Here is a 72,089-nt window from a genome sequence, read left to right as displayed (position 1 = left end):
TCCCTCTTTTCTAATTATATAAATTCTTCAGCCTTCAGAAGTTTAAATTCCACCTAGTGCAGACTTTTCCTCAGATAATCTTCCCTTCCTTCTTCTCCTTTTCCTTCTTATGACCCATAACCTTGTGCCATCTCTCCTACTGTTGGCCTGAACTATTTTCCACCTAAAAATAACTCCTATTATATACCTTCTGAATTTTTATATCTTATCATTGCAACTAATTTGAACACCCCTTGAGGACAAAGACAATATAATTACATCTATGCTATATATAATATATTAATTAACAATTATAATAACAATATATATTACATAATACATTGTATGTATATATGTATATATTGTATGTATGTAGATAGATAGATAGATAGATAGATAGATAGATAGATAGATAGATATACATATATGAACTTTTGTCGCCCTCAGCAGCTGACACAGGGCTTGGCTCTGTTCATCGGTCACTTAGGATCCCAGGCTGATGGAATGACCATCTTCTTGAAACTTCTGGTTCCCCTGTCAGAAGGCAAAGAAAGTCCTTGGGGCGCTTGCCTGGGAAATTAAATGACCTGCCAAGGATGTGACATTCTGCTCTTTACATTTGTTCCCAACTAAAACTATTCATATGATCTCATTCACCCACAAAGGAACTAAGAAAGCAATTCTCTACATGCCAAGAAGGTGTAGACCCAAAATTGTTTTGGCAAAGAGCATGAATGAATACTATGGGGCACAATAAAAGTTAGATATTGGTTGGAGTACAAAACAGGCACAAGCTAGCCAGTGATATCATTTTTTAATTATGTAAGTTTCAAGTATGTAACGATTTAATCTGACATCTGTATACACTACAAAATGATCACCACCACAAGTCAAGTGTCGCGGGGGACCCCTCACCTTGGGGTCACAAAGAGTCAGACACGACTGAGTGACCAAACTGAACTGAGGTTGTTTCCATATCTTGACTGTTGTAATTAATGCTGCAATGAATATAGGGGCACGTGTATCTTTTTTGAATGTGTTCCTGTATTCTTTAGGTGTGTGCTCAGTAGCATCCGACTCTTTGAGGTCCCATGGACTATAGCCCGCCAGGCTTCTCTGTCTGTGGAATTTTTCAGGCAAGAATACTGGAGTGGGCTGCCTTGCCTTCCTCCAGGGGATCTTCCCAACCCAGGGATCGAAACCACTTCTCTTGCATCTCCTGCACTGGCAGGCGGATTCTTTACCGCTGCACCACCTGCTTAGGTGTAAGCTGCGGGGAGGCACGGGTCTTGATCTTCTTTGTCTCCCCGATGGTGCTATGCGTCAATGATTCCATAAAATACACGGTACTCCCTGCCATAGCTTTGCCTCTCAGGAGTCCCTTTCCAGGTTGGGCCCAGGCTCTGGAACCGTTCCTGGCCTCCCTCTCTCCAAGACCCTCGGGCCTTTAGTGCCCTTGGAGCTCACCCCTCAGCGTGCCTGCCATGCCATGGGGTGCGGGTGGGTCTGTGCCACAGGGTGTGCTCTGCAGCCTTCGATGGCGCTGCTGTGAGGTGGGCAGTGCAGGCAGGCGGGACGGCACAGGGATTTTTTGGGCAAGTACCCGGTAGTGGAACAGCTAGGTCATATGGTAGCTCTATCTTAATTTTTTGAGGAATCTCCATATTGTTTCCCATAGTGGCTGCACCAAAATGCAGACTCGTTAACAGTGTATGAGCGTTCTCTTCCCTCTGTATCCTCTCCAGCATTTGTTGTTTCTTATCTTTTCATTAATAGCCATTCTAACAGATGTGAGGTGATATCTCATTGTGGTTTTGATTTACATTTCTTTAATAATTAGTCATATTGAATATCTTTTCATCTGTTAGCCACAAGCATGTCTTCTTTGGAAAAATATCTCTTCAGATTCTCTGCCTATTTTTTAATCAGGCTATTTTGGTTTTTTATTGTTGAGTTATTTGAGTACTTTCTATATTTTGGATACTAGCACCTTATCAGATATAAGATTTGCAAATATCTTTTTCCATTCAGGAGGCTGCCTTTTCACTTTGATGATGGTTTCCTTGACTATGCAGAAGATTTTTAGTCTGATGTAGTCTCATTTGTTTATTTTTTATTTTCTTTCCATTGCCTTTGGAGTCAGAGCCACACACACAAAAAAAATGCTGATCAGTGAGATTAACACCTCCGTGTTCTTCTAGATTTTTATGGTTTCAAATCTTCAATCTATTCTGAGTTAATTTTGTGTGTGCTATAAGACAGCAGTCTAATTTCACTCTCTTGCATGTGGCTGCCTGATTCTCCTGGCACCATTTACTGAGGAGACTTTCTCCATTGTATGCTCTTTGCTCCTTTGTCATAAATTAATTTTCTATATATGTGTGGGCTTATTTCTGGGCTGTCAGTTCTGTTCCATTGACCTATATGCTTCTTTATGTTCTGGTACCATACAGCTTTCATTACTATAGTTTGTCGTACAGTTTAAAACCAGGTAATATGATATCTCTATCATCATTCTGTGAAATACGCCATTGGTAATTTCATACAGATTGCATTCAATCTATAGATTGCTTTGGGCAGTGTGGACATTTTAGCGATATTGACTCCCCCAATTCATGAACACAGAATAACTGTCCATATGTTTGTGTCATTTATTTTCTTTCACCTGTATCTTAGAGTTTTCAGTGTACAGGTCTTTCACTTCCTTGGTTAAGTTTATTCCTAGATATTCTGCGCTTCTTGATGCAATTGTAAATGGGTTATTTTCCTAACTTCTCTTTCATTATTAATGTATAAAAATTCCACAAATTTCTGCACATTGCCTTTTCTAATCCTGTGAATTTATTGAATTGATATTAGCTGTAACAATTTTTTTTTGTTGAGTCTTCCAGCGCAGTTCAGTCACTCTGTCATGTTTGACTCTGCAACGCCATGGACTGCAGCACATCAGGCTTCCCTGTCCATCACCAACTCCTGGAACTTGCTCAAATTCATGTCCATTGAGTCAATGATTTCATCCAATCATCGCATCCTCTGTCCTCCCCTTTTCTTCCTGCCTTCAATCTTCCCCAGCATCAGGGTCTTTTCCAATGAATCAGTTCTTCACATCATGTGGCCAAAGTATTGGAGCTTCAACTTGAGTATCAGTCCTTCCAGTGAATATTAAGGACTGGTTTCCATTATGATTGACAGGTTTGATCTCCTTGCAGTCCAAGGGACTCTCAAAAGTCTTCTCCAACACCACAGTTCAAAGCATCAATTTTTCTGTGCTCAGCTTTCTTTATGGTCCAACTCTTATATCCATACATGACTATAGGAAAGACCATAGCTTTGACTAGATGGAACTTTGCTGGCAAAATAATGTCTCTGCTTTTGAATATGCTATCTAGATTGGTTATAACTTTTCTTCCAAGGAGCAAGCATCTTTTAATTTCATGGCTGCAGTCACCATCTGCAGTGATTTTAGAGCCCAAGAAAATAAGTCTGTCACTGTTCCCATTATTTTCCCATCAATTTGCCATGAAGTGATGGGACCAGATGCCATGATCTTAGTTTTCTGAATGTTGAGCTTTAAGCCAACTTTTTTACTCTCCTCTTTCACTTTTATCAAGAGGCTCTTTAGTTCCCCTTCACTTTCTGCCATAATGATGATGTCATCTGCATATCTGAGGTTATTGATATTTCTCCTCGCAATCTTGATTCCAGCTTGTGCTTCATCCAGCCCAGCATTTCTCATGATGTACTCTGCACATAAGTTAAATAAGCACAGTGACAATATACAGCCTTGACATACTCCTTTCCCGATCTGGAACCAGTCTGTTGTTCCATGTCCAGTTCTAACTGTTGCTTCCTGACCTGCATACAGGTTTCTCAAAAGGCAGGTCAAGTGCTCTGGTACTCCCATCTCTTTCAGAATTCCTCACAGTTTATTGTGATCCACACAGTATTTGGATACATATTATTTTTTTCTTCCTTAATTGCTCTGGGTCTTTCAAAACTATGCTGGACAAAAGCCATGACAGTGGACCTCCTTTTCCTTTTCCTAGTCTTAGAGGAAAAGCTTTCAGCTCTTCACCATTGAGTATGATGTTAGCTATGGGTTTGTCATATATGGATTGAGGTATGTTCCTTCTATGCCAACTTTGTTGAGAGTTTTTTTTTATCATAAATGGATATTGACTTTTGCCAACTGCTTTCTCTGCATCCATTTTCTTAATGAGATGTTTCAGTTGAGCCATCCTTTCATCCCTGGGATAAATCCCAGTTGAGCATATTGTATGATCCTTTAAGGGTATTGTTGGATTTGGTTGGTTAATGTTTTGTTGAGGATTTTTGCATCTATGTTTATCAAGGACACATCTATAATTTGTGTGTGTGTGTATCTTTGTCTGGTTTGGGTATTAAGGTCATGCTGGCTTCATAAAATGTGTTTGGGGGGTCTCCCTTTTCTTCAGCTTTTTGGAAGAGTTCGGAAGAATAGGTATTATATCTTCTTTGAATGTTTTGTAGAATTCATCAGTGAAGCCATCTGGTCTTGAGTTTTTGTTTGCTGGGAGATTTTTGATTACTAGTTCATTCTTCCCACTAGTAATCAGTCTATCTAGCTTTTCTATTTCTTCTTGATTCAGCCTTGGAAAATTGTATGCTATAGAAATGCATCCTTTGCTTTTAGGTTGTGTAACTTATAATAGTTTACAGAAGTCTCTTGATCCTTTGTTGTAAGCTCTCATCTTTCATTTCTGATTTTATTTATTTGAGCCCCCTCTCTTTCTTCTTGGTTACTTTAGCTAAAGGTTTGTCACTTTGGGTTATCTTTAAGAACTAGATCTTAATGTTAATGACCTTTTTTTTTTTTTAGTCTCTATTTCATTTATTTCTGCTCTACTCTTTGTTGTTTTTCTCTTTCTACTAATATTAGGCTCTGTTTGTTCTTCTTTTTCTAGTTCTTTTAGGTGTAAATTTATGTTCTTTATTGAAAAGTTTTGTATATCTTGAGGCAGGCCTGAATTGCTATGAAACTTTCTTTCTTAGAACTACTTTTCCTGCATCCCATAGGTTTTGGTATCTTGCATTTCTGTTTTTATTTGTCTCTTGGTGTTTTTTATTTCTCCTTTGATTTTTCAATAACCATTTTGTTATTCAGTAGCATGTCGTTTAATCTCCCTGTTTTTTGTGTGATTTTTTTTCCCATTCATGTGTGTGTGTGTGCACATGCACATGTGTGTGAGATTGATTTCTAGTTTTATACTTGTGTGGTTGAAAAAGATGCTTGATATGATTTAAATCTTAAATTTTTTGAAACATGTTTTGTGACCTAACATGTGATCTATCCTGGGGAATGTTTCGCGGGCACTTGAAAAAAATGTTTATTCTACTGCTTTTGCATTGCAGGCAGATTCTTTACCACTGAGCCACCAGAGAAGCCTTAAACAGATCTTGGGTTTGTTTATATCCATTCAGCCACTCTATGTCTTGATTGGAGAATTTAATTCAATTATGATAGGTATGCATTTATCACCATTTTGTTAATTGTTTTGTAGTTCTATGTTACTTTCTTCTCTTTCTACCTTTATATTTTGGTAGTTTTCTTTACTATTATTTTTAGATTCATTTATCATATTCCTTTGCATATTTACTATGAGTTTTTCCCTTGTGATCACTATGAGTTCACATATACCATCCTATGTAAATAGTAACCTTAGTTTAATTTGGTAGCAACTTAAATCTGAACACATTCCAAAGACTTATCTTTTAACTACTCCCCACCTTTTAAACTTTCAATGACACATTTTTCCTCTTTTTATTTTATGCATCCCTTAACTAGTATTTTAATTTTAGTTACTTTTACTGCCTTTGTCTTTTAACATTTATGCTTGCTTTATAAGTGATTGATCCACTGCCTTTATTATATGTTACTTTCCCCAGTGAAATTTTTAATTTTATATATTTTTTAAGTGAAATTAAAATTGTTACTCAATCAGACATGTCTGACTCTTTGCAGTCCCATGGATAGTAGCTTGTCAGGCTCCTCTGTCCATGGAATTCTCCAGGCAAGAATACTGGAGTGGGTTATCCATTCCCTTCTCCCAGGATCTTCCCCACCCAGGGATCAAACCCAGGTATCCTGCATTGCAGGCAGATTCTTTACCATCTGAGCTGCCAGGGTGTTATGTTAAGCCCATATGTTTTCTTACTGCATGCTGAGTCTCTTTAGTCATGTCCAACTCTTTGTGACCTCACGGACTGTAGCCCGCCAGGCTCCCCTGTCCACGGGATTTTCTAGGCAAGAATACTGGAGTGGGTTACCATTCCCTTCTCCAGGGGATCTTCCTGACCCAGCGGTCGAATCATTGTCTCTTAAGTCTTCTGCACTGATAGGCAAGTTCTTTACCACTAGCACCACCTGGGATACCCATATGTTTCCTTATTATTTAGTTCCATTTCTGTTTAGCTTAAAAACGGTCCTTTCACATTTCTTATAGAGTCAGTTTAGTGAGTGATGAACTTTTTCAGCCTTTGCTAGTCTGGAAAATTCTTGATCTTTCCTTTAACTCTGAGTGATAACCTAACGGGGCAGAGTATTCTTGTAAGTATTTTCCTTTCAGCACTTTGAATATGCCATGCCAATCCCTCTTGCCTGTAAATTTCTGCTGAAAAATTTGCTGATAGTCCTATGAGAAGTTATTTTTCTCTTGATACTTTTAGAAGTCTCTCTTCTTCCTTAAATTTCAACATTTTAATTATAATGTCTTTGAGTATGTCTACTTGGGTTTGTATTATTTGAAACTCTCCAAGCTCCCCAGACTTGGATCTCTGTTCAGTTCAGTTCAGTTCAGTCACTCAGTTGTGTCTGACCCTTTGCAACCCCATGAATTGCAGCACGCCAGGCCTCCCTGTCCATCACCAACTCCTGGAGTTCACCCAAACTCATGTGCATCGAGTCAGTGATGCCATCCAGCCATCTCATCCTCTGTCATCCCCTTCTCCTCCTGCTTCCAATCCCTCCCAGCATCGGGGTCTTTTCCAATGAGTCAACTCTTCGCATGAGGTGGCCAAAGTATTGGAATTCCAGCCTCAGCATCAGTCCTTCCAATGAACAACCAGAACTGGTCTCCTTTAGGATCTCTTTTACCCCCCTCCAAACTGAAATCATTTTCAATCACTATTTCTTCAAATAATTTTTCTGACCTTTTCTCTTTTCCTTCTGGGACCCCCTTTAATGTGAATGTTATTCTGTTTGATATTGTCCTAGAGATCCCTTATGGTATCTTTACTTTTGAAAATTCTAGCTTCGTTGTGCTGTTCTGTTTTCCAATTCACTAATTCATTCTTCTACCTCATCCAGTCTGCTGTTGAACCCCACTAGTATATTTATCAGTTCAGTTTTAACTTTCGTTTGGTACTTTTTTTATTTTCTATCACTTTGTCAAAGTTCTTGCTGTGTCCATCCATTCTTCTCCCATGCTTAGTGAGCGTCTTTATGACCATTGCTTTGAATTCTTTGTTAAAGAGATTGCTTATTTCTGTTTCACTTGGTTATTTTTCTGAGGTTTTTATCTTATTCTTTCAATTGGTTTATATTCCCTTGTCTCCTCATTTTGCCTAGTTCTCTGCATTTGCTTCAGTTTATTAGGTAAATCAGCTATCTTCTCAGCTTTCAAGGAGTAGACTTATTTAGGAGATGTCTTATGGGGCTCAGGGGTGAAATCTGACCTGGCCATCAAAGCCGTATGTGTTCCCTGTCTGGGCTGGATGCACTTTCCTGTTGTGGCAGGGCTATAGTCGCATCTTCAGTGTAGAAGGACTGGTTACAGAGCCTGGCCATAGCTGCCACAGGATGCTTGCAAGCAGGACAAACCCCCAGCCCAGCTTTGAGGCCTGCCTGCAATTGCTGTGCACTCAGGTGTACGATGCTATCACTCAGCTGACTGTGCAACCCAGCCAAGGTGCAAGGATGCCCGCTCATCTCCCTTAGGCGTGCCCACTGTAACTAATAGGCTGCTGCTGCTGCTGCTACTGCTAAGTCGCTTCAGTTGTGTCCAACCCTGTGCAGTCCCACAGACAGCAGCCCCCCAGGCTCCCCGGTCCCTGGGATTCTCCAGGCAAGAACACTGGAGTGGGTTGCCATTTCCTTCTCCAATGCATGAAAGTGAAAAGTGAAAGTGAAGTCGCTCAGTCATGTCAGACTCTGACCCCATAGACAGCAGCCCACTAGGCTTTCCCATCCCTGGGATTCTCCAAGCAAGAACACTGGAGTGGGTTGCCACTTCCTTCTCCAATGCATGAAAGTGAAGTCACTCAGTCATGTCCGACTCTTTGCGACCCCATGGGCTGCAGGCTACCAGGCTCCTCCATCCATGGGATTTTCCAGGCAAGAGTACTGGAGTGGGGTGCCATTGCCTTCTCTGAACTAATAGGCTAGAGGGTGAATTTTAGAATGGCATCTGTGAGCACTAATATTAGCAAAGAGGTCTCAGATTGCAAAAATGGTAACTACCATTGTCTCAGTACCCAGGGGAAGTACCGGTTGGCTACTTCCTTGATAACAGATATTTTCAGGTTAGTAAGTGGGTCCCCCTTCATCTACAGTCCATAGGCTTTTTATTATGGTGTTTTTTGTACTGGTTTTCTGGTCAAGTAAGTATATGTGTGAACTTTTTCAGAGAAGATTTTCCTTTCCTCAAGTTCTACAGTTCCTAAGCATATTCCTCATTACTTTTCTTTTCAAATGTGTTTAGGGAGCTTGTCTCTCCTGTATGGATGGTATAAATGAACCTTGAATCTCTTGCTCCTCAGGAAGAAAGATCCCTCTGTGACCCTCCCTCCTAGGGATCACCATAGCTGGGGTTTGTTGGTGAGACTATATCTCTACCTCTTCTACTCTGCATGCTATCTTTTTTCTTTCTGTTGTGGAGACTTTGTTCATCCAGTTTTTAGGTTCATTTCTAAATGAATTATTCCAGGTGTAGTTGTAGATATGTTGTGTCTCTGGGAGATGGTGAGTTCAGGATCTTCTTATGCTTCTATCTTAAACCCTCTCCCTCAAGATATCTTTAAAAAAAAAAAAAACAAACAAATGTGTGTAGCTAGCCAAGAAATTTGGTAGTGAAATATAAATTGAGAGAGAAAAGGTGGGGGGGAGTATGTGTGAACTTTCAGACTAATGCCTGATTTTTCTCTGAAATGATACCTAAATCGTGTCTCTTCAGAAAGTTGGACACAGTTTGTGATTACATATAACTTATTGGCAACAACTGTTATTACTTAGACATTTAAAAGCCAATGTCCAACACTTCCCATGAGCTTTGTCCCTTTCTCTCCTCCCTACTCACAATCCCAGCATCACTGGTTTTGACAATTTAATATTACAATCTTTCTGGCTCCACTCTCTTTGACTAAGACTTCCTTGGCTGTAGAAGGTGGCTCACAAACCACTGCATTTTCATGACTGAATGAAGAGTTTATTTCTACAACATACAAAGGGAGACTTGTCCCCAAAAGCACTCTTAAGATCAAAGACCTTAGCTGAGTTACTAAAGTGTTAATTGACCAAGGGTGATTGTCAAAAATTAGTTTCTATGTGAACCAATTAAAACAAGATAATTGGAAGTTGTCAGCACTTCTAAATATTTATACCAGTTGATGCAAATATTTATTTACATATCATCTGTTTGCAATTTTTATCACTTCTAGTCTCTGCAAAGCTGCTCATAAACCACTAGATCATTTCTCTTGATGCTTAAATTAAAATCTAAACTTATTCTAGTCAGCTGACAGGAAGCTACAATATTTTTGTTCAAATTCATTTTTAAATGTGTATTTTTGACAATGTGTTTATATTCCTCATTTATAATGGAAAGTGATACTGTAGCCATCATTTCAAAGGGAGATTTTTTTTTTTTTTTATAGCCAGTTCATTCTGTTTTCCCATGTGGAATTCATTAAACCAATTTTGTTGATTTTCATTATATCCCGAGAGTGTTAAAAACTTCTTTGTACTTCTGCAATTGTTTAGCAGTATCAGCCCAGGATTGCTTTATATCTTTTCTATTACTGCACATCAACTTTATGAGAGATCTGAAATATTAAGAATGCCTATTGGAGAAATAATCTTTCTCTCCCCATTGTAAATCTTCCCTCAGTTCCAAGTCTCTCACCGACCTCAAAGCACATCTCTACCAACATCTTCCTTACAATTTTGATATTTATCTACTTTATCTCACCTGTGTTCTAGAAATAAGTGCCTTCAGACTTTCCAATGCTAGCTCTTGCATTAAAATACTTAAAATTGATAAAGTTTATTATTCCTATTGTATATGACATGTAATTTAACAATGAAAGAGAAAATCCCCATCTTTTGAGAATAACCCCAGTATACACTTGTGCTGCATATCTATATATAGTTTGATCTGTGCAGAGTATTTTATTTGTTTTTATGTTTTTATATAACTGTGATATTGTTGTTGTTGTTCAGTTGCTCAGTAGTGTTTGACTCTTTGAGACCCATGGATTGCAGCATAGCAGGCTTCACCTCCTTTGCTATCTCCCAGAGTTTGCTCAAACTCATGACTTGAGTCAGTGATACCATCCAATCATCTCATCTTCTGCTGCCCCCTACTCCTGCCCTCAAACTTGCCCAGCATCAGGGCCTTTCCCAAAGAGTGAGCTGTTCACATCAGGAGGTCAAAATATTGGAGCTTCAGCTTCAGCATCAGCTCTTTCAATGAATATTCAGGGCTTATTTCCTTTAGGACTGAATGGTTTGATATCCTTGCCAATCAAAGAGAGGTCATCAAGAGTCCTCTCCAACATCACAGTTCAAAAGCATCAATTCTTCAGCACTCAGCCTTCTTTATGGTCCAACTCTCACATCCATACAAAACTACTGGAAAAACCATAGCTTCGACTATAGGGAATATTGTCAGAAAAGTGATATCTCTGCTCTTTAATATGCTGTATAGGTTTGTCATAGCTTTTCCTCCAGGGAGTAAGTGTCTTTTAATTTCATGGCTGAAGTTACCATCCCCAGTGATGCTGGAGCCAAGAAAAATGAAGTCTGTCGCCATTTCCATTGTTTCCCATGCATTTGCAATGATGTGATGGGACTGGATGCCATGATCTTTGTTTTTAGAATGTTGAGTTTTAAGCCAGCTTTTTCACTCTCTTCTTTCACCTTCATCAAGAGGCTCTTTAGTTCCCCTTCACTTTATGCCATAAGGGTTTTGTCATCTGCATACCAGAAGTTGTTGATATTTCTCCAGGCAATCTTGATTCCAGCTTGAGCTTCATCCAACCTGGATTTCACATGATGCATTCTGCATATAAGTTAAATAAGAAGGGTGACAATATACAGCCTTGACAAATCCATTGTTCTATTTATGGTTCTAACTGTTGCTTCTTGACCGGCATACATGTTTGTCAGGAGGCAGGTAAGATGGTCTAGTATTCCCATTTCTTTAGGAATTTTTCACAGTTTGTTGTGAACCACACAGTCAAAGGCTTTAGTGTAGCCAATGAGGCAGAAGCAGATACTTTTCTGGAATTTCCTTGCTTTTATTTTGTGATCCAACAGATGTTGGCAATTTGATCTCTGGTTCCTCTGCCTTTTCTAAATCCAGTTTTTACCTCTGGAAGTTCTTGGTTCACATACTGTTAAAGGATTTAGAGCATTACCTTGACAGCATGTGAGATAAACCCTATTGTAAAGTACTTTGAATATTCTTTGGCATTACCTTTCTTTGGGATTGGAATAAAAACTGATCTTTTCCAGTCCTGTGGCCATTGCTGAGCTTTCCATGTTTGCTGGCATACTGAGTTCAGTACTTTCACAACACCATCCTTTAGGATTTGAAATACTTCAGCTGGAATTCCATCAACTAGCTTTGTTTGTCACAATGCTCCTAAGGCCCACTTGCTTCTCACTCCAGGATGTTTGGTTCTAGGTGAGTAATCACACCATCATGGTTATCCAGGTCATTAAGATGTGAAGTTCTTCTATGCATTCTGCCATCTCTTCTTAATATATCTTCTGCTTCTGTTAAGTCCATACCATTTCTGTCCTTTATTGTGCCTGTCTTTGCATGAAATGTTCCCTTGGTATCTCTAATTTTCTTGAAGAGCTCTCTAGTGCTTCCTATTATATTGTTTTCCTCTATTTCTTTGCACTGTTCACTTAGGAAGCTTTCTTATCTCTCCTTGCTGTTCTTTGGAACTCTGCATTCAGATGGGTATATCTTTCCTCTTCTCCTTTACCTTTCACTTTTATTTTCTCAGCTATTTGTAAGGTCTCTTCAGACAAACATTTTGCTTTCTTGAATTTCTTTTTCTTGGGAATGGTTTTAATCACCACTTCCTATACAGTGTTATGAACCTCCATCCACAGTTCTTCAGGCACTCTGTCTATCAGATCTAATCCCTTGAATCTGTCACATTCACTGTATAATCATAAGGGATTTTATTTAGGTCATACCTGAATGGTCTAGTGGTTTTCCCTACTTTCTTCAATTTAAATCTCAATTTTACAATAAGGAGTTCATGATCTGAGCCACAGTCAACTTCCAGTCTTGTTTTTGCTAACTGCATAAACCTTCTCCATCTTTAGCTGCAAAGAGTATAATCAGTCTGATTTTGGTATCGATCATCTGGTGATGTCCATGTGTAGAGTCATCTTTTGTGTCTTGGACGAGGGTGTTTGCTATGATCAGTGCATTCTTTTGCAAAACTCTGTAAGCCTTTGCCCTGCTTCATTTTGCCCTCTACAGCCAAACTTGCCTGTTACTCAAGGTATCTCTTGAGTTCCTGCTCTTGCATCCCAGTCCCCTATGATGAAAAGGACATCATTTTTGGTATTAGTTCTAGAAGGTGTTGTAGGTCTTCATGGAACCATTCAACTTCAGCTTATTCAGCATTACTGGTTGGGCATAGACTTGGATTACTCTGATGTTGAATGGTTTGTCTTAGAAATGAACAGAGGTCATTATGTCATTTTTGAGGTTTCACCCAAGTACTGCATTTCAGACTCTTTTGTTGACTATGAGGGCTATTCCATTTCTTCTCAGGGATTCTTGAGTAGATATATTCCACAGTAGATATATTGGCCATCTGAATTAAATTTGCGCGTTCTCGTCCATTTTAGTTCACTGATTCCTAAAATGTCAATGTTCACACTTGCCATCTCCTGTTTGATCACTTCCAATTTACCTTGATTCATGGACTTAACATTCCAGGTTCATATGCAGTATTGTTCTTTATAGCATTGGACTTTACTTTCACCATCAGGCACATCGACAACTGGGCATTATTTCTGCTTTGGCTCAGCCTCTTCATTCCTTATGAAGCTACTTTTCTCTTCTCCAGTAGCATATTGGACACCAAGTCAACTGGGAAGTTCAACTTTCAGTGTCATATCTTTTTCTTTTTGTACTGTTTATGTGACTTTTAATATTCAATTTTAATTTCACTTCCCACTCTATCATAACCATTTCCTCAATTATATCTTTTCATAATTATACCTCTAATAAAGTTTTGCAGTTTTTTTTAATGGTTACATGATAGTCCTTTAGTAAACATGTGTGCCGCAGTTTAGTTGGATCTTCTCTCACTGGATTTGAGAAGCATAGGATGGAGTTTGGTGCCTGAATCTGAGTGCTCAGTTCTTCTCCTTGTGGATAGAAAATATGCAGAGAGAATGAAGAGACAGATGGAACACAAGTTCTGATGCATACTGCAGTTATCAGCTATGGATCACAACAGAATGCTAAATGTTATCAAGGGAGAATTGTTAACTTTAAAGTTTTAGAAAGGAAAAGAGAATGTTCTTGGTTTCAGTTTCAAAACAATTTAGGATCCATAATCCATTTAGGATCTATAACCTGGAGCATAAGCAACTGAACCCAGAAATTTTGTGCCAATACACATGGAAAAGTCCATTGTGAACCTGTTCTCATATCCGTTGAGGCAAGGAGAGAGAAGGTAATCTGTTCATGCATCCCGTTTCCTCCCTCACAGACTGGCATGAGACAAATGCAAAATAAAGAAATTGCAATGGCGGCCCTCATCTCCAGATCTTCTTGTGGCTCATTTTCTATGCTGTGCATTTTATTTCTTTTCATTTCCATTCCAGGTTTGAGCCCCACATTTTGCCCCTCTCCCAGTGCTGAATCCTGGGTGGGACCTTTCCAATGACTCAGCATCCTCTGCTTAAAGCCGGGTGCTCAAAAAGGAAAGGCAACTGTCTCATGTGCCTTGATCTCCTTTTTGTATTTATCCATCTGTTTCAGGATCCCAAGAAGGCAGCGTGGACTGTCTTCACTTCCTACACTGGAATTCTGTACACTAGTGGTTTTATAAATGTGGGATCAGTGTGTTATCTGACAGTATACTAGAAACACAGATGTTCAAGCACCACTCATATCTATTATATCAGAACCTCAGGAGTGAGATGCAGAAATCTGGGTTATGACTACCTCTCCTGGCAACTCTAATGGATACTGAGCTTGAGAACCACCGCTGTAGACTTATCCTTGAATGATACACCTTCTTTGCTTCATGTTTATCTCAGGGGGGCACTTGTCTTCAACAGATTCTCACATGAACTCTTGTTGAGGCAGCCGCAGTTTGCATGCTCAGATGGGAAGCTTATCTTTTTTACTGTGAGCTCTTCCCCCAAAACTTGCCTTTCCTCAATTTTTAAATCTCTAGGCCTTGAGTGAATTATGCTGCTTCACTGATATTGAGGACATTCATCTATGCCACCTTCATCCCTATTCAGTAACAAAAGCCTCTAGTGTTTCATTTTTCTTTCTCATTCTGCACTCTTTTCAAACAAGGTCAGCTGTTTCTGAAAGTGTAATACTTGGCTCCCCACCTTTTTCGTATTTTGTGGTGCTAATACGCTTGGCTGGATCACAGTATGTTCTCTCCTTCCTCATTCATTTGTTTTCTTCATGATATCCTTCCAGACTTTGTCTTTTAAGATCCTCCTTAGTAAGAGAGATGAAGTCAGCCATTTCAGAAGCTGCCAAAATATCCACATTTAAAACAAATCTACTCCATGTGTAGGTCTCCAAGTTGGATGAGTCTGCCCATCAGCCCAGCAACTGATTCCATCTCCACTCAGTGTTGTAGCCCAGGCTGGTTTTCTTTAAGCAAGTTTCTCAATCTCAGCATTACTGATACTTCAGTTGGGTAATTCTTTGTTCAGAGGGCTTTCTTCTATGTAACAGCATGTTAAACAGCCAGTAGCCCCTGCCCCCTGTACAATGTTACAAACTTCCATCCATAGTTCTTCAGGCACTCCATCTATCAGTTCTAATCCCTTAAATCTATTTGTCACTTCTACTGTAAGGGATTTGATTTAGGTCATACCTGAATGGCCAAGTGGTTTTACCTACTTTCTTCAATTGAAATCTCACTTTTACAATAAGGAGTTCATGATCTGAGCCACAGTCAGCTCCTGGTCATATTTTTGCTGACTGTATAGAGCTTCTCCATGTTTGGCTGCAGAGAGTATAATCAGCTTCATCACAGTATTGACCATCTGGTGATGTCCATGTGGGGAGTCGTCTCTTGTGCTGTTGGATGAGGGTGTTTGCTATGACCAGTGCATTCTCTTGCAAAACTTTGTTAGCCTTTGCCCTGCTTCATTTTGTCCTCCATGGCCAAACTTGCCTGTTACTTGAGGTATCTCTTGAATTCCAACTTTTGCATTACAGTCCCCTATGATGAAAAGGACCTCATTTTTGGTAATAGTTCTAGAAGGTATGCTAGGTCTTCATGGAACCATTCAACTTCAGCTTCTTCAGCATTACTGGTTGGGGCATAGATTTGGATTACTCTGATGTTGAATGGTTTGTCCTGGAAATGAACAGAGATCATTATGTCATTTTTGAGGTTTCACCCAAGTACTGCATTTCAGACTCTTTTGTTGACTATGAGGGCTATTCCATTTCCTCTCACGGATTCTTGTCCACAGTAGATATAATGGTCATCTGAATTAAATTTGCACGTTCTCGTCCATTTTAGTTCACTGATTCCTAAAATGTCAGTGTTCACACTTGCCATCTCCTGTTTGATCACTTCCAATTTACCTTGATTCATGGACCTAACATTCCAGGTTCCTGTGCAATATTGTTCTTTAGAGCACCAGACTTTACTTTCACCATCAGATACATCCACAACTGGGCACTGTTTCTGCTTTGGTTCAGCCTCCACATTCCTTCTGGAGCTACTTCTCCTCTCTTCTCCAGTAGCATATTGGACACCTACTGACCTGGGGAGTTCATCTTTCAGTGTCTGTCAGTAATGCCGAATGCGGCTCTCGGGAGCCTCATTCGGCATTACTGACAACTGTCATATCTTTTTGCCTTTTCATACTGTTCATGGGGTTTTCAAGGCAAGAATGTTAAAGTGGTTTGCCATTCCCTTCTCCAACATTCCACATTTTGTCAGAACTCTCCAACATGACCCATCTGTCTTGGGTGTGCCATACACTGCATGGCTCATAGTTTCATTCAGTTAGACAAGACTGTGATCCATGGGATCAGATTGGTTAGTTCTCTTTGATTGTAGTTCTCATTTCCTAAAGCAAATGCCTTATGATTATATAGTAGAAGTGATAAATAGACTCAAGGGATTAGATCTGGTAGACAGAGTACCTGAAGAACTATGGATGGAGGTTCATAACATTGTACAGGAGGTGGTGATCAAAACAATCCCCAAGAAAAATAAATGCAAAAAAGCAAAATGGTTGTCTGAGATTATCACTTCCACTGTACAATCATAATGTATTTGGTTTAGGTCTTACCTGAATGGCCTAGTGGTTTTCCCTAGTTTCTTCAATTTAAGTCTGAATTTTACAATAAGGAGTTCAGCAAATATCTGAAAAAAGAAAGAAGTGAAAGGCAAAGGATAAAAGGAAAAATATATCCATCTGAATGCAGAGTTCCAAAGAATAGTAAAGAGAGATAAGAAAGACTTTCTAAGTTAACAATGCAAAGAAATAGAGGAAAACAAAAAAATTGAAAATATTAGAGATCTCTTCAAGAAAATTAGATGTACCAAGAGAACATTTCATGCAAAGATGGGCATAGTAAAGGACAGAAGAGGTATGGACCTAACAGAAGCAGAAGAAATTAAAGAGAGGTGGCAAGAATACACAGAACTGTACAAAAAAAAAATTCTTAACAACCTGGATAACCATGGTGGTGTGATTACTCACCTGGATTGAGAAGAGCCAGACATCCTGGATTGCAAAGTCAAGTGGGCCTTAGGAAGCATCACTATGAACAAAGCTAGTGGGGCTGATGGAATTCCAGCTGAACTATTTCAAATCCTAAAAGATGATGCTGTTAAAGTGCTGCACTCAATATGCCAGCAAATTTGGAAAGCTCAGCAGTGGCCACAGGACTGGAGAAGGTCAGTTTTCATTCCAATCCCTAAGAAAGGAAATGCTAAAGAATCTTCAAACTACCTCACAACTGCACTCATTTAACCCGCTATCATGGGAATGCTCAAAATCTTTCAAGCTAGGCTTCAACAGTATGTGAACCAACAACTTCCAGAGGTACAAGCTGGGTTTAGAATAGACAGATGAACCAGACATCAAATGGCCAACATCCATTGGATCATGGAAAAAGCATGAAAATTCCAGAAAACTCTGCTTCATTGATAACACTAAAGCCTTTGGCTGTGTGGATCACAACAAACCGTAGAACATTCTAGGGATAGGAAAACCAGACCACCTTACTAGCCTCCTGAGAAACCTGTATGTAGATCAAGAAGCAACAGTTTCCATACATGGAACAACAGGCTGTTTCCAAATTAGGAAAAGAGTATGTATATTGTCATCATGCTTATTTAACTTATATGTAGAGTACATCATGTGAAATGCTAGGCTATATGAAGCACAAGCTGGAATCAAGATTGCTGGGAGAAATATCAATAACCTCAGATATGCAGATAACACCACCCTATGGCAGAAAGTGAAGGGGAACTAAAAAGCCTCTTGATGAGGGTGAAAGAGGAGAGTGAAAAAGTTGGGTTAAAACTCAACATTCAAAAAACTAGGATTACACATCTGGTCTTACCACTTTATGGCAAGTAGAGGGGGCAACAGTGGAAACAGTAACAGACTACTTTCTTGGGCTCCAAAATCACTACAATGATGGCAGCCATGAAATTTAAAAAAAGCAGTGACCTTACTTTTCCAATAAAGTTCCACATAGTCAAAGCTATTGTTTTTCCAGTAGTCATGTATGGATGTCAACCCTAAAGAAGGCTGAGTACCAAGGAACTGATGCTTTTGACTGTAGTAAGTAAACTGGAGAAGTCCCTTGGACTGCAAGAAAATCAAACCAGTCAATCGTAAAGGAAATCAATCTGGAATATTCATTGGAAGGACTGATGCTGAAGCTCCAATAGGTCACCTGATGTGAAGAGCCAGCTCACTGGAACAGACTCTGATGCTGGGAAAGACTGAAGGCAGGAGAGGGAATGACAGAGGCTAAGGTGGTTGGATGGTATCACCAGTTCAGTGGACTTCATTTTGAACAAATTTTAGGAGATGGTGAAGGACAAGGAAATCTGGTGGGCTGCAGTCTATGGGGTCATAAGAGTTGGATATGACTGAGCAATTTAACAACAGCAACAAACCTCACCCTCAAATTATGATAATCAAAGAAGAATGTTCCTAGATAATGTCAGATGTTGCCCAAGGATGTGAGGTGCAATTCACTCAAAGTTGGCCAATGTACCCCTGTGTTTATAACAGCACCATTCACAGTAGTCAAGATACAGAAATAGCTTAAATGTCCATTGACAGATGAATGGATAAAGGAGAGCTACATATATACAATGGACTACTACTCAGAACTTAAAAAGCATGGAATAATGCCAGTGGAAGCCATATGGATGGACTTGAACATTATCAAGGTAAGTCAAGAAGAGGAAGACAAATATGATACTTATATGTGGAATCCAAATTCTATATGTATATATGTATAACTGAATCACCTTACTGTGTGCCTTGTTGTGAAACACTGTAAGTCAACTATACTTCAATAAAATATATGTATTAAGAAAAATAAATAAATAAATAAAATATGATCCAAACATTTCTATGAAACAAAAGCAGACTCACATATATAGAGAACAGAACAGACTGTGGTTGCCAAGAAAGGAGGGGCATGGGGGAGGGATGGATTGGGAGCATGGGATTAGCAGAAGCAAACTACTGTATATGGGATGGATAAACACCAAGGTGTCGTGATAAACCATAATGAAAAAGAATGCCCCCAAAGAATATATATATATAAAATTTAAACAGACGTGTGTGTGCATGTATGACTAAGTCACTTCACCATTTGGCAGAAATTAAACACAACATTGTAAATAACTGTGTGTACATGCTAAGTCCCTTTAGTCATGTCCAACTCTTTGCGACCCCATGGACTGCAGCCCTCCAGGCTCCTCTCTCCATGGAATTCTCCAGACAAGAATACTGGAGTGGGTTGCCATTTCCTCCTCCAGGAGATCTTCCCGACCCAGGGATCAAACCTGTGTCTCTTCCATCTCCTGCATTGGCAGGCGAGTTCTTTACCGCTAGCAGCACCTGGGAAGCCCGTAAATAACTGCACTTCCATAAAATTTACCAAAAAAAAAGGATTTAAAGGTGGTTAGCTTATTCTCCCTGAGCCATCTGTGAGAGGACCAGAGGACAGAGGAACGTGGAAGGCCAGATAGAGTTCATAGAATCACAAAAGGGGCAGACATGGCTTAGCAATTAAACAGCAACAATACTTGTCTTCTAACATGAACTTTAAAGCATTTAAACATTTTAGGTTTGTACCTGTCCAATTTAGCCTCTAAAATCTCAGAATTTCTCCTAAACTAATAACTTCCTTTTTTTCCACTCAGTCACAGCATCTTTCTTCATTTTTCTTTCAATTCTAACAACTTGTATTCTAATGACAAGATCAAAGCCTGTTGTTGTTGTTTTTTTTAAACAACTTCATTCTTCCTTCACTCTATAAGCAAATCTACCCTAGAAACAGATAGTTCAACAAAATGGTCTTTCAAGTATACCTCCTAGCTGACTACCTAAAGATAAACCAAGGATTCAGCTCCTCTTTACTCGTTACCTAGATCATTCTTGTTCAATTGCTCAGTTGTGTTCAACTCTTTGTGACCCTATGGACTGCAGCAGACCAGACTTCCCTGTTCTTCACCATCTCCCAGAGTTTGTTCAAACTCATCTCCATTGAGTCAGTGATGCCACCCAACCATCTCATCTTCTGTCACCCTGCCCTCAATCTTTCCCAGCATCAGGGTCTTTTCCAATGAGTCAGCTCTTCACATCAGGTGGCCAAAATGTTAAGAGTTTCAGCTTCATCGTCAGTTCTTCCAATGAATATTCAGGGTTGATTTTCCTTAGGATTGATTGGTTTGATCTTGCTGGTGAAGGGACTCTCAAGAGTTTTCTCCAGCACTACTATTTGAAAGCATCTGTTCTTCAGTTCTCAGCCTTATTTATGATCCAACTCTCACATCCTTATGTGACTACTGGTAAAACCATAGCTTTGGGTTATACGGACCTTTGTTGGCAAAGTTATGTCTCTGCTTTTTAATATGCTGTCTAGGTTTGCATAGCTTTCCTTCCAAGGAGCAACCATCTTTTAATTTCATGACTGCAGTCACCATCCTCAGTGATTTTGGAGCCCAAGAAAATAAGTCTGTCACTGTCTCCATTTTTTCCTTATATATTTGCCATGAAGTGATGGGACAGAGTTTCTTAAATCCACATCATAATCAGCTATGGATTTAAGATATCATATCTCATTTAAGAATAAGCCTTATAGGAAAAAAAGCCATTTCGAAAATATTTGCCCCAAAGCCCCAGGATTCTGTGGGCAAGCTCCTTGAATTAGGAAGCTGGTCCTTCCACAGTCCCACCTCGAGCCTGTGCCGTGCCAAACTAGATCAACAGGAACCCCAGCTGGATCAGCTAAGGAAGTGTTCCCAGTGCCTACCACTACCCTGCCAGCCAAAACCTCTCTCTTGTTCTCTCTACTCTGATGGAAAGTATCCTGGGATTTGCTATTGTTGTTGTTGTTCTACTTAAAGTCCAAATAATTCAGTATTGGCCTCAGCTGCACATTGACTGCAAGCCATTGTCACCAAACAAGTCAAACAAAGGCTAGCACAGCCCAGTCACACCAAATTGTTCATAATATAAATAGCTACACTTGGATCTGTGGTCTCGTGTTCAGGTTCTTTCAGTTCAGTTCAGTTCAGTCTCTCAGTCGTGTCTGACTCTTTGAGACCCCATGAACCGCAGGACACCAGGCCTCCCTGTCCATCACCAAATCCCGGAGTCCACCCAAACGCATGTCCGTTGAGTCGATGATGCCATCCAACCATCTCATCCTCCATCGTCCCCTTCTCCCCCTGCCTTCAATCTTTCCCAGCATCAGAGTCTTTTCCAATGAGTCAGCTCTTTGCATCAGGTGGTCAAAGTATTGGAGTTTCAGCTTCAACATCAGTCCTTCCAATGAACACCCAGGACTGATCTCCTTTAGGATGGACTGGTTGGATCTCCTTGCAGTCCAGGGGACTCTCAAGAGTCTTCTCTGCTTTCCAAATATCTGTAGTTTTCTTAAGATGTCTAGTTCATTGACTTGTTGAGGACTAGGATTCTAATCCTTCACCGTGTCTTCTCCAGTAAGTGGATATCAAAGTCCCAGCCTCTTTGATAGCTGGATAGTGTCCAATAAACCCAAAATCCACAACAACCAGGAAACTTCACAGCAGAACCCAAACCAAGGCTTCCCCTTACCCTCCTCTGAACTGAAGAACCTAGAGCCCATCGCCACACAACTGTCACTTGCCTGTCCACTCCCAGCAGGACCCCTGACTTGCAGCGTTAACACAGGAGCCTGCTCGGTACACGAGAGCAGTGGTCTGCAGCCAGGAAGATGTCCCTCTCTGGAAAATGGCCTGGTGGACACAGGTCTTCCCATAGTCTGGGAAGTCAACCTCTTCCTGGCTGGAAAAGACAGTTTGAGAGTAAGGAGAGAAGCCAGACATGCTCATGCTGATAGCTGTCCCTCATGGCTGTGTCCTCATGGAGAACACAGGAGGCAGAGGAGGTTTGGCTCCTTCTCCACGCTGACTCTTCAGGCTGTCTGCACTTTCTTTCCCCTGGTTGAAAAAGCTTTACTCCGTGTCAGGTGCTATTTTAAGTGCTTTCCCTACAAGAACACATTTAATCTTTCCAACCAACCTCAGAGAAGGCCAATATCATCTCCAGTTTACAGAGGAGGAAACTGAGGCTGAAGTAAATAATTTGAATCCAGGTGATTCATTTCACCGTGTTCTTACTCAGTGGCTTTCTTTTAGGTTCTCAAAAAAGACATGCTCTTTGCTGCTTCCGGATTTTGCACAAGCTATGCCTTCTGCTGTGATGACCTTCCGTCTCTCCTTCAGTGAGATGTTCCAACCCAGCTTTCAGATTTCAGGTTAACTAGAGCTCTCTGGTTATGCATCCATAATCTGATATCCTAGATGAGATCAATATCTTTATTTTTGCCGATAAGACTCATCACAGCTCCTACAGTTTCTATTTTCTATGCATAGAGAAAAGACTGGGGGTGGTAGTTTCTAAAATTCTAACAGTTAGATCACTGAGTGATAGAATGGCAGTTATTTTTGTTTGGTTGGTTGATTTGCTTTGTTGTTCTTATTTGCTTGCTTTTGCTTTCTACATTTTCCAAATGGTCCCAGGCTCAGAATATACATCTTGTAAGTGGAGTAGTTCCTGGTAATAGTGTAAGTTGAGGTATACCAGTGAGTGTTCGGAGTCAGTAGTAATGGAGATCAGAGACTTTTTGGAAATCATTGAGCTGCAAGGTCAGAGAGCCAGATGGATCACTGTGGCAAACATTACAAATACCAAGAAAGCTGGGAGAGAAGGAGAAAGCATGCAGAGTATCTAATGATGTATGGTAGGATATGGAAAAAGGGTGCAAGCAACTGTGTAAGAAAGGGCAAGGTAACAAATGGTCTAGAAGAGCCACTAAGGTTCAAGCGCACTTTGGAGTCAGAAACAATAGTGGTCCATGCTGGAGCAGACTGTAGAGGTGGGAAAGCGCTGTTTCCATTCTGGAGAGGAGACGGACTGAGAAGATAGAGACAGAGGTGAGGTCTCTCACCTTAGCACATGGGTCCAGAAAGCACAATGAAAAAGACAAAGCAAGAAGGTTGGAAGGCCACATACCCTAGAAGGGAGGATCTTCTTTTTGACTTTTTGACTAAGACAGAAAAGAAGGGGCCAAGTACAGATCAACTTGGGTCTACCCTTGGCCCAGGTGGCATGACTAGCAGCATGAAGGACTTAGAAGCCTGGGAAGCAGGGTGGACACTTGCAATGCTGGCTCTATGAGCACACACCTGATGCAGTCACACAGGGCCTCGGGCCTTAGCTTCATGCTCTGCTGTCACTGCGTTGAAGTTCTTAGTCATTTTGCAAGAAGAGACTCCACCTTTTCATTTTTGCACTGAGTCCTGCAAATGACATACCTCGTCCTGGACACACGTAAGGGTGATAGAGGCAGTGTGGATGCGGGAGGCTGCTGGACAGGTGGAATCTTTTTGCTGGGGAAGTCTGGAGGTTGATTCATTTAATGACTATCTATTGAAGACTCACTATGTGCTCAATATTCTGCTAGACACTACAGAAGATAAAAAGATGGACAAGAAATTGTGTGGGTTCATGCTCTGATTTATAAGGAATTTGAGCCATTGTTCTCCTGTTGGAAAAGTTTTGGAACAGTATCAGTTGAGGTCACCTTTTGTGAAACAGAACTTCAGTGTGATTTTCAGGTTTTATGTTTATAGACTTCATATGTTCTTGTGACTTCAAAGGAAATGTTTCATTAAAAATTGATAGCTAAAAATGTAAACAATGGCCATTGATCAGCTTTCATATTATCTACTGCAGATTTGAAAGATACTTCATTCCTTGCCTAAAACCATCTCTTTGACATTTGAATAATTCATCTTTAGAAATTCATCATTTAATGATAAGATTTGAACTATAGTGGCCTGGGAGACATGAAAGGGTTTTATGTGCCTGTATTGTCAGCTGACAGAAGATAGAAATTTGAAAAGAGAGGTTTGAAAGTAGAAAATATTTTGGGCCAAATAATAGTTTAATGATGTCATGGAGAAAAGATTCGAGGATAAGCCAAGCTTTAAGCATCCTTGAGTGAACCTTTAGTTAAAGAGCTTTTACTCTGCTTTTTTCTCCTTGCAAGGTTATTACCTCAGAGCTTCTAGTGCAAAAATCAGAGACCTTTCTAGATATCAGTGCCAGGTAATCTGAGAGAAATGATTTCCTGGCGTGCTCTGCTAGAAAAAGTACTGAACCAGGAGCCAAAGAAGACCCTGTTCCTAAAACAAAGCCCTGTGGCGTTCTGGACCTCAGCTTACCCATCTGTTAGGAGACATCAGTGAGAGGGCCCCACATTGCTGATGATGTCTGTCTCTATGCCAAGCTCTGCCCTGTCCATCCCAAAGAGCATCTCTGGCCTCCTACAGCTTCAGAAACTCAGCATCCCACAGGGAATTTAAGCTTACTGGTAATTCCAAGCAAAGGAATTAACCTCCAAGAATGAAAGTTTTTATTATGGGATGTGAAAGAAGAAGGAGGAAATGATAAAAAGAAAGAAGATGGCAATGGTGAGGACAATGACTGAGCTTAAAAGCCTAAAGCCCCACACTGAACATCTCTGCAAAGTCCTGGGAGATGACATCCTTACAGCTGTGTTTGGCCTGAGGTTCCACCTCAGGACTTTAAAATAAAGGAGGGGTCCTACAGCACAGAGCAGGAAACAGCTTAACTTAGGACTGAATGTTAAGCATCCCTGTAATTAAAGACCCTGCATCCTCCCAACCATCAAGGATTTCTCACCGCTCTCCTTTCTGCAAGATATTAGCCTCCTGCTGCCCAGCAAGTTCCTTTCAGTTTACTGCAGAAATTTAATTCCTTTCACTTTCTTCTGTCGCAGAATTTAACTTCCACACCATCTACTCAAGGTCTAGGCCAGGAACTCATTTATGTTCTCTAATAAACAAAAGACCTTCTCTAAGTTTCACCCTCCCCTGGCACAAAAGAATTAGCAGAGTTCTTCCAAATTTCACCACATGGTATCAGACGAATAGTTGGAACACTGGTTCTCAGCCTGAGTAGGAGGCAGCAGAGAAAACAGCTATGACCCTCCCAGGGGTATCAGGCGAAGTCTGGAGACATTTCGGTGATCACGACTGGGGAAGGAAGGGGTAATAGTGGCATCTAGTGGGTAGAGGCCAGGATGCTGCTAGACTACAATGTGGAGGGAATATCTGACCCCAAATGCCAACAGTGCCAAGGCTGAGAAACCCTGAAATAGAGAGTTGTGTTTCCACTAATCTGAATAAGTTCATCCCCTTCTCCCCCTAAGAAGGAAGAAGAGGTTAGACAGTTTTGGCTTTAAATAAAGAATTTTTAACCATTCTATGTTCATTTTTTAATTTATTTTTAATTGGAGGATAATTGCTTCACAATGTTCCATTGGTTTCTGTCATACAACAATGCAAGTCAGACATAAGCATACATATATATTCCCTTTTCTACAGCCTCCCTCACACCCCCAAGCCATCCCTCTAGGTTGTCACAGAGCACCAGGCTGAGCCCCCTATGGTATACAGCAGCTTCCCACTAGCTATGTATTTTACACACGCTAATGTACGTATTTCAATGCTACTATCTCAATTTGTCCCCTCCTCTCCTTCCCCTGCTGTGCCCACAAGTCTGTTCTCTAAGTTTGCATCTCTATTCCTGCCCTGCAAATAGGTTCATCATACGTGTTTTCCTCTTTCTGATTGACTTCATTCTGTATAACAGACTCTTGGTTCGTCCACTTCAGTTCCACGGATTCATTTTATTTATGACTGAATAATATTCCATTGTATGCACGTACCACAACTTCTTTATCCATTCACCTACGTTCATTTTAAAATAATTCATACTCTTCTTGTCTGCTGAGGGTTTTTTAAATAAATATTTTAGAAAGTATGAGCAATTTTTTGCATGTATTTACTTATGTTTATTTGGCTGTACTGGGTCTTAGTTGCAGCACGAAGGGGTCTTTGATCTTCACTGTGGCCTGCAGGATCTTAGTTGCGACATGTGAATCTAGCCCCCTGACCAGAGGTTAACCTGGGCCTCCCTTCACTGGGAATGCAGAGTCTTGGCCACTGGACCACCAGAGAAATTCCTGTTGAGGGGTTTTGACTATAGAATTTCTAAGTGAGTTCTGTGTTTCCTAAGGAATAAACACATGACTTCTGAGTTCCTAGTGCTGCTATTATTTCTTTTAGATTTACATATTAGGATCTTAAAAGTTACATGTTCAGTAACTCTTCGAATTCAACATGTCAAAGAGAATGACTATAGCAATGGAATAGGCCTCCTTCCCTTCTCACCTAAATTCTGCCTCCTATGCTATTGAACCTATTAGGTTCAATGCAAATCTGTTCTTCCCCCTGAAACCATGTAACTCAGTTTGAGACTTGAAACCCTGGCCTCAGGACTTAATGAAAGAAATTTGGGCTCTTGATGTCTCATCACAGAAAGAATTCAGTGAGAGACAAAGTGATAGGTAAGAAGAGGATTTATTTAGAGAGAAATATATTCCACAGCTGGGTAATTTCATAGGCTAATGTGTGAGAGCCTATGAAATTACTGTATAGTCAAAGCTATGGTTTTTCCAGCAGTCATGTATGGATATAAGAGTTGGACCATAAAGAAGGCTGAGTGCCAAAGAACAAACGCTTTTGAACCATGGTGTTGGAGAAGACTCTTGAAAGTCCCTTGGACTGCAGGAAGATCAAATCTGTCAGTCCTAAAGGAAATAAATTCTGAATATTCATTGGAAGGACTGATGCTAAAGCTGAAGCTCCAATACTTTGGCCACCTGATTCAAAGAACTGACTCATTAGAAAAGACCCTGATGCTGGGAAAGATTGAAGGCAGGAGGAGAAGGGGGCAACAGAAGATGAGATAATTGGCTGGCACCACCAACTCAATGGGCATGAGTTTGAGCAAGCTCCAGGAGACGGTGAAGGACAGGGAAGCCTGGTGCGCTATGGGCCATGGGGTCAGAAAGAGCTGGACAAGACTGAGTAACTGAGCAACAATGAATGAGAGAGTATTCCAGTTATTTTGGGAAAGGGATGGGGATTTCCAGGAACTGGGCTACTGCTCACTTTTTGACCTTCATGGTCAGTCTTGGAATTGTCATGGCACCTGTGTGTGTAATTTAGCTTGCTGATATGTTACAGTAAGCATATTCTGAGGCTCAAGGTCTAATGGAAGTTGAATCACCTGCCATCTTGGATCCATTTGGTTCTCATCAGTCTATGTCATGTCTTTGGGCTACGTCCTTCTTTCAAAGGTTATGCCTTCCCTCCTGTTTTCCCTCCCATATTCCTTTTCTCTCTAAGTTATTCCCCACCCAGTCCTCCAGAAATCACCTAATGTCAACTCACCCCACAGCCAATCTGCTGCCTGGTTCTGACCCCTCTTTTCAGCCCCTTTTCTACTTACTTACCTATTGTCAATGTGTCTAATTAATCTCTTTGATTTCTCTAACCTTTCTAACTATCCACTCATCTTTCTCTACTTCAGTCCCTCAACACTGTCTTCTGGGTTAGTTTAATAACTTCTTCTGACTGTACTTCCTTTCTCCAGGCTGACCTAGCTGCAATCCAAAGCTATGCTGCAGCCAAGATATTTTTGACAAACCAAATACATTTATTGTTGTTGCTGTTCAGTAGCCAAGTTGTGTCCAACTCTTTGCAACCCCATGGGTTGTGCACAGCAGGCTTCCCTTTTCCTCACTGTCTCCCAGAGCTTGCTCAGACTTATGTCCAATGAGTCGGTGATGCCATCCAGCCACCTCATCCTCTGTCACCACCTTCTCCTCCTGCTCTCAATCTTTCCCAGAATCAGGGTATTTTCCAATGAGTCAGGTCTTATCCGGTAGTCAAAGTATTAGAGCTTCAGCATCAGTCCTTCCAATGAATATCCACGACTAATCTCCTTTAGGATGGACTGGTTGGATCTCCTTGCAGTCCAAGGCACTCTCAAGAGTCTTCTCCAACACCACAGTTCAAAAGCATCAATTCTTCGGCAATCAGCCTTCTTTATAATCCAACTCTCACATCTGTACATGACTACTGGAAAACCATAGCCTTGACTATATGGACCTTTGTTGGCAAAGTGATGTCTCTGATTTTTAATACACTGTCTAAGTTTGTCATAGCTTTTCTCTGAAGGAGCAAGTGTCTTTTAATTGTGTGGCTGCAGTCAATATCTGCGGTGATTTTTGAGCCCAAGAATCCATTCATATCTCTCCCCTGTTTTAGAAACCTTCAAATAAGCTTCTTGGCTTTCTGTTCAAGAAGGCTTTCAGTCCTTTACCAGGAAGGAATGCTCTAATTAACTCTTGCTTATCTCTGTCCCCACCTCTGGCCACTTTTTCCTGTGGAATATTTGGTATAATGGTTTTGAGCTACTTAGGGTTCCTCAGCTCCTGTGCTGTCTCTGGGCCTGTGCACATGCTGTCCTGCTGAGCTTCCCTAACCTGTCTTGCTCATGCCTGCTCATCTTGAAATCTCAACTCTGCTGTTACTGCTCCGGGGAGCTCTCCCACATCACTTTGGCCACTGTCTCCCCCACCCCCCTACCCCCGCATATCCTTCAAGATGCTTGGCAAGAAGTCCAATGCTTGTTCTTTGGACATGTAAATTTGGGACATTACTTCCCTTTGAAATTTATAATAAATATTAAAATATAAAAAGGTCTGAGATTGCTGTAGAAAGACCTATTTCACTATCTTTAACCCAGCATTTCCCAAACTTACTTGAACATTTAACTTCTTTTCACAAACCCATCATCACCATTCTTTGGAAAAATGTGGCTTAATCTGATTTAGGAAGAACCTCCTTCTCTATCATAGTACTTACCGTATATGTCACTATAATTGTAAAGTCATTTTTCTAGAACACCTTTCATGTAAATACCTTGGTGATTATATAATCACCACACTTTTGCCAATGTTAGATGTTCAACACCTGGGACACATTTTAAGTATCTGGTGTATGTTGATAAATACATTATTGACCAAAAGGACCATCTATTTTATTGCTATTGACAATTAATGTATACTATTTGAATAAGGTGTGCAATGAAATTGTTTGGCCAGAATATCCCCATATGCAGCATAGAATATAATTCATAATATTATTGACATGTTTTCTGAGAATGACATGCTTATAAAGATTTCTTAATGCCCTTATCTCTTTTTTTTTAATTTTTTTACTTTATAATACTGTATTGGTTTTGCCATACATCAACATGGATCCGCCACTTTTTGGCATAGAATCTTTAAGATGAGAGTCTGTCTACCCTTGGTCTGTCATGTCAGCTTGGCTTCAAAGACGTTTTTTAATTGTTTTGCGACCCATATGTAGATTTTTTGTTGTTGCTTTGTGTTTTATTTTTGAGAAGACCATGACTAAAGAATACATCAAGTGTATTTAACTTGAATAGAACACTTATACTCCACAGTTGCCTTGAGGATCCTGGGAACATGGAGACAGCCCCATACCGCTCAGCTGAGGGGTCCTAGCCTACCAGCTCATCCCCCAGCAAAAGATTCCACCTTCACCTCTCACAACTGGCAGATCTCCCTACTGTTTAGGAGACCCCCAAGAGCCTCCCTGCATATGGGCTGAGGACCCCTCCTCTCTTATGAGTCAGGAGATCTGGATGTCCAGACGAGTAACAGTAGGGAGAGAAAACTGTACAAAGCATTAATGGTAACTTAGCAGCTTGAAGGGGGTAAAAACAACATAATCAGAAAATGTAGCTCTCTGTGAGGAACCTTTTAAAAAAAGAAACCAGAAGAACTCTAAAAGAAACTGATATAAATTTCTAAGGAGACTACAGAAGTTATTACAAAGGAGCAATATGAGGAAAAGAAAGAGTTCTTGGAATTCAAAAGCATTGCTGAAAAAGGAATTAAGTACCTTGAAGCTCAGATGGAAGAATTATCACATATAGAAAAAAAATCTCAAAGAAATGGAAATTATGAGTGGAAAATGAAAGTTACACATGGAGGACGCATCCTATTGTTGGTAGAAGTTGAATAGATTCAATCTTCTTGAAAATCTCCATTTAATATTAAGCTGCATAGATCCTGTCAATAAAGTGCTCACAATGCTAAGAACTACCCTATAGTATAGGCGTGTGAATCTAAAAACAGTTGAAAATGCTTTCTCATTGCAAGCTTATTGTAACAGCTAAAAAGCACATGCAAGCTAAATGTTCATCAATATGGGACTGGTTAAATAAATTAGAGCATACATAAATAAGTTTCTATTTAGTCACTAAAAAAAATGAGGAGATGTGTATATACTGACTTGAAATATATATCCACAAAAACTATTAAAAGATAAAAGCATACTTTACAAAAGTACATAGTATGACCTTGTTTTGTTGAAAGAATGTTAATGATATTTGTATATATGTCTAAAGGTTTACGTATGTATATTTGCTTTCATAAGCATAAAAAACAATTTGGAGTAATGCCTTCACATACTATTGACAACATTACCTCTGGGAAATGAAGTTGGAGTGTTGGACAAGAACATTCGCTTCTTTGTATACTTTAGAATAAATCTGTGAGTTCTGAACACTTTTTCATTTTGGTGCTCTTTTATATTTTCCAAAATTTCTGTAATGAAAATAGCTTATTTAATTAAACTTTTACTGTTTAAAGCTAGAAAGAAATCAAAACACAAGAAGTCACATATAAGTAAACTTGGCAAGGCAATGGAAGGGTTTGTTGAGATCTCAGCAAAGGCAGAGTCAAGACTAGGAAAAAAACAACAGTGAAATCCCAATACCGTAAGAGAAGCTATTTGAAATGTTTATAAAATTCACAAAACACTACAGCAAATAAATAAATGAGCTACTGTTAACAGAATCGTTAACAATCATGAAAAGCCAATCAACTATGATTTTTTAAAGACAAGCCCACTTTGGGTTAAATCAAGACCCAAAGTCAGAGAGAAAAGAGATTGAATGTGCCATATTTTATAACCAGTTAAGGAATATTTTTGACTCACATAGAAAGTGCAGCTCTTGGTCTGCTGATTCCTCACTTTGTACTCAGTAAAGACAGTCATAAGCACCCTATGTTAGTGCTTAGAATGGGCAAGGTCTCTGCCAAGGGATTTATATGTGTGTTCCTCTGATAAGCGCAGCAATCTTAGGAGAGATGTAGATGCCACATGTTATAGGAAAGGCATTGAGCTACGTAAAGACTGATGGACACACATGTGATGTCAGAAACTGAACAAGTGTAAGGTTGAATGAAGGTTAGAGGTCCCACAGGAGGTCAGAGGTCACACAGGAGGTCAGAGGTCACACAGGAGGTCAGTGCAGGATCTGACACTGAACGCCTAGCCTCTGATACTGTTGTCTCTACCTTCAGCGTGGGAGCTATGGGCAGAGACCCTGAAACTCTCAAGAAGCCAGCACATGAAGAACATTTGGTCAAAGTGAAGAGGCTCCACCGTCCACAAATGATCATTTTAACCCAGTAACTGGCATAGTCTTATATGAAACCTGCATCGGTTTTCTTAGTTTCCCAGGTAACTTAGAAGACTATTGGTTCCCAGCATTCCTGGGATTAAGTGAGATAAAGAACAAGTATTCTACTGTGTGTGTGTGTGTACACACGCTCTGTCCCTCAGTCATCTCCGAATCTTTGCTACTCCCTTGACCGTAGCCCACAAGGCTCCCCTGTCCAGGGGAATTTTTCAGGCAAGAATACTGGAGTGGATTGCCATTTCCTCATCCAGGGGATCTTCACAACTCAGGGATTGAACCCATGCCTCTTGTATCTTCTGCGTTAGCAGGCGAATTCTTTACCACTGTGCCCTGTGGGAAGGCCCTATTCTTACCATGCCTATAGGCAAATAATTTAAATTAACATAAAATAGAATTAGTTCTATATTCAGAATAAGAAAGTAGTAGGTAGCCACTTCATCTCAAAATTTATAATCTTGGACTAGCAGGAAGTAACATTGTATATTAACGAGAGGAATAGATATACTGATTTGATTCCATGTGTGATATTAGTCAAACAATTACATTGACACTGATGAATTTTTTTGCTGTCATAAAATTTTAAACAGCAGACAACTCAAGTCAAATATTTCAATCAGCATAAGCATTCATTTTCTTAAAAAGTGTCAATCATAGGTTACAGATCATAACCAGATGGTACCACAAGAAGCATAGTGAGAAGCTGAGAGAGATGGGTGATGCAGAGAATCCTTTGGTTGGACACCTTGGCCTAGAGCTCCAGGACTGTCAGTTGACAGATCTCAGTAATCATCAGAGCATAGGAGACTGGATTTCTAACAAGGAGACCAGAGATGGTATCCAAGTGCTTTGACAAGGCCCATTCCTGTAGACCTGGCGACTGAATCAGACCCAAGCACTACCATGAGCTGAGGATGGTAGATGCTGTCCTTGCATCTTATGAGCGTGGCTCCCGTTCTGGGTACAGGGTGAGACAAGTTGTGCATTTTGTCTCCCCAAGGTGGGAGCAAATGTTCAACTTCCATAGCTAAAGTAATCCAGGATTGATATCAGAAGAGCCCATCCGTGACCCCTGGAGATTCCCATGGGGTGGAAGGATGGACTCTGCTGAGATGCACAGAGGGTAAGGCAAGTGGTGGCCTGGTCTCTTTCCTCCTGCCCAGGGCCTGTGCCCCTGATGATGCCCCTTCCCCTGGTGTGCTCTGCTCTCCGCCTTTGCTCTCTTAACTCCTACCCTGCGGCCACAATAGCACCTCTTGTGGGCACGCTGACTCATAAGTGAATCAGAGCATCAGGAACCGTCCTGCAGTGTTAGCTGTTATTATTAATATGGATTTTTCACCAGATATTATCCTAACACTTTCCCGATTAGAATTCCCTGATTTCTCTTTCTATATTGAATCCTTCCCACCTCACTGAGCACCTTGTAACTTGCCACTGTATCGCCTCATGATCTCTCCCAGCATTTAGTTGCCTCTTCAATCACACATTTTCATGAGGGCAGGGAATGTATGATTAGTGCCTACCACACTGTCCTTCACAGACCAGGCACTGAAGGAACATTTAGCAAATGAGCTAATTATTAAAGTTAAGGGCTCTCTTTCTCCTTTAAGAACTCAGGTTTTCTTTTTCAAATGTGGAAGTAAGCTTAGAAAAGCAAAGGCAAGTTTTTATGGTTTTTAATGGTCTGTAAAACCTCACCACCACAATGTTCTTAATGGCTTTATTTATTTTGTACCCCAAGGAAAACGATTGGTCCTACCGCATTAGGTAGCTACATAAGTTAGTCTCAAGGATGGTTTTGAATAGTTTTCAAAGTAATCAATGATATTTTTGTGAAATTGTGGCCCAAATGAAGAGCTATTATCCAGCGAATTGGTGAAATAAGGGACAGTTTTCTTTATTGATACTTTCAAAGCTAAGGAAGAAGCTGTTATGTGAGGCAGTAGTAAAAACTTTTCTCAGAAGGCGAGAATGTTCTAAATCTGTTTCCTAGCAACAATTTCCTCAAAGGAACTGAAGGGCTCAAAATTTCAGAGGAATCTTCGATACCCTTTTTGTTTGAGGGGCAAGAGCTGGGTGGCAGGGGAGCGAGGGGAATGTATATAGGGCGCAGGGCAAGTGGTCCTAATTCCTTTGAGTCACTGATACCTGGGACATTTTCCTGAATCTCACCATAGCATCCATCTAAAAAATTCAACTCAATAAAAATGCATCATGTACCTGCCTTTCGTAAAATCTCTGAAAGAAGAATGTCCTTGGTTTGTTTTTTGTTTTTTGTTTTTTTTTTTTCTGGGCCCGGCCATTCAATAATTTAGTACGTTGTCAATCTAGGAACCCCAACCCCAATCATCTCTATGATTATAAATGAAGAATTAGGTGGCTTACTAAAATACTTAAGAATTTTCCAATGTGGATTTGGATCTAATTCAAATTATTAACATTCTCAGCAGTTGGAAAAAATGAAGATTTGAGGGAGGCCGTCTGGGAGAGAAATTTGGGAAAATGGTACAGTTTTGACTGCCAAGAGTGGAGACATTCCCACCCAAGCAAAATGGTCTCTGTAGCTACCTTCCTAGCTCCAAGTCCATGAACTTATCTTAAGTTAGTTTTCTAAGGTGGCCTTCTGATAGTAATAATAACAGTAACAATACCAGGTAGCACTCTGTTCAGTATGGACCAGCCTTATATTACTATTTGACATGTATTATCTTATTTAACCCTTACATCAGTTCTTTGAAATAGCCACTATTTTTATTTCTCTCCATCGCAAAGCATTGAATCAATTTGCCAAAGTCACGCTATTACTAAAAATGGCAGGGGCTGGAAAAATATTGCTCACGGAGGTGACTCATCTGACTCAGCCAGATCCACGTGGGTGGCATGACAAGTGACAGGATCTTCTTGTCAGGCTGAGGACATTGTGACTTGACTGCCCAGGCTGGGAGATGACTGGGATCATTTGAATCTCACAACCCAAACACTTCACATCAATCATGGGGACTTACCTGCCATTCTCAATAAACCTACTACCCTGAAAAATACCCTTTTGGATATAGCCACAATAGATTTTTTAAAAATAGATTTGGAAGCGAATTGTCTGGTGGGCTGCTATCCTGAACAAATTGCGGGCACAACTGGCAGACTCCCTCCAAGCATGGGCAGTCTAATTGTCCCTCTTTTTTCACTGCCATCTTGAATAAAGAAAAACTTGGCATTGATTTCAACCTCCCCCTGCCCCCAGAAAACTTGGAGAAGTTTTCTTGGAAAAGAAAACTTGTCCACTTATCCCAATAGCATGTATTGAGAAAATCCTAATTTTCAGGAGGAGTTTCAGTTAATGGAACAAAGGGTCAGACCTGGGCCTTCAAGAACAGGGTACACAGTGGGTACGAACCAGGAGCAAGAGGATGATGAACTGAGCCATCAGCCTGTGCAACCAGGCTCCATATCTCCTCTCACCAGGATCAGACCTGGGAAACAAGGGGAGCATCAAGGAATCTCAAAATTAGAGGATGCTCGGGACAGGGAGCCGAGTGTGCAAAGAGGCGCCACAGTTGACTCACGTGCTTTCTTTGTGGACTGCAGCTCCCTGTGCCTCCGAGAAGAGTTTCCCAATAAAAACGGTTTCATCTCTAAGCTTCTCATTTTTTCATATTCGAAGGCTGCACCTTTGGAGGCAATTCAATGCCCTCTTCACTTGTAATTGGTCACTCTGCATTTTTTTAACACAGTTTTTTCTCTCTTTGTTTCAGAGGCTACTATTTAAAGACAAGCATTTCACTTGCAGTAAAATGTAAGTACATTTCCTCCTTGAAATGGTATCTCCTTCTAGCTCTAATTCCTAAAAGCTCCTAATCTTTAAGGCTCCCATCTCACATTGCTGAATTTTTCAAGTCTGGCTCAACAAATGCAGTTTAAATCTAATATTTCACACTCTTGATTTGTGTAACGTTGTGGAACATTTTATGAACCATTTAGGAAGCAGATTGAACCTGCCTGTGTTTGTGAGCAGGTTACCTTTAAAAGAAGGCTAGAAAAAAGTAAGGAGGAAAGAATTAGACAGCATTCTTTTCAACATTATGAGAGTGTGACAGCATGCTTTTGAATACCCAAGTTCTCTCACAAATGGCCGACTAGACTACTCTTTCTTACTCTTTGTCCAGTTGACCCTTGGAGTTACAGATTGTTTTCCATTGAACAATATTGTAGTTATCTTAATAATTCTTTCCTGCGTCTGCTGCATTACAGCCACTCTCTAGACCGGCGTTCTTTCTAGAATGACTCTCTTGAGTATTACATTTCTTTATTCTTGGTACTCTCAGCATCCCTACCCAAATTACAAAACCCTTCTATTTCAAAAAACAAAATAAAATTATACTAGGTCTGAACTGGCAGTTCTGAGTATTTTAGAGTTTTGCCTTTGAGAATTAGGATGTGACTATTTTTTCTTTTTTAAATTAAAATGTGTCTAATAATTTTAGCCAGATAATATGAACATTCCATCTGCCTCTGGAATAATTTGATTATGAGAATCTAAGAACAAAGACATCTAATGTTCCTTACCTTGCCACATATATCACAAGTTCTTTTTTTAATATAAATTTATTTATTTTAATTGGTGGTTAATTACTTTACAATATTGTATTGGTTTTGCCATACATCAACATGAATCCACCACAGGTGTACACGTGTTCCCCATCCTGAACCCCCCTCCCTCCTCCCTCCCCGTACCATCCCTCTGGGTCGTCTCAGTGCACCAGCCCCAGCAGAAAAGTCCCACCAGTCACACTAGACTCTATTATGCAAGTTCAAAAAGCAGAGGATAAATGTGGATTCAATATGAAGACTCTAGTTATTCAATAGTAGTTTAAGTGGTAGTGAGTTTCTTGTCACTACAGACAAGTAAGTAGGAGACCAGCAATGCCCCACTCCTGATTCACACAGAATCTACTGGAAGGTGCATCTCAGCAGTCACTGAAGCATTTAATTAGACATCTTGGACCAGAGAGAATCCAGAGATCTCACCTAAATTATACTATACATGTTCTAATAAATTCTCTTTGAATCATTCAGACCCTGAGACCCATGATGTGCTCAGGTGAACTGTAAGAAAAACTTAGTTTTAACTGACTTCCCTGGATGATGTCTTTTGTTTGTTCTCTAGAACTTGACCCCACTGCTATTCCCCAAATGCCTAAACGTCAGCACAAGAAACATCACCCTTAAAATCATTTACATTTTATGTCTAAGTATTATGCACTCACTGGAATTGGTAAAGTGTCAAGATCTGTGTTATACTGCTTTGGTCTTTATTACGTTATCAAGACACCTTCATGTTATAAATGATTTAAGCAGCTTTTCCCAATAAAGTCATTCTAGATTTCATGAGCAATCTTCCTTTTCATGTGCTATCATGAGTATTGTAGAAAGGGTAACTTTTGACTGTACTCTCTCTTTTGAACATAGAATGTCATTCGGGAAACATCACCTGTGTTCCTTCCCTGAATATTCATATCTGGCAGATCTTTTTCATACAGAATCTGGTTGTTACATTTACACTGCTTTTAAATAATTTAATGTTAAATACTAAAACATGGTTGATATATGTTTATGGTGAAAATTAAGTGAAGGGCAATTTAAAGCAGCATTTTAAGTCATTATATGCAAATATGCAACTATAAACACATATATGACTATTAGCTCAAGATCTCTTGATCAAAATTTCGGTTGAAAACACCTTTTACCTCCTAGATTGAGGGTGGAGGGGGTAGAAATCTAGTTATTTCACTTTGGATAATTTATGAATATTTTATTTTTACATTTTTTTCTCAAAGACATACAAAGTGCTTGGTGACCTAGTTTATTAACTCTTAGTAAACTTGCACTAGAATTTATACCATCTATGTACTTTTCCACATCATCTCAGAGCAACTGGTGCAAAGTTAGTCTGATCTGTGGAGTCATGGAAACGCGTTCAAATCATCAGGCTATTGTGACTGGGGTTCATTTTGGCAGCCAAACTCAATGGGCCCCTCTGGAGTTGGCCTTGTGTCCTAATGATGATTGTATTATACAGTCAATACAAATGGAGAACCACCTAATCAGCACTCCATTCAAACAAGGCTGCCATCCACAGTGACTGGCAGGAGGCTTTGCAAGTAAAGGTCCTGGGAATGTATACGCCAAGTAAAACCCCAGCCCCACTGTGGAGGAGGGAGGGCAGCCTTATGCAAGTCAGGAAGGTGTGCTCACTGCAGCAAAAGGGCAGGTGATGAAAGAAGCTCAGGAGAAAGAACAAGAAGGTGCATGTCTGATTCCTGGATCACTCCCTCAGAAATGGTATGATTTTTGAGAATTTTAGTTAACCTCTCAATTTCTAAGTATCCGTATTATGGCAGGGTGGAGAATGAACTGGGAAGAAAAACATTTTCTTACCTCCGTCTAAGGGTGGTTGTGATAACAGCATAACATTTCAGAAAGATTTTATCATCTAAAAATGCTTTCTATCTTCAAAGGATTCTTCTTATTAATTATTGGAGGCATTTGCTGTTTTTCTGTGGAAGTCCCAGGGACTCTGGAAGCAAACTTTGGGTCTTAAAATCAATATTTATTTCACAACAGAAGAAAAAGAACTATATGGAGCTATATCGTAGCCCTGGAAAGACTTGTACCCACATTTTTTGCTTCTTTTCAACTACACATATTCTTTAGGACCACTGCCTCTGGTGGGAGAACTGTCTTCTGGGTGGTATGGATGAGAAAGTTGCCAAACAAACCTGAATTATCCAGAGGCCTGTAAAATGCACAATTGCTTTTTAAGAGGCCTGGTGATATTGTATGTTCCTTTCGATTTTTGGCAGTAACGATTTTCTGCAATTTGTGGTTTTGCGATTTTTCTTTACGCAGACAACACTCTGGCTCTCATTCAATGCCCCACTGATTGGGGGCAAGGGGGGAGGAGAGAGAGAGAGATTCCCTGGGGCTCTGACCACTCCAGAAAAAGAAGGAAATGTTAATGAAATAAGTCAGAAAGAATGCTTGAGACTGGTGGAAGCTGGTTGGTTAGGGGGGAAGAAGCAACTTTTAATAAATTGCCAAATGTGATTGGAATTTTATCAGGGGCTTTCATCAGCTACGCAAAGGTTTCTTCCCCATAACTCCTCTTGACTCTCCACAAGGGCTTCGTCTAGACTGTAATCTCAATCTATTTTCTTTTCTTTTCCTATATTTGATAAGCCTAGAACAGTCTCCTTCCAGGTCCCATCAGCCTCTTCCGGCCTTGATGGGATTCTCTTTAAATACTCCATCTTTAAGCGTCTACTTGCCAATTACGTTAACTTGGCTTTTGTAAATTACCTGAAGATCCATGTGCCAGAGTTTTTGCCCTTGCCTCTTAGCAGAGGTAGCGTGTGGATGTAGGTTTTATGTAGATGAGAGAAATTTGTTCTGTTTCTGTTTATCATCTCTGGGAAGGCTTTGCTGACTTGTGCCTGCTTTTTTATGGCTGCTAGGCATTGTGCTGAAGGATTTAAAGTTGCATCCAGGGTGAACCTGTATTTCTTCTCTGTTCACTTCTTTATATCTAAAGAAACCCTGTTCTCCATGGAGTGGAGTAGATATCCCAGGACTTAGGCCCAGTGTTCCTGGACTTTTGATGCACAAAGGCAATTGCACAGGCCCCTTATTTCTTCTCTTTCTATGACCTAAACATCACTGCTTCTTTTGCTTCTAGGAAGAATAAATATTACTTGTAGATTAATTGTGTAATTTTCATTTTTGTGTGTAATGTATGGTCTTCCTATATGTTCCCTAGGGAACTGTTTGTGTTGTATCATTATAAATCATGTGTTTTTAATTTTGGAAGATGCTTTCGACATGATGCTGTTCAACAGCGCCCCCTCCCCGAGCCTCCCTCCTCACAACACTCTCTAGAGTCTCCAGCCTATGGAAGTCCAATCTGTTTTTTTAGTAGCTCAACCCTTTCAGCTTTATTTTGCTAACCTAAGATAACCTTCAGGTGGTTTGTACTGGATTTGCTTTTGGAGCTGCTCAGAAGTTCACTGCTTCTTCCACAAGACAACGCTCCAAATATTTTGGAATCTGATCCTCTGTACTCTGTGACTCTTCCATGTCCAGGCTAAACATCCTCAATTCCTTCAATCATTCTTCATATGACTTGGTTTAGTTATCCTTTTCCGTGTGTCCCAGTCACATTTTTAAATGTTCTTCTTAAAATGTTACAGCCTGAACTGAAAAGAATATTGCCCAGGTGGTTGACCACTGCAGAGCACCAAGGGGAAAAAAAAAAAAAAAAAAAAAGCTCTTATTCTGGACATGTTATTTCTATTACTATGACCTAAGAGCACATCGCAAATGTCAGTAGCACTTTAGTCCTGAGATTAACGCTAAAACATCTACTTATGTTATATAGAAGCAGACATAAAAGCAGATTTTTTTTCCCCAGCCCTATACTTGGTTTGAATATGCAAACCTTAAAGTTTATCCTGGTGACAGTGATTGGTTTAAGAATATTAGTAGTGGAAACTGTTAAGAGTTTTTTGAATTTGAATTCTTTTAAAATCCTGTGCCAGTTTTGGGACATACTTGATTTGTCTCTTGACTTCATTCAAGAGATTGATTTTTTTAAAAAGCAAGTGTCTGGACTTCAGGCTCTTCAAACATGAAGTCATATTTTATTCATTTTTATCTCCCCTGTGACATTCTGTTAAACAACCAGATGTTCAAGAAATGCTTTTATGAAATCAGTCAATAAAATCAAATAAGGCAACTTTCCAACACCTGGACAGAGAACCATCTTCTGATATATATCAATGCCCTTTACAAACCAAAAACAAGAGGATTTTATGCTACTATAGTAATGCTTGGTGGTTTTGTAGCATTATAATGTGACCCTCAGGGATAAGCTGCCTGGATTCTAATCCCACTAGATTTTGCTACCTCTGTGCTTTGGAGCAAGTTTCTACCCATCTGGGTCTATTTCCTGATTTGTAAAATGATGATATTAAGTTATTTGTATCTGCTTCATTTGTTTGTTGCGATGATGTAATAAACTAATCAATGGCATCTAAAGAAAGTAGAATAGCTGCCAAAAATATAAAAATGATAATTAATAGTAGTAATAATAGTATTGCTGTTTCTTTTGTTGTCATTCTGAAGACACGCTTGTGCAGCTACCCTATCCTAAGGGGAATCAAAGTAAGTGTGGCATTATTTGTTCATAGTGAACCAATATTGCCTTCAAATAATACCTATATTACCAAAATGCTATGTGATCTAATTATATAGAACTCAACTGCTTCATGCCTATCAGAGTTTAAGTATTCAAAAGAACTACAAGTGTCTAAAAAGATGAAAATAATGTAAATTTTACTAAATTCAAAGAGGAATTATGTTATATTCCACAGCAAACTATGCTAAAGATCTTCTTTATCCAAATTCCTCATAGTAGCTTCTCAAAAATCTGACCTCTTTCTCCCTACTGCTTATATAAAAAGATCCTAGCTTGTGTTGCTTTTTTTTCTCCCTTCTCTCTTAATCATGTCCAATTCTGCAGGATTAATAAACAACTAGTCTATTATTTTCAGTCTCCAACATTACATTTCTTGTATAATTTCAATGTGGTCTTTCCAGCCTATTCCTGGAATATATATATATATACATATATGCATATATGTATACATATGTAGACATCATAAATCTTGTTGATGTAATGGATTATAGCACAAAGTTCACAAATAATAATAAAATATGCAATATTTGGTTCAGTTCAGTCCAGTTACTCAGTCGTGCCCAACTCTTTGGGACCCCATGGACTGTACCACGCCAGGCTTCCCTGTCCATCACCAACTCCTGGAGCTTACTCAAACTCATGTCCATCAGTCGGTGATGCCATCCAGTCATCTCATGCTCTGTCATCCCATTCTCTTCCTGCCTTCAATCTTTCCCAGCATCAAGGACTTTTCCAATGAATCAGTTCTTCACATCAGGTGGCCAAAGTATTGGAGCTTCAGCATCAGTCCTTCCAATGAATATTCAGGACTGATTTCCTTTAGGATGGACTGGTTGTATCTCCTTGCAATCCAAGGACTCTCAAGAGTGTTCTCCAACACCACAGTTCAAAAGCGTCAATCTTTCGGTGCTCAGCTTTCTTTACAGTCCAAATCTCACATCCATACATGACTACTGGAAAACCATAGCTTTGACTAGACAGACCTTTGTTGGAAAAATAATGTCTTTGCTTTTTAATGTGCTGTTTAGGTTGGTCATAACTTTTCTTCCAAGGGAGCAACCATCTTTTAATTTCATGACTGCAGTTACTATCTGAAGTGATTTTGCAGCCCAAGAAAATAAAGTCTGTCACTGTATCCATTGTCTCCCCGTCGATTTGCCATGAAGTGATGGGACTGGATGCCATGATCTTAGTTTTCTGAATGTTGAGTTTAAGCCAACTTTTTCATTCTCCACTTTCACTTTCATCAAAAGGCTCTTTGGTTCTTCATTTTCTGCCATAACGGTAGTGTCATCTGTGTATCTGAGGTTATTGATATTTCTCCTGGCAATCTTGATTCCAGCTTGTGCTTCATCCAGCCCAGCATTTCTCATGATGTTCTCTGCATATAAGTTAAATAAGCAGGGTGACAATATAAAGCCTCAGTGTTCTCCTTTTCCAATTTGGAACCAGTCTGTTGTTCCATGTCCAGTTCTAACTGTTGCTTCTTGACCTGCATACAGATTTCTCAGGAGGTGGGTAAGGTGGTCTGGAATTCCCATCTCTTGAAGAATTTTCCACAGTTTGTTGTGATCCACACTGTCAAAGTCTTTGGCATAGTCAATGAAGCAGAAGTAGATGTTTTTTCTTGAACTCTCTTGCTTTTTAGATGATGTTGGCAATTTGATCTCTGGTTCCTCTGCCTTTTCTAAATCCACCTTGTACCTCTGGAAGTTCTTGGTTCACATACTGTTGGAGGCTGGCTTGAATAATTTTTAGCATTAATTTGCTAGCATGTGAGATGAGTATAATTGCGAGGTAATTTGAACATTCTTTCGCATTGCCTTTCTTTGAGATTGGAATGAAAACTGACCTTTTTTTAATTTTGTGGCCACTGCTGAGTTTTCCAAATTTGTTGGCGTATTGAGTGCAGCACTTCCACAGCATCATCTTTTAGGATTTGAAAGAGCTCAACTGGAATTTCATCACCTCCACTAGCTTTGCTTGTAGTGATGCTTCCTAAAGCCCACTTGACTTTGCATTCCAGGATGTCTGGTCTAGATGAGTGATCACACAATCATGGTTATCTGGGTCATGAAGATACTTTTTGTATAGTTCTTCTGTGTATTTTTGCCCCCTCTTCTTACTATCTTCTGCTTCTGTTAGGTCCATACCATTTCTGTCCTTTTGTGCCCATCTTTGCATGAAATGTTCCCTTGGTATCTCTAATTTTCTTGACGAGATCTCTAGTCTTTCCCATTCTGTTCTTTTCCTCTATTGCTTTTCATTGATCCCTGAGGAAGGCTTTCTTATCTCTCCTTGCTGTTCTTTGGAACTCTGCATTCAAACGGGTATATCTTTCCTTTTCTCCTTTAACTTCTCTTCTTTTCTCTTCAGACAATCATTTTGCCTTTTTGCATTTCTTTTTCCTGGGGATGGTCTTGATCACTATCTCCTGTACAGTGTCACAAACCTCCATCCATAGTTCATCAGGCAGATCTGCTCCCTTGAGTCTATTTGTCATTTCCACTGTATAATGATAAGGGGTTTGATTTAGGTCATACCTGAATGGCCCAGTGGTTTACCCTACTTTCGTCAATTTAAGTCTGAATTTGGCAATAAGGATTTCATGGTCTCAGCCACAGTCGTGTTTTTTTCTGACTGCATAGAGCTCCATCTTTTGCTGGAAAGAACATAATCAATCTGATTTCAGTATTGACCATCTGGTGATGTGTATTCTCTTGTTTTGTTGGAAGAGGGTATTTTCTATGACCAGTGTATTCTCTTGGTATAACTCTATTAGCCTTTGCCCTGCTTCATTCTGTACTTCAAGGCCAAACTTGCCCATTACTCAAGGTATCTCTTGGCTTCCTGCATTTGCATTCCAGTCCCCTATGATGAAAAGGACATCTTTTTTTTTGGTGTTAGTTCTAGAAGGTCTTGTAGTTCTTCATAGAAACGTTCAACTTCAGCTTCTTCAGCATTACTGGTTGGGACATAGGCTTGGAGTACTGTGATATTGAATGGTTTGACTTAGAAATGAACAGAGATCATTCTGTCGTTTTTGAAATTGCACCCAAGTACTGGATTTTGGACTCTTATGTTGACTATGAGGGCTACTCCGTTTCTTCTCAGGGATTCTTGCCTACAGTAATAGATATAATGGTCATCTGAACTAAATTTGCCCATTCCAGTCCATTTTAGTTCCTTGATTCCTAAAATGTCGATGTTCACTCTTGCCATCTCCTGTTTGACCACTTCCAATTTACCTTGATTCATGGACCTAACCTTTTAGGTTCCTATGTAATATTGTTCCTCACAGCATCAGACTTGACTTCCATCACCAGTCACATCCACAACTGGATGTTGTTTTCACTTTGGCTCCATCTCTGCATTCTTTCTGGACTTACTTCTCCCCTCTTCTCCTGTAGCATATGGGGCACCTACCAACCTGGGGAGTTCATCTTTCAATGTCATATTGTTTTGCCTTTTCATACTGTTCGTACTGTTATTTCTTGTAAATTTCATATAACCAATTGATTCTCACACAACACTTTCCATTAATTTTTGCTGAATCTTGTACTTGTAGTCAACCAATGGCTGTAATTGATGAATAAATGTAGTTTACATATAAATGTGGTTGATACTGATATATAAGTTCATGAGTAAGACAGGGCTTCCCTCAATAGCTCAGCAGAGCTTCCAGGGTGGCTCAGTAAAGGTGGGTAAGGAACCCAGCTGCCAACTCAAGGAGACACAGGTTCAATCGCTTGGTCAGGAAGATGTCCTGGAGGAGGAAATGGCAGCACACTCCAGTATTCTTTCCTGGAGAACCTCCTGGAGAGAAGTGGCTTGTGGGCTATGGTCCATAATTTGCAGAGTCAGATATGACTAACTGAGCACAGCACACAATGAGTAAGACAGAAGTGAAACAAAGATGTGTGTCACAGGCCCACCCATTCATTCAGAATGTGAGCAACTTCTTTACTAAGTTGGGTAATATGTTTTTAATACTATAAACTATTTCCTCAAGTTTCTGTATTATTCACAACATGACAGTTATAAACTCAATATTCCTTTGTGTTCAACCTGCTTTACTAATATTTTCTACCTCACTTTCTTAAATTTAGACAAATAACACTGAATCAGGATTTGATATGCAGCGTTTATTGACTTCTTTGGTGTAGATACTTCTATCATGGCCAATTTCAAACAACTAACATGACATCACTGAGTATGGAATCAAGAAAGGATCACAGTGCCTTTATACAGTGTTTCTACCATACACATGCAATAGATACAAATAACCATAGAAGAACAGGTAATAATAAAATGTCATAAAACAGACATGAAGTGATGTGTTTTGAGTGTTAGATGGCTATTCAAAATTTTTTCATTTAGGTTCACTTATGAGAGTAACCTGGGGCTTCCCTGATGATTCATATGGTAAAGAATCTGCCTGCAATACAGGAAATCCAGGTTTGACTCCTGGGTTGGGAAGATTTCCCTGGAAAAGGAAATGGCATCTGAGCAATGATGAACACACACACATGAGAATAACCTATACAATGACCTTTGAACTGTGCAAGTCCACTTGTATGTGGATTTTTTTCAATAAACATATCGAAAAAATATTGCCACAACATGAAAAAAATCACAAATTGTACAGCCTAGAAATAACAATAAAGAAAAAGTATGTTCTGAATGCATAAAACATGTAGATATACACATGGCATACAAAATACATGTTAATCAACTGTTTGTGGTGTTAGTAATGCTTCTTGTCAACAGTAATTAAGTTGGGGTGAGTCAAAAGTTATATGTAAGTTTTCTACTGCACAAAGAATCAGCACCCCTAACTCCCACATTGTTCAAGAATTAACTGTAGTTTTTTTTCTTTTTTTTGCATTCTATTCTCCTTTACATTTACCTAGTATTGCGTTTATTTGTTCTTTGAAAACTTTATGTGTATCTCACTTTTCTTGAGACTTTCCTTCTCTTCCTCCTTCCATCCCATTCTCCTCACACTGCCTTCTCTATAAGTTTTGCTGTTGCCTCTGCTCAGCCCCCCTTACCAGGACTCCCAATCCAACAAAATATCTGAGAGAGGCTTATGTTCCTGCGCCATGGTTTTATTGAGGACATCCAAGCTCAGTCATTTTATAAAGTTGAGTGTACTTTCTTCAGCTTCCCTAGGCCACAACTGACTCCCAAGCAACAGTTTTCTTCCTCCTTTGAGAAGTTGAGAAGACTCACATTACCTCCTGGCCTCAATCAGTGAGCCCAGCTTTAGCTTCCCACTTGATATCAAGATTGCAACCCTCAGAAACTGCAGGTGCAGAACTCCTAGCCCTTCCTGATTCTAGTCCTCCCTTGTTTTGATTCCAAACTGAAGCTCAAGTAGAGGGCATCACCCCTCCACTTACCTCTTTATTTTTCTGTATTATTTGTTATCATCAGAGTTAATGAGTTTCTCTGTGAGCAAGGCTGTATCTTTTTGATACTTCATCTACTTCATTGAGTCCCATATACTTATATGGTTTTCTGGAGAAATGAATTGGAATAATTATGTGATTTTTTTTTAAATATAAAGGATTACAGCAATAAAAGGAAACATTAGTATAAAGCTGATGTATGTTCTCTGCCTAGAAAACACCCCCTTTCCTTTTTGTCTACTTGAATCTTAACAATTTTTCTCTGGCTACTTACTCCAACTCATGTTTTGTCTTCCTTCAGTTTAGCCTCATAAATATATATTAAGCTCTACAACAGATCAAGCACTATACTAGCACTGAGAATACAATAGTGAAGAAGACAGGCGTGGTCCTTGTCTTCATGGAACGTATATCTAGTGTTGTCATCGTTTAGTCTCTAAGTTGTGTTCGACTCTTTAACCACTCTGTGGACTGTAGCCTGCCAGACTCCTCTGTCTATGGGATTTCCCAGGCAAGAATACGGCAGTGGGTTGCCATTTCCTTTTTCAGGGGGTCCTTCTGATCCAGGGATCAAACCCATGTCTTCTGCATCAGCAGGTGGATTCCTTACCATTAAGCCACCTGGGAAACCCGTATCTAGTATGAGAGACAACTAAACAAAAATTTGCTACACAGTATAATAATATTAAAGACCTTAACAATTATCATTAGAGCGTCATATTTTACAACTGATTACATACCCATTTTATTAGTTTATGATTTGTACATGTATGGATGTGAGAGCTGGACTGTGAAGAAGGCTGAGCGCCGAAGAATTGATGCTTTTGAACTGTGGTGTTGGAGAGGACTCTTGAGAGTTCCTTGGACTGCAAGGAGATCCAACCAGTCCATTCTAAAGGAGATCAGCCCTGGGATTTCTTTGGAAGGAATGATGCTAAAGCTGAAACTCCAGTACTTTGGCCACCTCATGAGAAGAGCTGACTCATTGGAAAAGACTCTGATGCTGGGAGGGAATGGGGGCAGGAGGAGAAGGGGACGACCGAGGATGAGATGGCTGGATGGCATCACGGACTCGATGGATGTGAATCTGAGTGAACTCTGGCAGTTGGTGATGGACAGGGAGGCCTGACATGCTGCAATTCATGGGGTCGCAAAGAGTCGGACACGACTGAGCAACTGGACTGAACTGAACTGAACACATGGATTAATCATGTTTCCCCAATTCTAAAAGAGCCATGAAAACAGTGACTATATATCCTGTAGTTCTCTTATTTATGTCTTTGAATTCACACATAAGCTGGGGATCACTGAGCACGCAGGATTAAGTAGTCTTCATACTGCAGTAGGGTAAAAGGCACCAGAGCACACAAAGAGGTAACTTTAAGGTCAGCTATTATTGTTTTTCGTCAATGGCCATTACAGAAGTTATCGAACAGTTTGTTGGTACAGAGTGATCTTTAAAGTCTCAGTATATGGTTCAGAATAAGACTACTATGCTAGAGTTAATTTTAAAAAGAAATAGCAGATTATTGTGTCTCCATGTTAATTCAATTTTAAGGCTAAAATAAAGAAACTTTAAAGTGGCTAAAGTAACTTTATTCCTGATTTATGAAGCATCTCATCTTTTAAAAGGAGAGAGGCAGACCAAGGAGGAGACACAATTCTACATAAAAGACACTGTAAAAGCTAACTGTTCAGATCATGAATAGATACCAGGTTAAAGGACCTCCAGGAAACCTCTAGTATATACTCCAATATTTGGATCAAATTAAACATAATAAAATTACATCCACCAGATGAATATAACAAGAGACAGAAAATACCAAGTGCTAGTGAGAATGTAGAATAGCTGGCATTCCCATATACTGCTGGTATATGAAACATTTGGTACAACCACTTTGGAAAACTAGCATTATCTCCTAAAGATGAACATAGGCATACCTGTAACTTAGTGATTCTATTATTTTATCAACACCCAAGAGAAACGCACTGTGGTATATTCACACAGCAAAATAACTATAGAGCAATGAGAACATACAATCTACAACTACATGGAGCCACATGAATAAATCTCACAATGTTGAATGAAAGAAGCCAGACATTGGAAAGTGCTAATGCAATTAACAAGTGTTATGCCTGGAAAATCCCATGGACGGAGGAGCCTGGTAGGCTGCAGTCCATGGGGTTGCTAGGATTGGACACGACTGAGCGACTTCAATTTCACTTTCTTGCATTGGAGAAGGAAATGGCAACCCACTCCAGTATTCTTGCCTGGAGAATCCCAGGGATGGGGGAGCCTGGTGGGCTGCCATCTGTGGGGTCGCACAGAGTCAGACACAACTGAAGTGACTTAGTAGTAGTAGTAGTATGAATTCATTTGGGGAGAACTAATACCTGTTGAACCTTTTCTATTTTATATTTTTTCCACCAAATGCTGTCATATCAGCAACAGTTGAAGCAGATTAAAGTTATTAGAAAGACTAAAAGACAGCAGAGTTCCCATCTGAAGAGGTTAGTGACTTAGGATAGGAGAGGAATACTAGATATCCAGTGAATAAGGCCATGTTCTCAGCTAGATACTCTGTGGCAATGGGAAAAACATAAACAAGAAGTAAAACTTGAAAAGAGAGGCTAAAGGCCAGTAAGAAAATCCAAAACAATTGAAAAGGATCATACATGAATTAATGTCACCATTTCAATACTCAACCATCCAAAGATGGGAAAGAAAGAGGATCCCATACTTATAAGAAAGACCACACAGTGGCAAAAGAGGAACACACCCTGATCTGAGACCAAGATCACACATCTCCTGGTAAAGTTAGGCAAAGTATAGCTGGAGAAAGATTAGAAGGTATAATGTGATATGGAAGCCAGAAATGGGACTGCCTTTCCTAAACACGGCAGATACGTCAAGAAGCTCTCAGGTACATAGACTGGACTATCATTAGGACTACCATAACCTTCTCACCATGAGAACCAACTCAGGAAAAATGTTTAAAGGGCTGTATTTATTAAAATTATATGCATATATATGCATTTCAAATCTGGAATTACAGTTTTAATTTCCAGGTACATTAAGGGGTATTAAAGAATGTTATACATTTATTAAAATGTAAAACTTATATAAGTAAACCTGAAAATAAACAAATGGGATTTAATCAAATGTAAATGCTTTGCACCAGAGAAGGTGATGGCACCCCACTCCAGTACTCTTGCCTGGAAAATCGCATGGACGGAAAAGCCTGGTAGGCTGCAGTCCATGCGGTCGCAAAGAGTCAGACACGACTGAGCGACCTCACTTTCACTTTTCATTTTCATGCATTGGAGAAGGAAATGGCAACCCACTCCAGTGTTCTTGCCTGGAGAATCCCAGGGACAGGGGAGCCTGGTAGGCTGCTGTCTATGGGGTCGCACAGAGTCGGACATGACTGAAGTGACTTAGCAGCAGCAGCAGCAAATGCTTTGCACAGCAAAGGAAACCATCAACAAAATAAAGACAACCTATGGAATAGGAGAAAATGTTTACAAATGATACAACAACAGGGAGTCAATATCCAAAAAACAAAAACTCTAAATCAAAATATACGTGTACCTCAGTGTTCAGAACAACACTATTTACAATAACCAAGGCATGGAGACAAGCCAAATGCCCATCAACAGATGACTGGGTTAGGAAGAAGTGAGATATACACACATGCATATCACACACACACACACACACACTTAGAATAGAATATGATTCAGTCATAAAAAAGAATGAATGTAACTTGCAGGAACACGGATGGACCTGGAGAATGTTACACTTAGTGAAGTAAGTCAGACCGAGAAACAAATTCTACACGTGCGTGCTAGGTTGCTCCAGTCACGTCCAGCTCTTTGTGACTCTGGACTGTAGCCCACCAGGCTCCTCTGTCCATGGGACTCTCCAGGCAAGGGTTGTGGAGTGAGTTGCCATGCCTTCCTCCAGGGCATCGTCCCAACCCAGGGGTTGAACCTATGTCTCTTATATCTCCTGCACTGGTAAGTGGATTCTTTACCTCTAGTGCCAGCTGGGAAGCCCACAGATACTCTATGATATCACAATACTATATAATATCACTATGTGGAATCTAAAAAATAATACAACTGAACTGATATACAAAACAGAAAACAGACATAGAAAGCAAACTTATGGTTACCAAAGCAGAAAGCAGAGGGAGGAAGGAGGGATAAATTAGGATTATGAGATTAACAGATACAAAATACGAAAAAAACACAAGCAATAAAGAATTACTGTATAGCACAGGAAAATATATTCCGTATCTTATGATAACTTAAAATATAATCTGGAAAAAAGCTGAATCACTATGCTATGTTCAGTATTGCAAATCAATTATACCTCAATTTTAAAAAAGCCCCATATAATAATTATATTCTATAATTCTGGGCCTTTAAATACATTTTCAGTTCAGTGAAACTTCACTGTACTGTGGTGAAGCCAGTTGGCCAGAGTTCGGCTATAGCCCATTATGAAATATCACAGATGGGGTGGGGCGTGGGAGTGCAGAAAGCAGAAAGGAGGGCCGAGATGCTGTTTGGAGGGAAGTTCTGAATGGCACACAGGGTGCGGCAGGAAAGGAGTGTGACTTAAAATACTGTGTACACGATTGGCTTTCCTTTCCTATTCATAACCTATAAACTTCAGCATATTAATTTTAAATGTGTATCAAGCATGTGCTAATTGTCAAGCACTGCGTTAGGCAAGGCAGATAAAGATCCCTTAGTAACGGCAGACTCTCTGTGCTCCTCTTCATTCCAGTGGAGGCATCAAGGTGAAGACAGGACAGAATAACTCTTAAGGGAATAACTTCTTGTGCAAAATTTTCCCCAAATGGAGGAGAAACCATGTTTAATCATTTTCCTGGATTGTTGTCTTTCTCAAGATTCTCGCCTCCTTCCTCGTGTGCTTGGTACCCCAAGTCACACGCCCAGAGTAAACACACTCAATGACTCAAAGTATGGCATCATGATTCCTAAGCCTCGGTCTTCAGGACCCAGCAACCTAAGTACAGAGTGGAGTTACTCAGCTCTGAAGGCCTTCTCAAAAACAGATCAAGAGAAAGCTGAATGACTGAATGATGTTACTGCTCATCTTTAAGTTTTGGGGGGTGTGTGTTTTTTTTTTTAATTTTTATACCTGAGATTAGATATCCAATCCTTTCATAAATCCAGAAAAACTGCATGCAGTCAGCAAGGAAGGGCTGAATATCACTGCATCTAGAGACCCTAAGTAGAAGGATTAGAGCTGTAGTTCTAACAAGAAAACTGCCAGGGAGTGGAGGGTTAAGAGAACAAGCTTGCTCGGAGACTCAGCTTGACCCTCTGAAGCTTGTCTCAACTCACCCCTCAGTGAAACAGAAATTTTAAGCCATTGCTTTGCTTTGGAGAAGGTTTTACTTAGAGAAGGATCAACCTTTTGTTCATTAAAACTTGAGGGTACTTCTTTAATCTTAGTAATTAAGATTCTTCTAATTTCAGTATGTGTTTTCCAAAATAAAAAGGCTTTCAATAGTATTGAGTATTTGAATTATCAAACATTTGCTGATTGCTTACTTGTCTGTAGCCTCTTGAAATTTGCTAGGTCTTGCTCCCAAAAGGCATTACTTGCGTTTTAATTTCTAATATTCAGTGGTCCTTTCTTTTTGGCCATCTGCAAATTTAACTGTATAATATTCAGCAAAAAGCAAAAAAAAAAAAATTAAATCATGTGAGAAATGTTGCCCACCTTCTCACCCACTGATCCTTTCTCAGGCACAGGACTCAATGGAGGCCCAAAGCTGCCGGTTCCTCAGGTCATTTGTTTCATGTACTTAAATGACTCCCCTGGAGTGAAGGTCTCACCAAGTGGAGAGAGATCCCAGTATTTAAAGGTTTTCTTTTACCTATCCTGGTGCCTAAACCTGAGATAACCCTTTACTTGGTGCTCAACAGTGATCTTTTCTGCCACTCTAAATGCTTAGATTTATTAAAAGGTGGGCCCACAGTGTGTTATGGGTAAGTTAATGAATCTTCACAGGGTAATTTTGACAATTGGCAATTTTTTACCTTACACATCAATTTTAAAACCTAAATCCCTCGTGGTCTGTGACTTTGGTGTGGTTCTTCAATTTTGTTAATACTGTTTTTAAGCTGATAGAAACACTTAAAGTAATACTATTTTATCTGTGGACAAGAGAGATAATTTTATTTACAATGTTTTAAAGGAAAGCACATTCTAGTGCATTTTAATTATGTCATTAAAATGAAGACTAAATAGAAGTAGGGGCTAAGAGACACTATCAAGAGAAAAGCAATTCTCTAAGGAAACTGGAGAATCCTACTTTTATTTTGAAATTTTAACACAGACCTGCAGGAGCTGTGCTGGTAATTGGTTTTTATAGTTTTGCTACAGCACTAAGTCATGTTTTATGGATTCTTTTATAGGAGAGCTGTGTTGCAATTTATTAAAAGGGAAGACAGACAGCATCAACCTACTAAAAGGTCAGAGAGAAAAAAGCAGATGGGTCTCTTCCTCTGAATCAGGTTAAAATGGTCCTGGCTGTCAAGAAAGCATCGCTTTGAAGAATTCATTATTCACCCCAAAAGAGGCATCTGTAATCAATGTTGCTCCTTTCTATTTCTCATACCATAACCACCACCTCTAATCAGATGAGGAAGAAATTCAGTAGTAACTGCAAGGTGATTCCAAATTGCATTGGAAATATAACTTGGGATATAGGCTACCCACACTGGAGTCCGCTTCCTAATTAGTATGTTTGGAGCAAACCTACCTCATTCATGGCATCATGGGCAAAGGCTTCAGTAAGGACTGAACTGAGAGACCTTTTAATCTCTTCTGCCTCCAAGAAAAGAATCTCAAAGAGACCAAGCCCCTCCAGAGACATAATAATGTCAGTCAGCCTCTAACCCATCTCTGCAGCTCTAGTTAACGGTTGCAGCTCAAGTTACAAAGTTGCCCAGCTCTGTTTGTTGGATTCATTCAGTTTCCAACATTCTCTCATTATTTTCTTTACAAACCCCTTTTGTATTTTTTCCCTTGTGGGGCTCATGCTTTGAAGAACTTAGCTTATTAAACAAACAGTTAATGAAAAATAAATGTTACCATTTTTATGAACCAAAATGGGAAATTGCCCATCAGAACTTTGATTTTGCGGACGTGTTCAGCATTACCACGTGAGTTATTACAGTCTTCTAAAGAAAAAAAGAAACTTTGCATTTTCAATTAGACTTTTTAGAAATGTAGGCAGTTTTCTATTGGCATGTACATCATTAAAATGCTGAAGCCTAATAATACATGAAGGTCTAATGGTAGTTATCCACATTATAAGGGAGTTTCCATTCAGAGACCTTAAAAATGTTATAAAATGTCTGCTTAGTTCTTGCCTTTCAGACACAAGCTTCAAATATGAATTACTCATTTCAGGGTGCTGTTTAATTCTCTTCACTTGAGAACACACAGTTAAGCGCCGTGAGCCAGTGGAACCACAAACCCGGGTAAAAATGTACCACTTTCTGTAGGTAGAACAGCTGCCTTCTGACACCTGTGCTTATCACTGGAATCATAACCCTCACTTTCCATTTTCCATTCATGTTTATAAAATAAGGAAATACAATACACTACTCAGATAACTGACCAATAAATGCTACTTTTCAGGCAATGATGGCTTTGCTTGCTTGTTGGCAAGCAGCACTCCATAAGGAAAACTTGACATGGCTGTTTGGTAAGGTATAAGTCTGCATTTGGTAGAGGGAAGGAGACTTAGAGACTTAAATATATAATATACAGAAATGTAAGTCATTTGAAAGTCAAATTTTAAAAAGTTGAGCACTAAAGTATTGGAAGTAAGATACAGATTTCCTACATATATTTCATATCTTAGATTAACAACTCTATGTAAAAAGTATAACAACTCTGGAGTAAATATTTCAGCTTTTTATAATATTTTTAATGTACTAGTTACATAATACCAATTATTACCACTTATAGAGTTTTGATTATGTGCCAGTATGTGGGTATACAAACACCCAATTTGTATACCCATGCGTGTGCAAATTGGGTATTTGTTTTCACATGTTTTTTCCTGATTACCTGACTTAATCTTATTAATAACACTGAAAAATGGGATTTTTTAAGCATTTTACTATAGAAACCGAAGGTCAACTATGAAGCATTCTGCCCAAGATCATATGCACCTACAAAATGGAAGATCTGGAATTAAGATTAAGTTCATCTGACTTTAAAAACCATGTTCTTTTTCCCACAGTTAAATGTCCTCTTAACATTGCTTATTGAGACTGAATAGAACTGTCAAATCCTCCTGCCTTTGAACATAACTTCAATATGTTTTTCTCTAAAGCTACGTTCTAGAAAACTTAAATAGTGGATAGCAAGGTCGTGTTTGTTGTGTATTTGGTTTTAACTATTATCAGTTCTGCAGAATTGGACAGAACAGTGCCCACTTAAATAGGGCTTGTCTAAATGCCTGTTTCTCATAAATGCTCCAAGATTTGCTCGACCATCCATTCATCAATGTACAGCAACAGATTCGGTTTCCATTTATCATACACCTCTCCATGCCAGCTACTTAACTATGTTCCTTGTGTAAGTTATCGCTGTTGTTTTAGTCACTAAGTTGTGTCTGACTTTTGAAACCCCATGGACTATTGCCTGCCAGGCTCCTCTGTCTATGGGATTTCCTAGGCAAGAATACTAGAGTGGGTTGCCATTTCCTTCTCCAGAGGACCTTCCCAACCAAGGGATTGAACTCACATCTCTTGCATCGGCAGGAGGGTTCTTTACCACTCAGTCACCAGGGAAATTACTTATATAAGTTATACCTGCAGAAATAAATGTTGAAAGAATGTAAAATTTAACATGTCATTCAATAATCAGAATAGTATTATGAGGCTTAGGTTACTATTTTCATGTAGGTGGAAGACAGAGTTTTGTTGAAGCCATACAGTGAAAAAATCAGGAAGCTGGAATCCAACTATCTATCAGGCCCCAAAGACCATGCTCTTCCCCTGAAAGACCTTACCTGAAAGTTACAGCAGGTGGAGTGTCTTTGCTTTCAGGTTCTGGAAATTAGATTTCATTACATGTGGTACAGAAATCTATGTAATACTTGTCAAGGTTTCCCAAGAGCAGAGCCTAAGGCAAGGATGAAATTTCACGTGCACGTACGTGCATGCTCAGTCGTGTCCAACTCTGTGACCCCTTGGGCTGTAGTCCACCAGGCTCCTCTGTCCATGGGATTCTCCAGGCAAGAATACTGGAGTGGGTTGCTGTTTCCTCCTCCAGGGGATCTTCCCGACTTGGTACATGTGGTTCATTAGAAGGTGATTGAAGGAAACATGGGTAAGAAAGAAGAAGCGGAGCAGAGAAGGGAAAGTGGCTTCCCTGGTGTCTCAGACAGTAAACAATCTGCCTGCAATGCAGGAGACCGGGGTTTGATTCCTGGGTTGGGAATATCCTCTGGAGTAGGAAACGGCAACCCACTCCAGTATTCTTGCCTGGAGAATCCCATGGACAGAGGAGCCTGATGGGCTGCAGTCCATGGAATCACAAAGAGTCGGACACGGCTGAGTGACTAACACACACACACACATAGAAGCAAAGGTTAAAAGGTGCATTATCAAACAAGTTAACACGTGGACAGTTAGAACTTAATCTCACTGGGAGACAAGGATGCTGTGAGGACCACACTGCCATTGGAAATAGCATGGAATGGAGCTGAAAACTCCCCAGTCATGTCCAGTCTGGCCAGAACAGCCTCAATATCATTAGGTGAGTAAGTCACCTATAGCTAAGATTGTTCTGACCTTTGAGATTTTCACAAGATAAGGTTGTTGAAAGATATAAGAATAGATTTGATGAAAGAACAGAATTATCGTGTTCATGCCCAGAAAGTCTCAACATTATAAAAATGTAAGTGATCTCCTAATCTGTAAATGAAAAAGAAACTCAAACAGAATATCCACAGGTTTATTAATAGAACTTGGCTTGATTCTAAACTTCATATGGAAGAACAAAGACAAAACAAAGACAAGAACAATAGCCACGGCAGTTCTGAAAAGGGACAAAAATTGGGCAAATTCATCATGAACAGATAGGTAGACTTGTAAAGTTGCAGTCATTCAGATAGTATGTACTGTCACAGGGATAGACAAATAGATATGGCACTAAGAGGTGATCTCAAAAATGGTAAGTAAAGGAGGTTTAAGACTTCAGTGGGGAAGGGGGACTATTTATTCAGTAAGGGATGCAGGTCTGTTGACTTTCATGTGGAGATAAATTACATAGGGGTTTCACTCTTTTCCATATGAAAAACCAATAGTCCCACAGTACTTTCTGAGAGCTGATCACTGGGGCAGCTTCCAATGCTCTTGGATTTTTCTGCTATACCATTCATTGTTGGCATTTTTTCCCTAAGGAAAATAAAAGCTTCTGTGAAATGGTTTTATTATATGTATTTACACAGTGGTTGAAACAAGGGTTTGGACATTGAACATCTCCTCAATAACCTTCCCTTCTCCCAGAACCTCCATAGGAACAGAATGCCTGTTCTCTCATAAAAATGGAGCAGAAAGGAAATAAAACTGCAGGATCCTCCATTCTCTTTTTCCTTTGAAAGTTTGTTTCATAAAACTCAGTTTTACTTTGTTTAGATTCCAGTGTTCTCTAGGCCCTCTGCTGTATTTTGGCTGCTTCAAAATGCAAGGCAAATAAGTCTCATCGTATCTGTCCATTGAAACAGTAGTTCAAATGCTTTTGGAGCCAAGTCCCAACTCATAAAAAAGGATATCATAGCTGATTAGTAATGTCTGCCGTGGACACAATAGGGAAAGTGACAGTACGCAGGCCAAGAATTTATCATTTTTAATTTGATGTGTTTCTATCCAGAAATATAAGCATATTCTTATGTCCTTAATCTAAGGAGATTAATATTATAATTCAAATAAATCAATACCAACTTCTGCCCACAGAGTATTTTCTCATAAAGCACCTGATTAGAATATGCCGCACAAACCAGATTTATCCATCATGTTGCAGCTCTTTGAGAAGGAAAGGGGAGAGCCTACCCTCAACAGTTATTTGGCTTAAGCAAGCCAACAGTTGATTAGGGAATATGATATGCAGCCCAGGGTTTCTCTTCTAAATACGATATACATGATAAAATTATGTTTTATCATGTATCTAAAATGGTATAGCCTTCATCAATAATCACTTGAAACTTTATTACTTTTAAACAATTTGAACAATTTTTCCCAAGCAGGAAACTTGGAGGGCAACCTAAACCCAACACATCATTTTATTTGTTGAAAATATTTATATTTCACTTCTATCAAAGAAAAAATTGGAGCCACTTACAACAAAAGCCATATACAATCTTGTTAATAAAAAAAAGGTAGTCTTGTTAATGAAAATAGATTGGTCATTTTTCTCCAAATAAAGCCAAATTGTGTTTATACAGTATTTTTAATTGGCTTCTTTGATATGGGAGCTTTACATAGCTTTGCAATACTGTAAAATAAAGTTTCAACTGAAATTTATAAGAGGGGCTCTTAAAAGCTTGATCTGTGGCTCAAGAAATAAAGTAATAAATATAATCTTATAAAAGAATAGGTCAGTGATTTTTTAAAATGAAGTTTCTGTTTCTAGGGCAGTTTTCATGCTAGTTAAGCCAACATTGGACTTGGTTGCATTTATAACAGCAAAGACTTTTGTTTACAATTGGCAGAGAGTATATATCTCTTGCTGCCCTAAAGATTTTCTCTCCGATGTCCAAATTTTCAGAGTAGGGATTCATCTTACAATTACACAGTTTTCATTTTCACTTATTGTTTTGATGCTACAGATCACACACTTGACCTCATCTCATTTGTTGTAACTCCCACCCTAGATGAAGCTTCAAGGCTAACATGGAAACACATGTTCTATCTGGAGAATTAAAGGGAAAGAAGTAACCAATATGCCTAACTTCTGCAGAAAGAGATCTTGGGTCCATAGCAAGACTCCTAGTATATGAGCATTAAGAATCTAAAAGTGGAAAAATCAATCAATCAAGGGCTGAGGAGAGCTTAATAACATGGATATCAAGATGTCTTATTCAGATGCTCGAGCTGAATTACAAATCTGTCTTGAAATCAGTGGTTTATATCTTTTTGTATTGAGTTATGGGCACCTTTGAAGATATAATAAAGGATCTGAAGCATTCCTTCAGAAATAAACAAAAAAAGAATCATTTATCAAAAAGTTATCCATAAAAAGAACAGGTTTTTTAAAAAAATACCATAAAGTTTTCTTAACAATTTAATTTTAATTGTAACAACATATAAATAGATAGATGTTTAAATGTTAATTAGGAAGAATAATTGGAAATATTTTTTTCAGAAGTATCATCATAAAATCATAAACATTTAGAAGGAATTCCCTACTTCTGGGGTTGAGGAATGAGATGGTCAATACCCCACAGAGTTATAAGAGGACTAGGAATTGATATCCACATCAAGAATTATTTGTCTACTGAATGACTCATATTAATGTAGCCATCTCTAAGTATATATATACATGCTTTTTTAATAAATGAAATAAAATATTACTCAGAAGGAAAAATCCAAAATTTGAGAAGCTATTGGAGAATGTATTGATTTATTCATTCACCCCTCCACTTATAAACACAACAAACAGTTATTGAATGCTGGCCAATGGACATCAGGATATTGAGAATAAATTCTAGGGATTTCCATCAGATCATAAACTCCTTGAGGGAAGTAACAAGTTGGCTCAAGGCAACTAGCTGTCAGATGTTTCATTTACGCTCTGTAGCGTAATCACAGAACACAGCTCCCAAGCTGGCTTCTACCTGCCATTCAGTACCTCTCTGGGTTGATGATATATGCTTCGAGAATATGAACTCCTTTGTACATCCAGGGTTGTCACCACTGAGGGGGACTTTAAAAATCATATATTTCTACTTCTTCACTTACAGATAGAATAAGAGGAGGCCTGTGGGATAAAATGACTTCTCTAAAGTTACCCAGTTCACCAGTGATGGAATCAAGGCTGAAACTCTTATTATTGTGTTCTTTTCACTACAGAAAAGAATTAGGGCAGTAAATTTGCAACGTGAAAGGGTTATTCAGTCAGTCATCTCTGATTCTTTGCAACCCCACAGACTGTAGCCTGCCAGGCTCCTCTGTCCATGAAATTTTCCAGGCAAGAATACTGGGATTGGGTAACCATTCCCTTCTCCAGGGGATCTTCCTGACCCAGGGATCAAATCCTGGTCTCCTCCATTGCAGGCAGATTCTTTACCATCTGAGCAACCAGAGGAGCCCCAGAAAATTTGTAAAAGAATTATTTAAATGAGTTCCTAGATCAATTGCATTTATTTATTTATTGCTTACTTTCCTTCCACCTCCTCAAAGGTTTTATTTTTTTAATTTGAAGTACATACAGAATTAATAAGATAAAAATAGCAATTGAGGGAATCTGGAGTGAGAGAGAGGAGGTGAGAAAAATTAAGTGAAACAAGAACTTACTTTGGTAGATGAAACACACCAAAAAGTTTCACATAGTTAGTAAAAATAGGTCACCAATGAAGGCTTTACTTCCTAGCAGCCAAGGAAGGAAGGACACAAAATTCATGGTAGGCATCCGATAAGAACAATCTAAAATCTGAAAGGTTACATATTCTGTTATTCCAACTATATGACACTATGGAAAAGACAAAACTACAGAGGGAGGTAAAAAAAAAAAAAATCTAAAGCTGCCAGGAGCTGGAGAATGAAAAGGGAATGAATAGTTGAAGTACAGTGGATTTTTAGAGCAGTGAAAAACTCCCTAAGAAACACCAAGAATGAACCCAGCCGTAAACTATGGACTTTGGGTGATTCTGACATGCCAGTGTAGTTCTCGGATGGTAACGAATGTACCACTCTGATGGGAGATGTTGGTAACAGGGGAGGTTATTCGTGTCGGGGGAGCATAGAGGTGAATGGGAAACCTCTGTACCCTCCTCAATTTTTCTATAAACATAAAACTGCTCTTAAAAAGTAAAATGCTTACGGAAAAAAAATCTTGATTCTCAGGAGAAATTCCATGGCTCCTGGTCTTGAGACCTCAATGAAGTTTTTCCTGTGGGTCTTCAGAAAAGGCATTGCTTCTATGAATTCAACAGTAAATTTCAACAGTCTAGTTCCAGAGCCATTGTTCGTAGAGGCCAGGGGGACAGCAGTGCCCAGGAAAGTAAAAGCATCTGGACGAAAGACCAGAACACTGTGTTCCAGGCACACAGCTCACTGAGGGTCTGGCTTCATCAGGGATAGCATTTAGACTACCTGGAGAAAAAATAAACAATCCACCGTGATAAACCCTCACCATGTGCCCAGACTGTTCCGAGCATTTACATGTTATCTTCACATCTTCTGGGCAGACCCTAGTGAATATTGTGGCTTAAAACTGAGTTTTTAAATAAGGACTGAGCAATGGAAATTTCAAGGTTATAAAGGTCATATTATCTGTCAAGAACTTGGAAAATCAATACTCAGTATTGCAGAAATTTTTTTTTCTAATGCTGAATCTGTAATCTTCCATGAAAATCAAAACATTTCGCCAGAACATATGGCAGAAAATATTCAGAGGAGAAAAGACAAAGTAAATCTTCAACATATTAGGTTAGGACCGCTGAACCACTGTCCTGTCTCCATCAAAAGAGCAGGTAATTGGGAATTTATGGTATTTGAGGCACTCCGGCACCTATGAGGGGTCTTCTCATGTGGCTTAGTGGTAAAGAATCTGCCGGCCAGTACAAGAGAGGCAGGAGACGCAGGCTTAATCCCGTGGTCGGGAAGATTCTCCTGGAGGAGGAAATGGCAACCCGCTCCAGTATTCTTGCCTGGAAAATGCCATGGACAGAGGAACCTGGCAGGCTACTGTCCATAGGCTCACGAAGAGTCAGACATGACTGAGCACACACACACACACACACACACACATTCACAGTATCTATAGGAATGCAAGGTATGAGTGTTTTCACTGATTTTAAGATTGTGGCTATGAGAACTTGCTACAAGGCTTGAGTGTCAAATTAGCTATTCCACTTTGGGGTACACATCCAAAGGAAAAAAAAAACATTAATTCAAAAAGTCACACGCACTCCTGTGTTCACCACAGCATAATTTACAATAGGCAAGATACAGAAGCAACCTAAATGTCCACTGATAGAGGACTGGATAAAGATGGATTGGTATAGACACACAATAGAACAGCGCTCAATCCTAAAATTAAATCTTACCATTTGCAACAATATGCATGAATCTAGAGGGCATTATGCTACATGAAATAAGTCAGACTGAAATAAGCCAGGTAGACCAATCCATATGATTTCACACATAGGTGGAATCTAAAAAACAAAACAAACAAAATGAAACAAAAATTGATTCACAGAGAACAGGTAGTTGCCAGAAGGAAGGGAGGTAAAGAGACAGGTGAAACTGATGAAAAGGATTTAAAAGAAACAAACCTCCGGTTATATGATAAATAAGTCACAGCAATGGAATATGCAGCATAAGGAATATGGTCAATAATACTGCAATAACTTTGTATGGGAGCAGACAGTTACTAGACTTACCGTCATGATCATTTCAAAATGTATGCAAATGTCAAAGCTCTGTGAAATACAACTGAAACTAACATAATAGTGCAGATTAACTACATTTCAATTGAAAAACTAAGTGTTTTTTTTTTTAATCAAATAAAAGGATACAGGATGCTTGTGGTTGGTGCACTGGGATGACCCAGAGAGATGGTATGGGGAGGGAGGTGGGAGGGGTTTCAGGATTGGGAACACGTGTATACCCATGGCGGATTCATGTTGATGTATGGCAAAACCAATACAGTATTGTAAAGTAAAATAAAAATAATAATAATAAAATATAATGTAGGAGCGAATTAAAAAAAAAAAAAGTGAGACAGCAAATCTGCTCTTACTACCTTGGCTGTGCGTACCATTCAGTTCAGTTCAGTTCAGTTCAGTCACTTAGTCGTGTCTGACTCTTTGCGACCCCATGAACCACAGCACACGAGGCCTCCTTGTCCATCACCAACTCCTGGAGTCCATCCAAACCCATGTCCATTGAGTCGATGATGCCATCCAACCATCTCATCCTCTGTCATCCCCTTTTCCTCCTGCCCTCAATCTTTCCCAGCATCATACACACGAAATGCTTATTTAAGCCTGTTAACCAGCTCACATAAGTGATTACAGCCAAAACTTCCAGGTAATTCCTTCCCCGTGGTTATATCTCCAGGATCTGTTTTCCTCTGGACTGCATGCAATCCAATTTCCCTAACACCCAGATGGGTCCTCATAAAAAAAGACAACTCCTCCACAACAGAGCTTTTCAGCAGCCCCTGCACATCAGAATCACCAGGGGAGCTTCAAAAGAGCCCAACATCCAGGCTGGACCCCAGCCCAAGGATCCTGGAGTCTCTGGGGGTAGAACCCTCACAAGACAAAGATGGAGATAAAAAAGAGGACAGCGAACATGAGTCCCAGGTCCCTGGTACCCTGGAAGTGGGTGAGGAAGGAACAGATAGGGAAGAGGAGACCAATCAAAGGGCTGGAAGCTTGTGCCCACCAGAGAGGAATCTGATCCTGTAACTCGGGCTGCAAGTGTGGAGCAGCTCCCAGACATGAAGAACCCTGTTCCTCGCCCACTTCTGTGCATCCTGCCTCCTGCCCCCAGAAGAGCCCTACCTCGACATCCACGAGCACTAGGCTCCAATCACTGCAGTCAGAGAGTGCCAGGGAGACGGGGAGTGAAGAGCGAAAGGCCAGAGGGGAAGGAGAGAGGGTGGAGAGAAAGGCAGCAGGGAACGGAAGTCCTGGGTTCTAGCCTATCCTTGAGCGTGGCTGTTTGATTCAGGGATTCTCTTCTGTGTAGCTCTACATTAAAGGTGTTTTGGTGGAGACAGCTGGTCACAACTGGTAGTTTCATTCTCACAATCCTCTTTTGTTTTTAACTGGAGTATAGTGGCTTTACAGTGCTGTGTTAGTTTCTGCTGCAGGGCTAACTGAATCAGTTTTACATATAGATATATCCCCTCTTTTTTAGATTTCTTTCCCACTTAGGTCACCCCAAAGCACTGAGCCAAGTCTTCTGTGCTATACAGTAGGTTCTCATTAGTTATATATTTCACACATAGTAATTTGGAGAAGTCAGTGGCAACCCACTCCAGTACTCTTGCCTGGAAAATCCCATGGACGGAGGAGCCTGGTAGGCTGCAGTCCACGGGGTCGCTAAGAGTCGGACACTCCTGAGTGACTTCACTTTCACTTTTCACTTTCATGCATTGGAGAAGGAAATGGCAACCCACTCCAGTGTTCTTGCCTGGAGAATCCCAGGGACGGGGGAGCCTGGTGGGCTGCCATCTCTGGGGTCGCACAGAGTCGGACACGACCGAAGCGACTTAACAGCAGCAGCAGCAGTGAGTGTATTTCAATCCTAATCTCCCAATTCATCCCACCTCCACGTCTGGTCTCCATAAGTTTGTTCTCTATGTCTATCTTTGCTTTGCAAGTCAATTCATCTGCACCATTTTACTAGATTCCACATGTAAGTGATATTATGCGATCACTGTTTTTCTTTTTTTCTGACTTACCTCACACTGTATGACTGTCTCAAGGTCTGTCCACATCTCTGCAAAGGGCACTATTTCCTTCCTTTTATAGCTAAGTAGTATTCCACATGTACCACATCTTAATTACCCATTCCTCCATTAATGGATGTTTAGCTTGCTGTTCTGGCTACTGTAAATTGTGCAGAAATGGACACTGGTGTACCATTTTAAATTATGGTTTTCTCTGGGTACATGCCCAGGAGTGGGATTGTTGGGTCACAGTCTTAGTTCTATTTTTAGTTTTTTGAGTAACCTTCATACTGTTCTCCATAGCAGCTGTACCAATTTACATTCCCACCAACAGTGTATTGCAGTCAGTCACCTAGTCATGTCCAACTCTTTGTAACCCCGTAGACTGTAGCCTGGCTGCCAGGCTCCTCTGTCCATGGGATTCTCCAGGCAAGAACACTGGAGTGGGTTGCCATTTCCTTCTCCAGGGGACCTCCCTGACCCAGGGTTTGAACCCAGGTCTCCTACACTGCAGGCTGATTCTTTACAGTCTGAGCCACCAGGGAAGCTGACACCAACAGTGCAAGAGGGTTCCTTTTTGCCACACCGTCTCCAACACTTATTGTCATAGTTTTTTTTTTTTTTTTTTATGATAGCCACTTACTGATGTAAAGCGATGCCTCATTGTAGTTTTGATTTGCATTTCTCTGATAATGAGGAGTGCTGAGCATCTCTTGATGTGTTTATTGGTCATCTGTATGTCTTCTTTGGAGAAATGTCTGTATAGATCTTCCACCTATTTTTTCCTTCCCCCCTTTGGCTTGTTTGCTTTTTGATATTGAGCTACTTGAGCTGTTTGTCTATTTTGCTAATTAATATCTTGCCGGTTGCTTTCTGGCAAATGTTTTCTCCCACTCTGAGAGTTTCCTTTGCTTTGCAAAAGCTTTTACATTTAACTAGGCTCCGTTTGTTTGTTTTGTCATTACTCTGGGAGGTGAGTAAAAAAGTCTTGCTGTGATTTATGTCAAAGAGTCTGCCCACATTTTCCTGTAAGAATTTTATCATGTCCATGTCCAGCCTTACATTTAGGTCTTTAATCTACTTTGAATTTATTTTTGTTACAGTATTAGAAAGAGTTCTAATTTCATTCTTTTACATGTAGCTGCCTGGTTTCCCCCAAACCACTTATTGAAGAGGCTGTCTTTTCTCCATTATATATTCTTGCCTCTTATGTCATAGGTCAGGTGACCCTAAGTACATGAGTTTATCTCTGGGCTCTATCCTGTTCCATTGGTCTATATTTCTGTTTTTGTGCCAGGATCATACTGTCTTGATTGCTGTAGCTTTGTAGTATACTCTGAAATCAGGGAGCCGGATCCCTCCAGCTTCACTTTTCTTTCTCAACATTGCATTGGTTATTCAGGGTCTTTTGTGATTTCATGCAAATTGTAAAAAGTTTTGTTCTAAGTTCTGTGATAAATGCCCCTGGTTTTTTGATAAGGATTGCACTGAATTTGCAGATTACTCTGGCTATTATAGTTATTTTCACAATATTGATTCTTCCAATCCAAGATCACACTGTGTCTCTCTATATGTTTGTGTTGTCTTTGATTTCTTTTGTCAGTATCCTAGAGTTACCAGACTATAGGCCTTTTGCCTTCTTAGGTAGATTTATTTCTAGGTAGCTTATTCTTTTTGTTGTGATGGCAAATGGGATTGTTTCCTTAATTTCTCTTTCTGATCTTCTGTTTTTAGTATATAGGAATGCAAGAGATTTCTGTGTATTAATTTTGTATCTTGCAACTTTACCAAATTCACTGATGAGCTCTAGTAGTATTCTGGTGGCCTCTTTGGGATTTTCTGTGTATAGTATTATGTCGTTTGCAAACAGTGACAGTTTTACTTCTTTTTACTTTCATTTCTTTCTCCTCTCTGATTGCCATGGCTAGGACTTCCAAAACTATGTAAAATAATAGTGGTGAAGGTGGACATCCTACCTTCTTCCTGATCTTAGAAGAAATGCTTTCAGGTTTTCCCTGTTGAGAGTGATATTTGCTCTATGTTGAGTCTGCACAACCGCTTAGAACTATTGAATATACTGGAAGGACCACTGTGCCTTTGGGTACAGAGAGAGTGGGAAGTAAGTCCCATTTTCTCAGGCTTCCTGTTTTTAAGTCACAGCACAGCTCCAAATGCCTGGAATGTAGGGTTTAGTTCTCTCTGCCAGCACAGTCCACCAAACACAGACTTTTGCCCCAGAAAAGGACAGTCACTACTCCCTGTTAGCCCCGGCTTTGTGGAAGGCGAGAGTCCTTGTGAGAAACACACTTGTAAAAAGAAAAGTGTATTTTATATCCTTTCCTCCGCACCCCCAAAGAAGTCCAAATTAATTGTATGAATTTAAAAGTGGCTAATTTTTAATGGAAATTTAATCTCTATGTTTCCCCAGTGAAAAAGTAGCCTGTTTACAAAGCGAGAAGGTCAGTGTGGTAAGTGTAATCCAATCATGCTTTGTAAATGGTCATCTCTTCCCTGGACTATTGTATATAACACAGCTTTTACACAAGCTTGTTAAATTTTAGATATTCAAGACAATTGAGTCTAAAACCTTTGATTGCCTTGGTTATAGTTTCTCATTACTGGTTAAGACTCCACAATCTAATAACAGGAATTTATGCAAGAACTTCCAATTTACTATGGAGAAGAATTAGCAGATAATGACTCTGCCTAAAGAAAGAATGTGTCATGAGCTAAGTAAGACCTAACAAGCGTGGTTGTTTCCCTTCTGAATCCCTCCATTGTCTGGTAGCATAAACTACCTATGCTAGCCTTAGTCTGAGAACAGTCTGCTAGGGGTTAGAAAAGATTAATGAGAACATTTTCAAAAACTCAAGTCAAGCCATTTTATTGGGGAGTAGAGAAGGGTTGATTTTAATCCATTATCCATGAGCTTGGAAGGAAATCATTATTTGCAGACTACAAAATAAGAAAGATGTGATATTTCCCTTTGTCTCAAAATTTGGGCATTTTCCCCTTGGCAGACACAGCCTTCCCTCCTCTAGTTCTCTCACCTATGAAAGGAAGCCCAAATTCATCCGGCTTGCTTTTTCATTATTTGAGGCTGAGAACTTGGGGTAAACAGTGGGGGAGGGTCACATTCTGAAAGTTTAAGGGTGGTAAGAGGTAGGAGGAAAGAAAATAAGGCCAGCTTCACCTGACTGCCAACCTTTCTTTGCTTAAAGGGTAGTTTTAGGCCACAAGTAATAATCAATTAATATAAACTTTTAAGATATTTAAAATTGATATGTAGCAAATATTAGTGACCAACTATGAACCAGACACTTTCTCTATTATGCTATTAAGATATATACTATGTGTGAAACTTTAATAACAACTTTACAGAATGGTTAATTTTATCCCTATTTTACAGATACAAAACCAAGCTCAGAGACATAATTACCAGCCTAAGGCTATACATCTACCAAGTGACAAATCAGAAGTTCTTACCTAATTCTATCTCTTTTGCCAAATAATAAGATTATCATCAGAAGTGTGTTAAATCAAAATGGGTGTTGTAATTATTTGTTCATTCATTCATTCATTCAAGTTAGGCCTGGATCACCTAACTGCATACTGACTAGTGCCATAGGCACTGAGGTCAAGTCCTAGGTCTGTCACTTGCTATGCTGGTGGCCCAGTTAACTCATTTAACCATGGGCTCCTGATTTATGAATTCTGTATGTGAATTCTGTGCTGAGTCACTCAGTCATGTCTGACTCTCTGCAACCCTACAGACTGTAACCTGCCAGGCTCTTCTGTCCACAGGGGATTCTCCAGGCAAGAATACTGGAGTGGGTTGCCATGCCTTCCTCCAGGGGATCTTCCCAACCCAGGGATCGAACCCAGGTCTCTCACATTGCAGGCAGATTCTTTACCCTCTGAGCCACCAGGAAAGCCTAATTTATGAACAGGAGACCATGATGGTGCCAACTTCAAAAAGTTACTGTAGATTAAATTAAATGATAACTTCCAGCCTTGGTTTGGTGCCTGTATATAGTAAGCACTCACTTAGCTTTGTGTTGACGGCGGTGGTGGTCATGGTGGTAATGGGGTCCCGGGGGTAGAAATGTTCTTTCTCTGCTAGGGAAAGCTGGCACTTGAATCCTGGAACCGATAGGGACCTTGGGGACTCATCTGCTCCTCTGCCTTCAGCCGCAGATGGAGCCGTAAACAACAGCACTGCATCAGAACCACATGCAAAGCAGCTGATTTTATTCACCAGCCCTTGAACAGTAATAGTCTCTCTCTCTTGCCCGTGACTCTGGAAAAAGAGGGTCAATCCCACAGGCTCCAGGGCCCGCAGACACCCCAGTGGCATGATGGGGAGCATTTTCCAACAGTGTGTAAAAGCCTCCACTTGGACTCTCAGCCCTGTACCAGACTCATGCGCTCCTCAGAAGCCTGCCAGTTTACTCACAGTCACCAGTCCTCCAGGCCACAAGTAAGTGAGGACATGGGGACTGTTCAGGGGATTCCCTCCCCTGCAGATTTCATCTAGATTTTTGGCACTGTGGAGACAGGCATAGTCACAATTTCCTCTGGACAATTTAAGAAATTAATATTAAAGGATGTGTCACCCTGGATCTAGAAAACAGGTCATCATCGGTTTCCTCCAGCAGCATTTGAAGCGCCAGGAGGGGTTTTGGAATCAAAGGGGAAACATTCCCTGGTTAGCTTACCTGTCTTGCCTTCCACTAACCCACCTTCCCAGAGCACTTTCATCCTGTCTGTATTCAAATGCTACCCTGGAAACCTCACTGTAATTCCTCAACCTAAGATACACAAACATCTAGAACTAACCAGCTTCTGTAGCAGACAGATAATGCTACTACTTAAAGTCTCTGCTGGAACTGTAGAATATTAGCCAGAATAAGAAGAGCTGGGTAAAGGCTTACAAATTTAACCCTTCCTTGCCTCTGTGTTCACTTGCACATGATGATTTTATTAAAATGGCAGTGTTTTTATTTGCCATGAAATCCCCATCTCACAGTTCTAATAGGATTCACCTCACTTTATCTGATAGGTGAGATTTTAGGAACTTTCACGACCCACAGTCCAAACTAGAGATGATCATTCCAAACTATAATGACACTTTGTGTCCGATTCTGCAACTCCATGGACTATAGCCTGCCAGGCTCCTCTGTCCATGGAATTCTCCAGGCCAGAATTCTAGAGTGGGTTGCCATTCCCTTCTCCAGGGAACCTTCATAACCCAGGGATCGAACCCGGGTCTCCTACATTGCGGGCAGGTTCCCTACTATCTGAGCCACCAGAAGAGCTCAGAAATATGCTAGTTGCTCAGTCGTGTCGGACTCTTTGCAACCCCGTGGACTTTAGCCCACCAGACTCCTCTGTCCATGGAATTCTCCAGGAAGGATACTGGAGTGGGTAGCCATTCCCTTTTCCAGATCTTCCCGACCCAGGGATTGAACTCAGGTCTCTTACACTGCAGGCAAATTCTTTACCATCTCAGCCATGGTATTATTCCCTACTTTGGTTAAAAATCATCTTTCAAATATAACACTAGAGTGTAGATTTGAAAATAATAACAGCATTAATCAATGATGGCTGTCATGCTATTTTTTTTCCTCTAAATAACCTCCACTTTGTTTTCACGCTGATCGCTGTGGCATGTAAGGGTTTTGCTCAGGTTCCATGGGAAGGTGCTGAGACCATCCATATGCTTTGTGCTGCAGAGTTGGGTGTACCTCGAGCCTGCCCATCACAAGGCAGGACTGGAAATAAAGGGCTGCTAGAGAGAGGCCTCCAGAACACACACAAATTATCCAGTTCACTGCAGCTACCCTGGACTCTTTATTCATAAAATAGTAGGCACATCCTTCTGCCTTGATGAAACCCCAAATCATTAGTGATACAGAGTGACTGTGAAGAGGAGCAGAGTGTCAGCCATGATTTTTGCTTGCTTATTTCTTGACTATTCGTAAATATTTATTGAAAAATCTGACATTTGTTTAGACTATTTCTTTTTAACCAACAATGTAATTGAAAAAAATTCGGCTGGTACTTTTGTATAAATATGACTGTGATCTTGGTATAATGCAAATTACTTGTAAACTGCCACAAAAGCTAAGAACTTTCTGCTTTCTTAAGTACTGAGGTTTTATTTTAAAATGTCATATAGATAAGACAGCCATGATTTCTTGAGTGTTTATTGCATCTGGACATCACTGCATGAAGTGGCTTATGTAATCTTGACAACCACTCCATAGCTTAGGTACTATTATTATGTCTACTTTTGAGAAAAAAAGACACAGCAAAGTTAAGTAACAGCCCTAAAATCACCAACCACTGAGTGGCAGAGTCAGTACTCAAAAGCACTTCACAAGTTCTCATTTTTTTCCTTTTTTTTAAAAATTTTACTTTATTTTACTTTACAATACCGTATTGGTTTTGCCATACATCCTAGAGACAAGTCCTCATTTGTAACCACTGCGTCACAATTAGACTCTGGGAATCAAAACTTCTATGTCCTACTTTTTGTCATGAACTCTTGGACTTCTGTAAAAGGAAAAGGCTAGAGTAGGTGAATGTTCCCAGTATAACTTATATCAAGAGATTCATGGGGAAAAGACAAAAAGGATTTAAAAAGACAGTAAAGTCCACTGGCAGGCATTGTCATAGAGGAAAAAGAACAAGAGATAATAACAGTGTGCCCCTCTTGTTCATCAGTGATCTTAATGACACGGGTTCAATGACCTTAACTAGTCTTCAACTACAACCAGAGAAGACTATATCCTGGGTGTAACCCCATTAATGTTTGTGGAAACACATAAACTGTTTCATGTATATTCTTTCCTCTTTCTCAGCAAGCAATTCAATTCTCAGTCCCATCCTACCAGGTGTATTTAGTATCCAAAGAATTTGTTATCACACACAAAGCACACACTCCGTTCAAATTACTTAAAGGAAGTAACTTATTCACGGATGCAATTTGGCTCATTATGTGCAATTTTGACCATGCATCTGCCATTCAAGCAGAGAGCTGCCCTGGGTTTCATGTGAGGATAACCAAAAATAGATTTATCGAAACCATGGTGGCCTAAAAATTATCATACCAAATTTAAACTTTCGGATTGACAGCTTTCCCAGGGTGACTTCCTGTTTTGCAGAAAAGAGTCTGACAAAATAATAATAAAAGAGGCTCATACTCATTTCTGTTCACCAAGTGGCTGTTCCAAACAACATTTTAACGATTCAAGTGTAAATGAATCAGAAGCATATGGATTAGATTTCCCTTAAAATACACAAGGGTTTTTAAATGAGGGAGAGTGGAATGAAGAATTTCCCCAAATTTAGTGCTCTTTGGAAATGGCTTTTCTAATGTTATTAAAAATTGGTGGTAGGGGAGGTGGCGGGTGCTGATTCACTTTGAACTGTATTTGGCAAATGGTAGAGTGGGGAAAAGGTTTCTAACATCTTCTTTAAAAGGGGACCAACCTTCTTCTTAGGCATCAACTAATTCATCCCAACCAACATTCTTGATGAGTTAAGCGTAAATGAATCAGTAACATACGGATTGCATTTGAAATACACTGGGGATTTAAAAATGAAGGAAAAAAGCACTTGGTAAAGTATATTTGGAATTTTGCCAAACCCATAATGTTTTTTGTATTAAAAAAAAAAGAAAAAAAGAAAAGATTTGAAACAATTGATGAATTCCTCCCAGGCCCTGCCATTCTCACCAGGCGGAATAGATGCGTGGCTATTTGTGTGACTATTCCAGGCCCCTCCCTCTTAAACAACACAGGGGAACAGCCAGGGCCCAGCATCACTTTTTTGGTACCCAGACTTCTCCCTAATTTTAAGTGTCCATCTTACAGAAGATCACTTCCTGAGTAAGAGCGAAAGCTAGCATACTTATAACCCTCTTGTGAGAATATGCAAATATAGTACATTTGACTGTTCAGTTGTTTGTTTTCCTCGATAAACATAAGAGGCAACTGAACAGAGATTGAAATCTGTCCCTAATTGGGA

Source organism: Oryx dammah, unplaced genomic scaffold (assembly GCF_014754425.2).
Source record: "Oryx dammah isolate SB20612 unplaced genomic scaffold, SCBI_Odam_1.1 HiC_scaffold_8, whole genome shotgun sequence".
In the NCBI taxonomy this organism is placed as follows: domain Eukaryota; kingdom Metazoa; phylum Chordata; class Mammalia; order Artiodactyla; family Bovidae; genus Oryx; species Oryx dammah.
Note: the sequence above shows the minus strand (reverse complement) of the source record.